Source organism: Zea mays, chromosome 9 (genome assembly GCF_902167145.1).
Source record: "Zea mays cultivar B73 chromosome 9, Zm-B73-REFERENCE-NAM-5.0, whole genome shotgun sequence".
NCBI classification, from domain to species: Eukaryota; Viridiplantae; Streptophyta; class Magnoliopsida; order Poales; family Poaceae; genus Zea; species Zea mays.
Window position 1 is genome coordinate 137,462,808 of NC_050104.1, and position 60,948 is coordinate 137,523,755.

The 60,948-nt window shown below is 48.0% G+C and overlaps 2 protein-coding genes across 4 annotated transcripts; both read right to left on the reverse strand.

Moving 5' to 3' along the window:
* Positions 1–39,331: 39,331 nt before the first annotated feature.
* LOC100275583 (uncharacterized) lies at positions 39,332–42,297 on the reverse strand. Of its 2 annotated transcripts, none has more exons than XM_008660126.4 (3): positions 41,889–42,178; positions 41,416–41,704; positions 39,332–41,327 (listed from the first exon to the last, which is right to left on the reverse strand). In XM_008660126.4, the coding sequence occupies exons 2-3, from the start codon at positions 41,528–41,530 to the stop codon at positions 39,592–39,594; spliced, it is 1,851 nt and encodes a 616-aa protein (XP_008658348.1). In that variant the 5' UTR covers positions 41,531–41,704; positions 41,889–42,178; the 3' UTR covers positions 39,332–39,591. The 2 variants fall into 2 exon arrangements, with proteins under 2 accessions (XP_008658348.1, NP_001143106.1); NM_001149634.2 differs by lacking the exon at positions 41,889–42,178 and adding an exon at positions 42,200–42,297 and having other exon boundaries at positions 39,347–41,327.
* A 2,617-nt stretch (positions 42,298–44,914) lies between these two features.
* On the reverse strand, positions 44,915–53,130 carry LOC100304384 (uncharacterized). 2 transcript variants are annotated; one of them, XM_035962300.1, is made up of 7 exons: positions 52,670–53,130; positions 46,221–46,301; positions 46,018–46,092; positions 45,776–45,820; positions 45,593–45,682; positions 45,385–45,486; positions 44,915–45,279 (listed from the first exon to the last, which is right to left on the reverse strand). In XM_035962300.1, the coding sequence occupies exons 1-7, from the start codon at positions 53,024–53,026 to the stop codon at positions 45,103–45,105; spliced, it is 927 nt and encodes a 308-aa protein (XP_035818193.1). In that variant the 5' UTR covers positions 53,027–53,130; the 3' UTR covers positions 44,915–45,102. The 2 variants fall into 2 exon arrangements, with proteins under 2 accessions (XP_035818193.1, NP_001159292.1); NM_001165820.1 differs by having other exon boundaries at positions 44,917–45,279; positions 52,604–53,019.
* Positions 53,131–60,948: the final 7,818 nt, after the last annotated feature.

The window sequence follows — 60,948 nt, forward strand, 5'->3', positions numbered from 1 at the left end:
TTTATCTCCTGAACCAGAGTTCATATTTTTTACGCGAGAAGAAGACTATAAAGTAATAGGACTCTAATCTTCAAAAGACCGCCAATATGATTAGTCATCCATGCTTCCCATTCTATATCAATTGGCAACATGTGTCGTTTGTCATTGATTTTAGCTTCCAAACCTGTATCCATGTGAATAGTCTAAGATCCCTAACAAGCTATTCTTTGTGCTGTCTTTTGTGTAACACAGGACGAGTGTGCTGCCTGCAAGAAGACTGTACCCACTAGAGAAGGTATGAACCAACCTTGTTTTCCTGCAGTCATAATATATTGGTTTTGTTGTACACATGTGTGGAAATTTACTTGCCAAGGTTGTGGAATTCAAAGCTACTTCTCAACTTTTATTTATGCATAAATCAAAGTAGAGTTTTTATGCATGCCCACTTGCATCATTTTAGTTCATGGCAGACCACGATTAAACCTTTTTATGTTTCACAGGATACACATGCATATACTTTCCCTTTTATGCAGGTGTACATCTTGCTCGTCTGCTGAACTCTGAATGCACGATCATATAAGGGTGAACCCTACCACAAGGTTTGTTCCAAATGTCCTCTTGGGTCACGGTGGCTGCCTCTTGACGACGGCCTCGTGGCCTCGTGCGCTGCCCTCAACGGAGCCACCTACCTTAGCCTGAGACCAGAAGGTGCAGGAAGCCACAGCTGACAAAAAAGCTTGCTCAAATATATTATCAACTTCAATATCTTAATGGATACTAACTTGCATCCTTATGGCCAAGGTGTAAATTGTAAAAAAATGTAATGTTCAATATAGAGGCCAAAAATGCAAGCTCCTGCGAGGTGACTCTAACTTGCATCCTTAGGAGTCTAACCTCTAACTTTAAAGTGAGGGTTGTGCAGCGTGTTGGTGGATTTCACATTTCAGAGAGGATAGAGAAAGCTCCGCTTCGCTTTTTTGAATGGCTTCCGGGAGGATAAGCTGGTGTAGAAGGTTGTGGTGGAGGTCCTGCCTTTTTGGCTTGCAAGCGAAGGGCGCAATAACGAGCAACCAAGCATTTTGTAGCAGCCAATCCTAAACGTTGAAGGACTTGAGCACAGGGAGGTGAGTGGGTCTGTGCTGCTGGAGGGCTATGTCCTATGTGTAGTCCCTCTTATGTCTGAAATTAGTAGTCTCTCTGGCATCTTTGTTTGTTTTCCTTCATGTAAAACAGATAGCCATGTTAAAACTTCAACTTGTTTTGTTTTACACAGTTGAAAATCAATGGCATGTGTTGCGCCCGTCTTGCGGCAAGGGTTCCAAATGGCTCCTTAAAAATGATGTGAATTACCCCTCTGTTCTTTTTTTATTTGACCGTTGTTCAGTTCAAAAATAAACTAGCTGGCGATAAACATTTGAAAACGGAGGTAGTAATAATTTAGAACAAAAGAAGTGTATTGATGGGTTTCGACTCCAGGGGAGGAGCCTTATCAAATGGTTCAGAAGAAATAGTTATTTATATCCACTTTTAGTGATTCTAACAAAATATCAATTATTATTTTTATATACCAATATATTTTATCATATTGATACCGTAGCAACGCACGGGCATATACCTAGTACTCTACTAATTGAGCTAAAACCTAGTATTCTAGTGTCACATAGTATCATGCGGTGTGAGTCACGTGGATAACCCACTCCAGCGGTCTAGCCCTAGGCGGCGTCACACGACTTCCATGGCTGCCCGCTGCCGTACGAGATGGATGTTATGGTGGCACCCATGACCCATGTATATCAGGATGTGATGTTGTACTTTTAAGACTAGCCAGAGCCTCTTTAACAGGAGCTCTAAATAGGGTTTTATTTTGAAATATAAAATTCTAAGAGCAAAAACATGCTCTAACGGAGATCCTATTTTTTTTAAAAAATTTATCAAACAGTTATAGTGTTCGGTTTCTTGGGTACTAAATATAGTACCATATATACTAGAGCCTTATCTTTTTTTTACACTATTTCTAACCTTTTATTTCCTAAATAGCATGATCTAATTCCTAATAATATGATATATGGCTCAACAGTTGGAGGTGCAAACGTTTTTTTGGCCTTAAACATTTGAAATGAGATCCTATTTTAATTATGAGGATTCAAATATAAAACTTCTTGTTGGGGATGCTCTAATATCAAAGTGGATGTACAATTGTATAAAACATAGTTTTGACATTGTAGATACATTTGGAGTTTGAAAAAGGTTATGAGGTAGAATCACTACACATTTAAAGTACGAGCTTCGTCGTGCGTCGTCTTCTCCCCACGCATTCAACGAGGTGTCACTAGAGTTTCCCACACGCTCAATGAAATATATAAAAAAAGTGTTCATTATGATCTCTAGGATTGAGGGATTTTAACTTCTCAATCCTTTTTTTCCAAATAAGCCTCAATGGATGAGATAAGAAATCTTATTATCCTTAAAGATCAAATAGAAGGGTTGTCGGAGCAATAAAGTTCTAAAAAACATTCTTTCAGTAGAGAATCGAGATAGAGAGGACGTTCGAGACGCTCAACACTCACGTCAACTCACAGCGTGTTGCATGAACGGTAGCTGACCATGGGACACTACCATTTCGAGCCTCAAAGTTTCTGATAAATACTCGGATCGAGCATTGATCCTTGCGTTTGGGACTGAAAATCTGATTGTCGCGCGATTAAGGGTGTGTTTGATTAAATATACAAGGGTATGGAAGTGTCGGGGACCATAATTAGGGGTATCCCCAAGACTCCTAATCTCAGCTGGTAACCCCCATCAGCACAAAGCTGTAAAGACCTGATGAGTGCGATTAAGTCAAGGCTCGGTCCACTCAAGGGACACGATCTCGCCTCGCCCGAGCCTAGCCTCGGGCAAGGACAGCCGACCCCGGAGGATTCACGTCTCGCCCGAGGGCCCCCTCAAGCAACGGACACACCTTCGGCTCGCCCGAGGCCCAGTCTTCGCCAAGAAGCAACCTTGGCCGGATCGCCACACCGACCGACCGTATCGCAGGAGCATTTAATGCAAATGTGGCCTGACACCTTATCCTGACGCACGCCCTTCAGTCGACTGAGCCAAAGTGACCGCAGTCACTTCGCCGCTCCACTGACCAGCCTGACAAGAAGACAACGCCACCCGCGTCGCTCCGACTGCTGCGCCACTCGACAGAGTGAGGCTGACAGCGGCCAAGCCCGGCCTCGGGCGCCATAGGAAGCTCCGCCTCGCCCGACCCCGGGGCTCGGACTCGGGCTCGGCCCCGGAAGACGACGAACTCCGCCTCGCCCGACCCCCGGAAGACGACGAACTCCGCCTCGCCCGACCCCAGGGCTCGGACTCGGGCTCGGACCCGGAAGACGACGAACTCCGCCTCGCCCGACCCCAGGGCTCGGACTCGGGCCCGGCCCCGGAAGACGACGAACTCCGCCTCGCCCGACCCCAGGGCTCGGCCTCGGCCTCGGAAGACGACGGTCTCCGCCTCGCCCGACCCGGGGCTCGGACTCGACCTCGACCACGGAAGACATACTCGACCTCGGAGGAGCCTCCGCCTCGCCCGACCCAGGGCTCGGACCGACCACGTCACAGGGGGGCCATCATTACCCTACCCCTAGCTAGCTCAGGCTACGGGGAACAAGACCGGCGTCCCATCTGGCTCGCCCCGGTAAACAAGTAATGATGGCGCCCCGCGTGCTCCGTGACGACGGCGGCTCTCAGTCCCTTACGGAGGCAAGGAGACGTCAGCAAGGACTCGACAACCCCGACAGCTGTCCTTCCGCAAGGCTCCAGCGCTCCTCCGACGGCCACGACATCACATGAACAGGGTGCCAAAACCTCTCCGGCTGGCACGATGGCATGTACTTAGGGCACTAGCTCCTCTCTGCTAAACACGTTAGCACCCTGCTACATCTCCTATTGTACACCTGGGCCCTCTCCTTACGCCTATAAAAGGAAGGTCCAGTGCACTCGTGCGAGAGGGTTGGCCGCGCAGAGAGGACGGGGCGGCGCGTGCAAGCCTCTCGCTCCCTCCCACGTGGATGCTTGTAACCCCCTACTGCAAGCGCACCCGACCTGGGCGCGGGACAACACGAAGGCCGCGGGTTTCCCCTTTACACCTGTCTCCCACTGGTTTCCCCCCTTCGCGCTCCGTCTCGCGCCGACCCATCTGGGCTGGGGCACGCGGCGACAATTTACTCGTCGGTCCAGGGACCCCCCGGGGTCGAAACGCCGACAGTTGGCGCGCCAGGTAGGGGCCTGCTGCGTGTTGACGAACAAGCTTCCCGTCAAGCTCCAGATGGGGCAGTCTCCAGCAACCTCTCCGGCCCGGGACGGTGCTCCGTTTTGGGAGTCTCGAGTTCATGTCCCTCGACGACAGCTACGACATGATACTCCTTCCCCCGCCGCGCGACAACGACAATGGCGGCCGACAACCCGCCCGCCGACGGCGGAATCGACGACGTCTTCCCCACGTGGCGGAAGAACAACATTCGGGTTTGTCCCGTCACCTCCCCCGCCGACGGAGGAGGAGGCGGGGCAACCAAGGCCAAGCAAGAGGCGGCACCTCGTCGGCTGTCGAGCGAGTCGACGGCGTCGGCGCCCCAACGGGGGACACGTCGGGCATCGACCTCGCGTCTGAGACGAAGACGAGCGTCGTTTCCCCGCAACACGCCAACTCCAAGCGGACGGACGACGCCAGCACGCTCGCAAAGGTCTTGCTGGGCATCACCCTCGTACCCAAGACGACGGTGCAGTCTGCCCCTGACGCGACTCCGTCACCGCCCGTCGACCAGGAGGTACCGACCGATTCCCATCTCGTGCCTTTTGGATTCAGCCTCGACCCACCAAGCGACTTCGCTTCGGTGGAAGCCTTCATAGAGGCGTGTCCAAACCCTCCGGGGTACGGTGTGCGGTCACCCTGGGACCGGCTGACGGCCGTCTCGACCTACGGGCCCTCGGGTTCCGAGGAAGATGACGAGCCTGACTTTTGTTGGGATTTCTCCGGACTTGGTAACCCCAGTGCCATGCGAGACTTCATGACTGCGTACGACTACTGCCTTTCCGACTGTTCCGACGGTAGCCGCAGCGTCGGTGACGAGGACTGCGGCCCAAGTCTTGAATGTTTCCACGTCGATCTAGGGGGTCCCAGCGAAGGCAACCATCTTGGTATACCGGAAAACGGTGATCCCCCTAGGCCTGCGCCTCGCGTTGACATCCTTCGGGAGCTAGCTGTGGTCCCAGTCCCTGCGGGGGGTCAGGACTCACAGCTCGAGCAAATCCGCGAGATGCAGGCCAGGCTCGACGAGGGAGCAGGAACACTTGAGCTGTTCCGCCGGGACATCGGGCAGGAATGGGCAGGCCAAGTTCCGGCCGGAGAAGCGTGTCATCTACCCCAGGGCATCCAGCACCGCATCGCCGACGATGTCAGGGCAAGGCCACCACCGGCTTCCAGTGGGGTCGACCAGAACCTGGCTGCAGCCGCGATACTTCTCCGCGCGATGCCGGAGCCATCAACTACCGAAGGGCGGCGTATCCAGGGAGAGCTCAAAAATCTCCTGGAGGATGCCGCGGTCCGACGGGCCGAAAACTCTGCCTCCCGAAGGCAGGGGTACCCCTCGGAGCATCGCGCCGCGACTTCCCGATTCATGCGGGAAGCCTCGGTCCACACCGGGCGCACGCGCAACACAGCGCCTGTGGCCCCAGGTCGCCTCGGCAACGAGCACCACCACCGCAACCGTCGAATCCACCTCGACGAGAGGGTGCGCCGAGGCTACCACCCCAGGCGTGGGGGACGCTACGACAGCGGGGAGGATCGGAGTCACTCGCCCGAACCACCCGGTCCGCAGGCTTTCAGCCGGGCCATACGACGGGCGCCGTTCCCGACCTGGTTCCGAACCCTGACTACTATCATGAAGTACTCGGGGGAGACGAGGCCGGAACTGTGGCTCGCGGATTACCGGCTGGCCTGCCAACTGGGTGGAACAGACGACGACAACCTCATCATCCGCAACCTCCCCCTGTTCCTCTCCGACACCGCTCGAGCCTGGCTGGAGCATTTGCCTCCAGGGCAGATCTCCAACTAAGACGACCTGGTCCAAGCCTTCGCCGGCAACTTCCAGGGCACGTACGTGCGCCCTGGGAACTCTTGGGATCTCCGAAGCTGCCGCCAGCAGCCGGGAGAGTCTCTCCGGGACTAGATCCGGCGATTCTCGAAGCAGCGCACCGAGCTGCCCAACGTCACCGACTCGGATGTCATCGGCGCGTTCCTCGCCGGCACCACATGTCGCGACCTGGTGAGCAAGCTGGGTCGCAAGACGCCCACCAGGGCGAGCGAGCTGATGGACATCGCCACCAAGTTCGCCTCTGGCCAGGAGGCGGTTGAGGCCATCTTCAGGAAGGACAAGCAGCCCCAGGGCCGCCCGCCGGAAGATGTCCCCGAGGCGTCTACTCAGCGTGGCACCAAGAAGAAGGGCAAGAAGAAGTCGCAAGCGAAACGCGACGCCACCGACGCGGACCTTGTCGCCGCTGCTGAGTACAAGAACCCTCGGAAACCCTTCCGGAGGCGCCAACCTCTTCGACAAGATGCTCAAGGAGCCATGCCCCTATCATCAGGGGCCCGTCAAGCACACCCTTGAGGAGTGCGCCATGCTTCGGCGCCACTTTCACAAGGCCGGGCCACCTGCGGAAGGTGGCAGGGCCCACAACAACGACAAGAGGGAGGATCACAAGGCAGAGGAGTTCCCCGAGGTCCACGACTGCTTCATGATCTACGGTGGACAAGTGGCGAACGCCTCGGCTCGGCACCGCAAGCAAGAGCGTCGGGAGGTCTGCTCGGTAAAGGTGGCGGCGCCAGTCTACCTAGACTTGTCCGACAAGCCCATCACCTTCGACCAGGGCGACCACCCCGACCGCGTGCCGAGCCCGGGGAAATACCCGCTCGTTGTCGACCCCGTCATCGGCAACGTCAGGCTCACCAAGGTCCTCATGGATGGAGGCAGCAGCCTCAACATCATCTACGCCGAGACCCTCGGGCTCCTGCGGATTGATCTGTCCTCGGTCCGGGCAGGCGCGGCGCCTTTTCATGGGATCATTCCCGAGAAGCGCATCCAGCCCCTTGGACAACTCGATCTGCCCGTCTGCTTCGGGGCTCCCTCCAACTTCCGAAGGGAAACCCTCACGTTCGAGGTGGTCGGGTTCCGAGGAACCTACCACGCCGTGCTGGGGAGGCCATGCTACGCCAAGTTCATGGTCGTCCCCAATTATACCTACCTCAAGCTCAAGATGCCGGGCCCCAACGGGGTCATCACCGTCGGCCCCACGTACCGACACGCGTACGAATGCGACGTGGAGTGCGTGGAGTACGTCGAGGCCCTCGCTGAATCCGAGGCCCTCATCGCCGACCTGGAGAGCCTCTCCAAGGAGGCGCCGGACGTGAAGCACCATGCTGGCAACTTCGAGCCAACAGAGACGGTTAAGTCTGTCCCTCTCGATCCCAGCAACGACGCCTCCAAGCAGATCCGGATCGGCTTCGAGCTCGACCCCAAATAGGAAGCAGTGCTCGTCGACTTTCTCCGCGCAAACGCCGACGTTTTCGCGTGGAGTCCCTCGGACATGCCCGACATACCGAGGGATGTCGCCGAGCACTCGCTGGATATCCGAGCTGGAGCCCGATCCGTGAAGCAGCCTCTGCGCCGATTCGACGAAGAAAAGCGCAGAGCCATAGGCGAGGAAATCCACAAGCTAATGGCGGCAGGGTTCATCAAAGAGGTATTCCATCCCGAATGGCTTGCCAACCCTGTGCTTGTGAGAAAGAAAGGAGGGAAATGGCGGATGTGTGTAGACTACACTGGTCTAAACAAAGCATGTCCAAAAGTTCCCTACCCTCTGCCTCGCATCGATCAAATCGTGGATTCCACTGCTGGGTGCGAAACCCTGTCTTTCCTCGATGCCTACTCAGGGTATCATCAAATCAGGATGAAAGAGTCCGACCAGCTCGCGACTTCTTTCATCACACCTTTTGGCATGTATTGCTACATTACTATGCCATTTGGTCTGAGGAATGCAGGTGCGACGTACCAAAGGTGCATGAACCACGTGTTCGGCCAACACATTGGTCGAGCGGTCGAGGCTTACGTCGACGACATCGTAGTCAAGACGAGGAAAGCCTCCGACCTTCTTTCCGACCTTGAAACGACATTCCGGTGTCTCAAGGCGAAAGGCGTAAAACTCAATCCTGAGAAGTGCGTCTTCGGAGTCCCCCGAGGCATGCTCTTGGGGTTCATCGTCTCCGAGCGGGGCATCGAGGCCAACCCGGAGAAAATCGCGGCCATCACCAACATGGGGCCCATCAAGGACTTGAAAGGCGTACAGAGGGTCATGGGATGCCTTGCGGCTCTGAGCCGCTTCATCTCGCGCCTCGGCGAAAGAGGCCTACCTCTGTACCACCTCTTAAGGAAGGTCGAGTGCTTCACTTGGACCCCTGAGGCCGAGGAAGCCCTCGGGAACCTGAAGGCGCTCCTCACGAACGCGCCCATCTTGGTGCCCCTCGCTGCCGGAGAAGCCCTCTTGATCTACGTCACCGCTACCACTGAGGTGGTCAGCGCCGCGATCGTGGTTGAGAGACGAGAAGAGGGGCATGCATTGCCCGTCCAGAGGCCAGTCTACTTCATCAGTGAGGTACTGTCCGAGACCAAGATCCGCTACCCACAAATTCAGAAGCTGCTGTACGCGGTGATCCTGACGCGGCGGAAGTTGCGACACTACTTCGAGTCTCATCCGGTGACTGTGGTGTCGTCCTTCCCCCTGGGGGATATCATCCAGTGCCGAGAGGCCTCGGGTAGGATTGCAAAGTGGGCGGTGGAAATCATGGGCGAGACAATCTCGTTCACCCCTCGGAAGGCCATCAAGTCCCAAGTCTTGGTGGACTTTGTGGCTGAATGGATCGACACCCAGCTCCCAACGGCTCCGATCCAACCGGAACTCTGGACCATGTTTTTCGACGGGTCGCTGATGAAGACAGGAGCAGGCGCAGGCCTGCTCTTCATCTCGCCCCTCGGGAAGCACCTACGCTACGTGTTGCGCCTCCATTTCCCGGCGTCCAATAATGTGGCCGAGTACGAGGCTCTGGTCAACGGGTTGCGCATCGCCATCGAGCTAGGGGTCCGACGCCTCGACGCTCGCGGTGACTCGCAGCTCGTCATTGACCAAGTCATGAAGAACTCCCACTGCCGCGACCCGAAGATGGAAGCCTAATGCGATGAGGTTCGGCGCCTGGAGGACAAGTTCTATGGGCTCGAGCTCAACCACATCGCCCGACGATACAACGAGACTACGGACGAGCTGGCTAAGATAGCCTCGGGGCGAACAACGGTTCCCCCGGACGTCTTCTCCCAAGACCTACATCAGCCCTCAATCAAGACCGACGACACGACCGAGCCCGAGAAGGCCTCGGCCCAGCCCTAGGCACCCTCGGCTCAGCCCGAGGCACCCTCGACCCCCGAAGGTGAGGCGCTGCGCGTCGAGGGAGAGCGGAGCGGGGTCACGCCTAATCGAAACTGGCAGACCCCGTACCTACAATATCTCCACCGAGGAGAGCTACCCCTCGACCGAGCTGAAGCTCGACGATTGGCGCGGCGCGCCAAGTCGTTTGTCTTGCTGGGGGACGAGAAGGAGCTCTACCACCGCAACCCCTCAGGCATCCTCCAGCGATGCATATCCATCGCCGAAGGCCAGGAGCTCTTACAAGAAATACACTCGGGGGCTTGCGGTCATCACGCAGCGCCCCGAGCCCTTGTTGGAAACGCCTTCCGACAAGGTTTCTACTGGCCGACCGCGGTGGCCGACGCCACTAGAATTGTCCGCACCTGCCAAGGGTGTCAATTCTACGCAAGGCAGACCCACCTGCCCGCTCAGGCTCTGCAGACGATACCCATCACCTGTCTGTTTGCTGTATGGGGTCTGGACCTCGTCGGCCCCTTGCAGAAGGCACCCGGGGGCTACACGCACCTCCTGGCCGCCATCGATAAATTCTCCAAGTGGATCGAGGTTCGGCCCCTGAACAGCATCAGGTCCGAACAGGCGGTGACATTCTTCACCAACATCATCCATCGTTTCGGGGTCCCGAACTCCATCATCACCGACAACGGCACCCAGTTCACCGGTAGAAAGTTCCTAGACTTCTGCGAAGAACACCACATCCGGGTGGACTGGGCCGCCGTGGCTCACCCCATGACGAATGGGCAAGTAGAGCGTGCCAACGGCATGATTCTGCAAGGACTCAAGCCACGGATCTACAACGACCTCAACAAGTTCGGCAAGCGATGGATGAAGGAGCTCCCCTCGGTGGTCTAGAGTCTGAGGACAACACCGAGCCGAGCCACGGGCTTCACACCGTTCTTTCTAGTCTATGGGGCCGAGACCATCTTGCCCACAGACTTAGAATACGGTTCCCCGAGGGCGAGGGCCTACGATGACCAAAGCAATCGAACAAACCGAGAAGACTCACTGGACCAGCTGGAAGAGGCTCAGGACATGGCCTTACTACACTCGGCGCGGTATCAGCAGTCCCTGCGACGCTACCATGCCCGAGGGGTTCGGTCCCGAGACCTCCAGGTGGGCGACTTGGTGCTTCGGCTGCGACAAGACACCCAAGGACGGCACAAGCTCACGCCTCCCTGGGAAGGGCCGTTCGTCATCGCCAAGGTTCTGAAGCCCGGGACGTACAAGCTGGCAAACAGTCAAGGCGAGGTCTACAACAACGCTTGGAACATCCGACAGCTACGTCGCTTCTACCCTTAAGATGCTTTCAAGTTGTTCATACACCTCGTTCACATACGAAGTCTAACCATCAAGGAAGGGTCAGCCTTGCCTCGGCAAAGCCCGACCCTCCCTCGGGGGCTAGAAGGGGGGAACCCCCTCCGCGTCAAAATTTTCCTCGGAAAAGATCTTTTTTGCCAGAACGTCTTTCGTGCTTTTCGACTACTTCGAAAGTGGGATCCTGAAAACGACGGAGTACACGTAAGCAGCCAAGGCTGACCGAGCCGAGGGAGGGACTCCTACGCCTCCGGGATACGGATACCTCACTCATCACCTTCTGCGATAAGTAACTCACGCTCGGATAAGCGATTCCGCGGACCGAACAAGTCTTCACGCTCGAAAGCTCTTCTGCCGAAACGATTTTTCGTTCCTTCTCGACTATATCGATAGCAGAATCCTACGGACGAGTAAGAGTACATGTAAGCGGCAAGGCCGACCGAGCCGAGGGACTCCTACGCCTCTGGGATACGGATACCTCACTCATCACCTTCCGTGAAAAGTAACTCTCGCTCGGACAAACAATTCTGTTACCGGCAGATAAGTCTTGATATCCGAAACAAGAGGAAAAGAAACGTAGCTTTACAACACAACGACAGTATGTTTGGGCCTCGGCGGCCGCAGAAAACATACGCGCGCTACAAGATAAACCGATCCTGCAGGCTCGGACCTTGACGGAGGGCGCGCAGCAGCACCCTCGGCGTCAACTACACCTTCGGCGAAGTCCGACCGAGCCTCGGACGGCAACGCGGTCGGAGGATCTCTGCTCCGAAGGACGACATCAGCACCGCGCCCAGGCCATCGCCGCCAGGGTCTTCTCCAGGAACCCGGCCCGAGCAGACGGCTCGGCCGGCCACCCCGAAGCCTCAGCCAGCTGTCCCCCGAGGACATCAGCCCGGCTCATGGCCTCGGCAACTCAACCCCAGCGCCGGTCCCGCTAGTGGACGGCCCGGCCAGGCTCCGGCCAACGAAGTCTTCTTTTCAAGCCAACTCAGCCTCGGTCCATGCTAACACTGCTGCCTCCAGCTTCGGCTCATCGAAGAGCGGCAGAGGGTTCCTTTAACTAAGCAAGAGAAGCCTCGGGCGGCAAGGCCGACCGAGCCGAGGGACTCCTACGCCTCCAGGATACGGATACCTCACTCGTCACCTTCGCACGAGGCAACTCACGCTTGGTGAAGCGGTTCAGATAGCCGACAGGCGAGTCCTAGTGCTCGAAATGAGGAAAAAACACGGCTCCGTGCCAAAAATACATACATGTTCAGGCCCCGACAGCCACAATGAACAAGACACCGGCACTTAAGGTGCCATTACAAACGGAACTCCGGTTCCACCTCCGCAGGTACAAACAAACCCCCATGATTGGAGGGCCTGCGGAGCAACAGAAGGCCGACGGATGGCTTGTCGCTGCCTGCTCCAGCAGCAGCGACAACGACTTCTGCTCCGAGCGGCCGAACAGCAGCAGCAATGACCTCAGGGCGGATGCTGCTGCCATAAGGCCCTCGCCCACATCCCCACTCGAGGGGCGAGGACGAGCAAAAGGCCGTAGAGTTGGAGGTCAGTCCGCGGGCGGCACCGGCTATCTCGTCGGCGGAGAAACCTCTTCCAGCTGCCGCGGCGGAAGGGGGCACCAGAAGCAGCGCCGAAGCCGCTCGGACTGGAGAGCCGGACACGCGGCAGCTGCCAGCGCCACAAACGGCGAACGCCCTCCCCCCCGATCACTGAGGGAAGGAGCGGGCCGCTGCCCGCGTGGAGACCGACCCCAACTCGGCGCACTCCCCTCCCCAGCACTGATGATGAACATCCTTGAAGCTGAGGGAGGGGCAGAGGCCGCAGCCCGGCTTGCTTCTCCCCACCCAGGAACTGGTGGTCACCGTCTTGGGTGACCACCGGCGAGGGAATGCGGCCGGGCTGCCTGATGAAAATCCTTGAAGCCGAACGATGGCTGAAAGGTACCGAATTCCGCGAAGTTGCGTTCCTCCAACGACAAGGCGGAAGAACTGCGAGTGTTCCCCATCCGGGGGCTCGGAAGGTGGAAGGACGCGATACATGAGGAGAGTGCGAAGACATGGTTGCCTTCCAAGGGGATTACCCTCCTTTTAAAGGCAACTCTCCCCACTTGCGTCCTTAGCCGTCGCGGACTGAGTCTTCTCCAACACGCTCCAAGGTCTTCCCCCTACGACACGGGGGCTAGGTCCCACGCGTCATGCAAGCTGGCCCAGGGCAGAAGAAGCCAAACCGCAGCGCGCGGTGCGCGCAACTGCCCAGCAGTTACAAGCATTCCTCCACTTTCGCCCAGACCAGCGAGCGAAAGGGCGGACCGCCATGCAGGCGGCATGCAACCACACCAAGGGGGCGCACCCTTTCGACTTCGACGCGTCCGGCATGGAGGCCCAGGCCCACACGTCATGTAATCGGCGCGCCGGTTGCTACGTGCAAGAAACTGCACCGCCACTCGCGCCACTACCGTGCCTCCTCGACTGCGGAACCAGTACCGCGACTCGAGGCAACCCTGCGCATGACCCAACAGTGCCAACCAGGCACATCGGTCACGGGCCAGTCAGCCGCGGGAGAAGGCACAACGGTTGATACGGCCAGAAATGGGCCGGCAGTAATGGCAGTGGCAGGCGGGCGGAAGCAGCGGTCAAGTCATCAGCCAAGCTCACGTCCCCTCCTGGGACAGCGAGAGAACCCTCTCCCACGGCGTGAAGACGACGCACCCATGTTCCGTTCCTCGAACGGCTCGCGCACGCGCGACGGTCGCCCCGTGAACCACTCGTCCCGTCGCATTAACTCTGCGGCAGGACGGGTGGCACCTTTGGCGGGCGAAGCAGGCGACGCTTCACCTCCGCCATAATGACCGCGTCAAAAAAGGTGCGCCACATCATTCGATTTCGTATCCTTTTCCTCTTCCTCTTTCTCTCTCTTACGACAGAGACCGAGAAAGGGGATACCCCGAAAAGGGATCCTTCTCCACGAAGGAAACGGGCCCCGAGCCCCCTTACTGATTAGAGGTTCGAAGGCTGGCCCCTCGGAAGGGTTCAACAGCCGCCTCAGAGCACTCGGGCTCCGCGCCCACTACTGGTCAGAGGTTCGAAGGTCAGCCCCTCGAAAGGGTTCAACGGCCGCCTCAGGCCACTCGGGCTCCGCGCCCATTACTGATCAGGGGTTCGTAGGCTAACCCCCGAAGGGTTCGACAGTCGCCTCAGACACGGAGCGAGGGATGACCCTGGGTACGTTCGATACATAACCAAGGCTCGGGCTACGCTCCCGAGGTACCCTAGGACATTTCCGAGACCGACGGGAACGATTTTGTAACGGAATCCCACCAGAGGGAGGCATCGAGCCCTCGGACCCCGTCAAAAGGGGACCGAGTCCGGCAAATCACCCGCAAGTACTTTTGGAGCGCGCCTCCGGGCCACTAGTCGACCCCTAACAAATGGGGCACGGGCGTCCACTCGGATTACCCGTTAGCAACTCACTGGAGACACCGTGGCGCTTTCCCCCCCTCCTCCTTGCGGAAAGGCGACGCAGGGGCGTATGTAAAAAAGTTGAGTCTGTCCTTGACCGTCCTCTCGCTCTGTGCGGGGGCTCAGGGGCTGCTCTCGCAAACCCGGCTCCGGCCAAACCGTTGACAACGTCAACATACCAGCCCGAGAACTTGGGACTCGACTGTGCACCCGGGCTACAACCAGTTCACATGAGGGAACAACCAGACCGGCCGAAGCATCGCGAAACGCATTAAGACCTCGAAGGAGTCAAACCACTCCTCCGAGGCCTCGGGGGCTACACCCGGCGGGTGCGCTCGCGCGCACCCACCGGAACGAAACGCAACCGAGAAAGGCTGGTCCCCTTGCAAAAAGTGCGACAAAAGCCTCCAAGCGAGTATTAACACTCCCTTTGAGGCTCGGGGGCTACTGTCGGGGACCATAATTAGGGGTACCCCCAAGACTCCTAATCTCAGCTGGTAACCCCCATCAGCACAAAGCTGCAAAGGCCTGATGGGTGCGATTAAGTCAAGGCTCAGTCCACTCAAGGGACACGATCTCGCCTCGCCCGAGCCCAGCCTCGGGCAAGGGCAGCCGACCCCGGAGGATTCACGTCTCGCCCGAGGGCCCCTCAAGCAACGGACACACCTTCGGCTCGCCCGAGGCCCAGTCTTCGCCAAGAAGCAACCTTGGCCGGATCGCCACACCGACCGACCGTATCGCAGGAGCATTTAATGCAAAGGTGGCCTGACACCTTATCCTGACGCACGCCCTTCAATCGACTGAGCCGAAGTGACCGCAGTCACTTCGCCGCTCCACTCACCAGCCTGACAAGAAGACAGCGCCACCCGCGTCGCTCTGACTGTTGTGCCACTCGACAGAGTGAGGCTGACAGCGGCCAAGCCCGGCCTCGGACGCCATAGGAAGTTCCGCCTCGACCGACCCCGGGGCTCGGACTCGGGCTCGACCCCGGAAGACGACGAACTCCGCCTCGCCCGACCCCAGGGCTCGGACTCGGGCTCGACCCCGGAAGACGACGAACTCCGCCTCGCCCGACCCCAGGGCTCGGACTCGGGCTCGGCCCCGGAAGACGACGAACTCCGTCTCGCTCGACCCCAGGGCTCGGACTCGGGCTCGGCCCCGGAAGACGACGAACTCCGCCTCGCCCGACCCCAGGGCTCAGACTCGGGCTCGGCCCCGGAAGACGACGGTCTCTGCCTCGCCCGACCCGGGGCTCGGACTCGACCTCGACCACGGAAGACAGACTCGACCTCGACCTCGGATGTCACACCCGGGCTTTAAGGAACAAAGCCGGGTGCATCTCATACATGCGCCAAAGAAGACAACATATATAATAACAGAGTGTATAGAGATAAATGTCACAATATAATCAGAGTACTTTATTACATAGCGGAAGTCTTACAAAATAAGAGATAAATATCGCAGGATCTAAAATCTATCCTTGGCGCCAGAAAGCTGACTGGGAGACGCCACCTAGATCAAGTCGAAGGCCTCAGTGTTAGGCGGCTCCTCTTCGACCACCTGTTCTTCTCCTGTGTGGGGGTGTGAGACAGCAAGAGTGAGCTCACATACGTTTATAGCTCAACAAGTCGTGGGGAATAATGTGGCATAAACTCACCAGAGGTGGGAGTTCATGAAGTGTAAGGTTGATCAAGGAAATAAAGGCTGAAGCTGAGCATTGCTTTTATAAGTTGGTCAAAATTTTATTAGCAATTACTAAGTGTAAGTAAATACCAAACCTTAATAATAATAAATAAAGTAGTAGTAAAATAATCCCAAATGCGATGCAAATGTCAATTTAAATTTAAGTTCCATAAATTAATCATGTGAGGGTCCGAGCCGCTCATGACCGTGAGCACGGCTAGTATACCAGTTTTACACTCTGCAGAGGTTGCGCATCTTTACCCACAAGTCATGTTACCCATCTGCCAAGAGATGGCCAATCCCATACACCTCTACCGAGGAGGCGAGGCAGGGTAACACTACGAGGCCTTTACAAAGTTCCACTAGCTTCAGAAATCCCGCTACAGTTTATAGGAAGCTCCAGTGCAGGAATCCCTCGCCTGACCGCCATCGTAGCAAAATCAACCCAAGGACCTCCCTACACTGACCACTCCCCTACTGCCCTTGCCCCTTTCAGGTAAGGAAGTCATCCACTAGCTTTCCTAGTTAATCAGCCAAGGGCGTCCCATTATACCCTTGTGGTAGCACTGTTTTCCCGGGTGGTCGCTCCATGTTCCCATTAACAATAATGATCTTATCATGAACAGTAATAATAAACAGATAATAAAAATGTAGTAATGAGTAGTGTATCTCTATACCCAAAACCACAGTAAGCGATAGCAAGTACTACCCAAAAAATATTCAGTGGCAAAACAAGGTATAAAGATAGTCAAAACTGGGGTAACCTATTGGGTCCCATCAAAACTAACCTATGCAGATCATTATAATTAATAAGAACATGGCTGGGAAAAAGTAAGTGATTAAGGGCACAACTTGCCTTCAATGAGCTCCTGCTCAGCTACTTCTATCTGCTGCTCACTAGGATCCTCAGTAACGAGTTCTTCTACTCGCCACAATACAAACAAGCACAGTGTATAGCGAAAATTAACATTGCACCAAACATGTGAATAAAATACACAATAAAAATCTACACATTAAAATAAGAACCTAAGAACAGGAATCATTAATTTTGGAGTTATAGATTTCAAATTATGAATTTCTAAAGGTTTAATGTGCTTGAAATGGGATTAAATGAGAAATTAATTTTCTTACTGTTTTTATGACAACACAGAGGCTCTAAGTGGTAAACAATAATATTACAAAATTTTAGAAATTGAAATGGGTTAATTTGAAGTTCATATAAATTTTCTATGAATTTAGCAAGTTTTACCATTTATTTATATAATAAAAACATATTTTCTAATTCCTTTATTCAATTTGTCATGGCACTAGACTGGGCCTCAAATTCTGGAAAGTCCAGGGGGCTCGGTGCAAGATTCCTAAGACACAGAAAATAGTTGAGAGGGACGACGGGTTTGTTCTGTAAAAACATAAGGTTCCCTATGTAAAAATGCCAGGCCGAAGGGGTATCTGACGATCTAGGCCGTCGGATCTAGAGTCTAGGGTTTAGATTTTATGAAGCCTAACGCATTCCGAACCGTCCGATTAAACCTACGGCCCGGATTGACTCATCCAGGAGGTATCCCCAATTAGATCTGCACCGCATATCAACGATCTCACGGTTATCTTTCGCCCAACCCTTCTGCTAATCCCGACCGGTCATCTCAATATCTACGGCGGCGGCATCGTCTTCCACCCGACAACCCTGACGCGGCGGTGACCCCGCCGGTAAATCGTTGCGGAGTAAACACGCGCCCTAACACTACCGATGCATATAACCAGAACAACACGATGCTAAAGCGGAATTGAATCGCATGAGGAAGCGCTCACCGTCAGTGGGGGATCGACGGAGCACTGCGCACGTGTGTTGGCAGCCCGAAGAGACGTCGCAAGTCCTGTAGGTCCCTGGCTTCGAATTGGCCCAATCCCAGGTGCCCGAGGTGCGATGACACCTCCGCGCAGGCTTCCCCGGCGGCGGTCGAACCCAATTCGCGGCAGTCAGGGCACCAAGGCGCGAAACGAGTCGACGATGCACGAATTTCCCCCGGCTATGCACTAGAGGACGCGATGGAATACTTCGGTGTGGAGGAATTGCTCACCAGTAATCAATGGCGCGCGGAATCTGGTACACGACGTGGGACGGCACCGGGCGGATCGCACGCTCCGACAAGAAATCTTCGGCGATGTGAGGACGATCTCCCCCCGCCGCGCACAGGAGCACACGCTAGATGGTGCGACAAAGCCTCCCGGTCCGATTCCCAGACCCCAACGGCGATGAGGTCGCGATCCGGTGGTGGCAGCCGATTCTCCCTCGCGTACAACGATTTTCCCACACGACGGCTACGGTATATGGCTTGGTGAGGCGAGGAAAACAAAGAGGGCGTTGCGGCCAGCGGTTTTATGCCCAGATAATGGGCTGGGTGTTTGGGGCGAGCTGTTAGCGCTGGCGAGATTAGCGGCGGCAGCTCCGGGTTGTTAGCGCGCGAGGAGGAAGAATGGGCGACTGCGTGCCTCTGCGGATGACAAGGTGGACCCGGTCGCCAGCACACGGTAGAGAGACTGACAGCCGAGGGCCACATGTCGGCGCCGGTGATCAGATAGGTCGCGCGGCTGGCTTCCTCCAGTGGGCCGAAATGGAGGTCGGTCGGCCCAGGAAGTCTTTTACCTTTTTCTATTTTTTCTCTAATTTATTTTCTCCATTTCCAAGTTAAATCTGAATTTGGGATTTGAATTCAAACTTGTGCCTAATTCATTCCCAATTCATATTGTGGAATTTAAATACCAATTTTGGGATTATATTATTTATATTTTTATATTATTTCTCCTCTTATTTTAAAACCCTAATTTTGATTGAGGATTTAATCCAACTTTTAGAATTATTATTTTATTTAATGCACAAACATATAAAAACTCCAACAAAATGCACTTTCTTTTATTTTGTATCATTTGTTTTTAATTAAGCACTATTAATTATATGTGTGCTCTTTTTTATGATGCAAATAAGGCACATAAAATTGAGGAATTCACTCTGTATTCTTTGTATACAAATTTGAGTATTACATCGGAGGAGCCTCCGCCTCGCCCGACCCTGGGCTCAGACCGACCACGTCACAGGGGGGGCCATCATTACCCTACCCCTAGCTAGCTCAGGCTACGGGGAACAAGACCGGCGTCCCATCTGGCTCGCCCCGGTAAACAAGTAATGATGGCGCCCCGCGTGCTCCGTGACGACGGCGGCTCTCAGCCCCTTACGGAGGCAAGGAGACGTCAGCAAGGACTCGAAAGCCCCGACAGCTATCCTTCCGCAAGGCTCCAGCGCTCCTCCGACGGCCACGACACCACATGAACAGGGTGCCAAAACCTCTCCGGCTGCCACGACGGCATGTACTTAGGGTACTAGCTCCTCTCTGCTAGACACGTTAGCACCCTGCTACATCTCCTATTGTACACCTGGGCCCTCTCCTTACGCCTATAAAAGGAAGGTCCAGGGCACTCGTGCGAGAGGGTTGACCACGCGGAGAGGACGAGACGGCGCGTGCAAGCCTCTCGCTCCCTCCCACGCGGACGCTTGTAACCCCCTACTGCAAGCGCACCCAACCTGGGCGCGGGACAACACGAAGGCCGCGGGTTTCCCCTTTACGTCTGTCTCCCACTGGTTTCCCCCCTTCGCGCTCCGTCTCGTGCCGACCCATCTGGGATGGGGCACACGACGACAATTTACTCGTCGGTCCAGGGACCCCCCGGGGTCGAAACGCCGACAGGAAGGGACAATCATAGTTTATATAGTGTTTATATGAGAGTCACGTGAAGGCGAGGTAAACATCGAAATAATCTTTGGTGGCGACATGATCCCAAAAAATCGAGGGGACGATGTTGTCCCCTGCTCATCCTACCATGATCTCAAACCAAACATATCATAAGTCATGACGTTTGTCAGTGCGCGCGTGTTCAGAAATTCATTACTAATTAAGATGATGTTTGGTTTCTATGGACTATTTTTTTGTCTTTCTATTAGAGTCACGTGGAGGCGAGGTAAACATCGAAATAATTTTTGGTGGCAACATGATCCCAAAAAATCGAGGGGACGGTGTTGCCCCTGCTCATCCTACTTTGATCTCAAACCAAACATATCATAAGTCACGGCGTATGTTAGTGCGCGCGTGTTCAGAAATTCATTACTAATTAAGATGATGTTTGGTTTCTATGGACTATTTTTAGTCCTTCTATTTTATTCTATTTTAGCATCTAAACTACCAAATATAAAAACTAAAATAGAGTTACAGTTTTCGTATTTGGCAGTTTAGAGAATATAATAGAATAAAATGGAGACTAAAATTTAGCCCCTATAAATCAAACGGGGCCTAAGAAAACCAAGATGTGGGACGACAACAGATGGATATCGCCGTGCCTAGATAAATACTCACCAGGTATTAATATCTCATACTCGTACTCATGACATGTGTGTGAAGATGCTTTCACGATCACACGATAAAAGACGAAAAAAACTTACCACTACTAGAGAGAACACCCTCAAACTTTTAAGGCATTTGGGTTCAAAGCTAAAAGTAATAATTTAATTAAATTAAATTTACGCCATTGTTCTTATGGATGGCACTGCTGCTCTACGGTACTGCTGCTGCATGCGCGACAATGACACTGTGTCTGCTGCTGATAGCCCGAGTAAGAGCTTCAAACGACCAAAACAAACTCTAATGGAGTTGAAAATGTATACACACATTTACATGGAAGTTTCATAGAAGTGCACAACATTTGAGCTCTAAAAAATTAAATCTTTAATCAAAGGTCAGAATACAATCTCAAAGCGGGGGTTTCTCAAAATCGATCAAAAGGTTCATAATTGAGATGAATCTGTCCAAACCACCTTGGTGGAAATGATCCTTGAATGTTTTTATGCAACCCAAAAGTCTCCAAGAACTCATGGTCAAAAGATAGAACTAAAGATTAAAGAAAGGAGACGGTGAAGGGAAATTCTAAAGAAAAAAAACTTTGAGAACTCAAAGGAGCACGGAAATTGATTTCATGTCATCGTAAACCGTCGTGGTAAAGGGTCATGCTTCCCAAATCTCAAGTTATACAGATGAATATTTGTTTTGGAGATCTCAATAGTAGTCTAGATGGATAGTCCTACAAGAGAGAAAACATGAAAATTAAACCACTAGTTAGAAGCTAGAGAGGTGGCTTGTTGAGACAACCCTCCTCTTATTTATAGTCTACTAAGTGAGTGCCCGTGCGTTGCAACAGAGACATATAATACCATGATAACTTATATATAAAATGTGTGTTATACTGTTATTAGAAAATGTTTCATAATCTATTTGTGATTCTGGTCATACATAAATTTTGTTGTTTTAATCTAATTGTTTCACCACTACATTGCAACCATCAGTATCATGCCGACTTCGATATATGCCACGATTTTCATGGTCTCATCATTGGTGAGCACGCCTCACGCCTGCCGGAACAAGTTCCCTCGTACATCGTCAGTCATCAGACACGTATCACCATACGCGCTTGCTCAAACAAAAAAGCAATTGTGTGTGTTTGCGAAGAGAATTAAAGACGGACCAGCACAAAAAACTACCCCGACGCTGGGGAGGATGACGAACTGATCATTGATGTCGGTCCTCCTCTGCGTCACCTCCGGTGCCGAGATGACACCACAGTCTATGATATAGTAGTCATCGAACGCGCGCGACATGTCGAGTGTCGATGACTCTTGGCTGGGCTGCCAGACGAAGTGCTGAAAGCTCTCTTGTGGGTTTTGGTGTTTGGATGACAACCCAATTAAACGACTAACAAGTGTGCTAAGTGTTGAACAGGTGCTTAATGCAAAGCTAACAGGGTTCAACACAAGTGAACAAGTGTGATGGTCCAAAGACTGATTTATCTATAGATAATGAACACTGTTTAAGTGAGACTCGGTGTGCGTAACTCAGAGACAACCGATCAAGCCAAGGATGGAGGCAAGAAGAGCTTCGAGGTACCGAGTGCACGGGAGAAGGTCAAGGAGACCAGGAACCCAAAGCCAGGGGTGAAGAAGAAGACTTGCAAAGTCAAGGTTGATCGAGTTAATAGTTATGGTGCATCAAGCATCACTACATAAGGACATGACTTACAACCAATAAGGTAACATCTACAATTATGTGGTGTAAGTCATAAGGCTCAAGATCAAGCTCGAGAAATGAACAAGGGAGTTGGAGCTCAGATATGTCAATCTAGATCAAGTCAAGTTGACCTAATGGTTTAGAGTCCAACATCGACCTCAAACATGCCAAATTGAGTAAAACGATGAAAAATGTTAAGTATGTAAGGTTTGAGTGTTCAACCATGTTGCATACATGTCACACCCGGTTTTGGAAGGTAAACCGAATGCGAACCATGTACGTGCCAGGATCAGAAATTCACGTAGCGATCACATAAATGACTCATCATAGCACAATGCTTCGAATACAATAAAGAGTAAGTAATAATATAAAAGACTAGAGTCATTTACATAATATAATCAAAGTACACAGAATAGAAACGTAGCCAACGTAAATAAACCCACCATAGGCAGCTGACTGGGGGTGGTCGCTAGCCTAATCCTCGAACTCGTCGAAGTCTCGGAACTCCTGGAGATCCGCCTCGACGCCTTCTTCTTTACCTGAGCATAGATTGCACCAAAGGCAACCTGGTGTTTTGTGAAAGCAAGGGTGAGTACACATCAACGTACTCAGCAAATGTCCCGTTTGGCTGAGGTGGACTAGCTTTATGTGGGGTTAAGCTCAAGCAGTTGCTTTTAGTTGGTCAGGTATTTATTATCAGTGGAAGCCAAATTTTAGTAATAACAAACCCGTGAACCATTTCCTCATCGAGGAACATCATCATCATAGTCGAACAAAAACCATAAACATAACCATTGTATCTCTGATCATATGTATCTCTAATCAAAGAGGATCCCAAGGCTGCTCTTAACCGTGAGCACGACTGATATATCAGTTTCATTACCCTCTGCAGAGGTCGCACACTTTACCCATGAGCCGTGATTCCCGTTTTGCCCGGGGATCATGACTCCCCATTGATCACTTCCTAGGTGGTCCGGCAGGGTATCACTACGTAGCTTTTACAAAGATTCCCTAGAGGTCATAGCCGCCCGTTAGGTTTCTCCAGTTTGATAAACACAGTACCTCTCCCCGCAGGAGGGTGACTAACAAAAGCAAAACGAAAGAACCTCGACACTCAGCCTCGGCAGAGTAAGCACTGTGCCTGGACCCCATTGACGGCACGACGGCGAAGCAACTACACCTCTAGTTCCTCTAATTAATTAGCTAAGGGCATCCCATTTCACCCTCATGGTTGCACTGTTATCCCGGGTGGTCACTCCACGAACAGGTCCTTACGGAGAGGTACTCAGGGAAAAGGCCCGAGCCCCCTAGAGTATCACAATATCATCATTGGGATAACATCATCGTATCATAATATTCACATCATGTTCATTGATTAAAGTAAAGCAATAGCATAAAGCTAACCATGATAACCCAAAAGGGTAAACAAGGATAAGTAAATAGAAAGCTAGTCAATCCTTAGGTTGATCATTGTATGCGGGACAGTGAATTATAAGTAGATAGGACATAATGGGTCAGAGGACACTTGCCTTCACCAAACAGGTGCTCAGGGTCTTCAACCTTGTAGAACTCGAAGAGCCAGATCACTTGGTCACAATGCTTGATCTTTGATCCCTCAAAGCTCAGAAACGGATCATAGTCTATTCGCGATGCACAATAAATACAAACAGGCATAAGCAAACAAACATATATAAATACATAAGAACATTACACCAGGCAAGATAAAATGTTATAAACACATGGCATAAAATAGAGCTCGATTCTATGGTCACGCGAGGGAAAGAAACGTCGAACTTGAAACTACGGTTAAGAAGTTAGCGCGTTAACGTTAAACAAGTATTAACAATAACTTTTAGTTCAAACATGATCAAATATAAATATTATACATCAGTTAGTTCGATTAATCTGCTACACTAACAATGTCCGTTAATTAAATAATCCAATTAAAACAAGAGATTCGAAGCGAGATGAATTTATGACGCGTGAAACAACACGACAGCGTGCAAATGACGCGCGGACACGCGCGACCTAACACGCTGACGACACACGAAAGACGAAACAGCGTGCGCGACGAGCGCGAACGCGCACGAATCAGCACGTCGGCGCGCGCGGAACGGCACCCGCGATAGACGAGAATAATTAAACAGGTGACACCTTTATACTAAACGAATGTTAAATAAATAGAAAAGAAGTTAAATTAATATTATCCATGTTAATATTTATTATAAAAGCCCAAGATAGACACTACACCCTTTAATCTGATTGGAATATTAATCTAATAAATATTAGTCGATCAACATTAAATAAATTATTTAAAATATAGGACCTGACGAATTAACGTTATTTAACATAAGTGATTATAAGCGGAATCAATTTATCATCAACAGTAGACGCTGCGCGACCCACGTGATCAACACGCGAGACATGCGCGACATGCGCGAGCAACGCGCGGCGATACACGCGACAGCGCGTGTGAACGGCACGCGACAACGCGTGCGAACAACACGATGACGCGCGAACGATGCCGCACGCGAATAATAACAAACTGATAAATAAATAAATAAAAAATAGTTAAGTCGGTATTAATCAAGTTAACATTTATTTATAACAACCTGAGTTAAAACTATAAATCAGTTTTAATTAGAAGGTCATTTTTAATAAGCATCAAATAAACAACTAATAAAATGCTTAAAACTTGTGACGTGACAGGATAACGTTACTAATATGAGATCGATGTTGTTACGAAATTGACATGACTAAAACGAGTTGAAATAGGTTTACGATGCAATATATATTAATTAACTAGCAATTCGCTGCTAAACACGACGCGACGTACGAATACCACTAGATTATGATTAAACGCGAAAAACTATATTTCTAAGATGTTTTAGATAAATGGAATTACCAATTAGTCAACGATTAAACAAGAACTAATTACTAAGCATGAACGAATATAGCGAAACAATTAACTAATGTGCGCGGATCACGCGCGCGACATGCGCGAAACAGCGCGAATGGACGGAGACGACGCACACGAACGACAGCAAAGACACATGTGACCGATGCGAACGCGCGCACGTGCAGGAGGGTAGACGAGGTAGACGGGGGTAGACGCGATAGACGGGGGTAGACGGATGTCGTCGGGACCCTGCCGACGCGCTGCGCGTGCACGAAACAACACACACAACAGCACGCGATACGCGATACTCGTTGAACCATAACAAGTTTATAATAAACAAGTATTAAAATGAAAAGCGCTTGAGTTGACATTAATCAAGTTAACATTTATTTATAAAAGCGCAAGATGAGCTATAAACTAGTTTTAATTAGACGGTCGTAAGTATCGAATAAACCACTAATTAAATAATTAAAACTTGTGTTGTGATGAAATAAAATTTTTAGTATGTTGACGGTATTGTTGTGAAATTAATCTTAATGCGAATGGGTCGAAACAGATTTAATAATGCGCGCGACCGCGCAGAATAGCGTAAATGATGAGTACGAACGACACGCGGATCAACACGTAACCACGAGCAAAGCACGTGCGCTATACACGAGATAAATTAATTAATCAACACATTTATATTAACGGGAATTTGGGCAAGACGTTTGAGTTACTACTATTGACATGGATTCATTAGAGCATAAGTTAACTACCATAAATTATTTTAGTTAAAAGGTCAAATTAACTAACGTTGGTTAAACAAAAGTATAATTAATTAATTAAAATGTGCGACATGGTGAAACAAGGTTACTAACGCGTAGACGATGCTCACCTCGCAACGACGGCGGACAACCAGATGAGCTCGCGGCAAGGCACGAGAACAGCGAGACTGCTGTTGTGCTAGGGCCGCGCAAAATTCGAGCTGGGGCTACGCAGGCCACGCCGGGGCACACACGCGGGCCACGCCAGACGCGAGCGCGAGGGCCACTCCAGCCGTGCCAGGCAAGCTGCGCTGCTGGGGTTGGCTGGGAAGGGACGCCCTGCTGGAGAGCTTCCTGTCGGCTGTTGGTGTCCCTAGCCAGTGTCCCTGCTGCCGGTCAGCCGTGTATACATCAGCCGCCGGAGGTGGGGAAATGGCATGGGGCGCCGAGAGGGTACAGGGAGGGGGAATCCATGTAGGTGCGCCGGCCACCAGGGACAACGAAGCTGCTGGAGGTTGAAGATAGAAGGGCGTGCGTGAGGAAGAGGCTTACGGCTGGGAAATGGAAGGGGAAGTGACGGTTGCCAGGGAGGAGTGGGAACGTTGGGGGCTGAGGGAGGCTTTTACTTTTGTTTTTCTTCATTTTCATTTTCTTTTCCTTCTCTTTTCTATTTTCCTACTATTTCAAATCGAATTCCTAATTAAACGTATACTTCACAAACTTGCTTATCAAACAAAGTGAATGCTTCAGCATGATACGACAATCAAGGCACCTCTAGAATTTTATTTTACTGCGCTAAAAAATTGTATGTATATATATATTTATATATCTATTATATAATAAATTAACTCTCTATTATTTAGAAAAAAGAGAAGAAAAGCGGTAAGGGAAAGGGTAACACCTGAATTTAGTGAATATTAGAAAAGAAATTTTATACCCCTAAATTCAGGGTGTTACAAATCTAACCCCCTTAACAGAATCTCGCCCTCGAGATTCAAGAAGAGGCTAGCAAGAGAACAAGAGTGGTTCCTTGGTTTTCACCGCTTTTCGATTCAACTTTGATTCTTCCAGCTTAACTTGTGGACTGGGTGATTTGACCTTCAGATGTTCACGACCCACTGATGCAACTCTTGAGGATCTCTTGGGCCTATGGGTTAGGACCCACACACGCTTTCGCTACACCACTTTGATCTTGTTGGTTGATATTGATAGCATGGTCTTCATTGGGGTTAGCGGCTAACTCCCTTAACAGGAGCGTTGATATGCACTTGGTGAAGATGTTGCCGACTCTGATCTTGACTGATTTGAAGGAGTTGGAGGTTGCCAAATGGACAGGTGCAAGAGGAAAGAATAGCGAGAAAAGGTAGGTATAAATGGATTAGAGGGAGCAGGGGGAGAACCCAACTACTTAACTATATGGTACTCACCTAATAAACTGATGTCATTGCGGACTAAAGGCCACAACACATCAACACTCATCACAAAGAAGCAAATCAGTCATAACATAAGGACAAACATCACGAGCACACAACAACAAAACATCTCGTTGCTACACGTTAATGTTAACTAGATGGTGGTCTTTCCTTACAAAGGGGAAACTAATCTAAGGCCATCAAAAGACAAGGGGAATGATAAGACATACAAGATAGAGGCATGAGCATAATAAATGATGGAGCTAAAGCAAGAATTGTAACCGAGCAGGGAGAAAATGCAAAGCAAGGTCGGGATAGGTAAAACACCATTCTCAAATTGAGATGGAAACAATGATATTTCAAAAGGTAGGCATAGGATAAGCATCATGGAAAGACCTGATGATTAAAAAGGTAAAGGAGGTAACAAGCAAAAGCACACCAAAAGGTCGAGTTAAGACAAGACTTGCAACACGACAGAGGAATAGGGAACGAACAAGAGCGGAATGGGTAAGACATCACTCTTGAAATGAAATGGAAAAGGCGGCTTTGAAACGCAGGTACATGATAAGCATCAAGATAAAGATTGAGGGATGACAAGTGTTAAGGTGATAATGGACAAACACACAATAAATGATGTATTTTAGACAAGACTTGCAACGTCAAGGAAGGGTAAGCAACCACTGGTGAAGTAGGTGAGGCATTATTCCTCAAACCGGGATGGAGAAGAGGAGGCTTTAAAGGGTAGGTTCAAATTAAGCAGGAAGACAAGGGCATATATATCACGAGGGTTTTGAAAGTAATAACGGACAATGATGTAGGAGAGGAGGTAAACAGGCATAAGACAAAGAATATAAGTGCCACAGAGGATGGAGTTAAGACAGGACCTGCAAGTGTTAGAGGAAAGGATGCATTCAAGGGCCAGATAGGTAAATTGCCACTCCCAAATTGAGGTGGGAAAGAGGGGATTTTTAAAGAGTAGGAACAAAGATGAGTATCAAGGCAAGATCGATAGACGACAAGGTGAGGGTGATAGCAAATAAAAACATGTCAAAGGATGGTGTTAAGACAAAACTTGTGAGGCGACAAGGAGTGAAAAAGAAATCAAGGAAGAGATGGGTAACTCACAATTCTCAAACTGGGTTGAAAGAAAGGGGAGGCTTCTAAAGGATAAGTTCAAGGTAAGCGTTTAAGTAGAAGACATAAATATCACAAGGGACAGAGGCAATAATAGACATGGGTGTGAGAGAGAAGGTGAAGGCATTGAAGAACTAGTGGTATGATTACAAAAAAATAATGGAGTTGCACCCAAGCTTACACGTGGTAAAGAAGAGGATATAGCCAAGGGTGAGGTAAGTAAAACACTGCTCTCACATTAGGATAGGAGATTGGAGATTTTAGAGAACGGACATAGTGTAACTACCAAGGTAAGATCGAGAGAAGAGAAAGGTAAAGGTAATACCCAACCGGAGCACCACAAAGGATGGAGTTAAAAACTCGCAAGCGACAAGGAAGGGGATACGACCAAGGGGAAAATAGATAAAGTACAACGCTCAGATTGAGATGAAAAGAGGAGATTTTAAAGGGCCGGTATAAGATAAACATCAAGGCGATATAGAGGTGATAAGGGTAAAGGTGATAATCGTGTAAGCATAACCAAGGATAGAGTTAGGGCAAGACTCACAAAGTGACGAAGTGGAGAAAATAATCAATGATAAGACAAGTGAGGTTCCGACAGAAGAGTTGAAAATAAAAAATTCATTACTGAAGAAAGTTACAAGGAATTAACGAGATCACCAAGGATGTGCAAAATAAAATGACCGCTCATGGATCATTAAGAAACAAGGGTGGTCAAGGGCATGTTAACTGAAATGTCTTGAACAATCATTGGGGTATGCAAGATTCCAAGGATACGGGCATACCCAGACAAGGGAATAGAAAAGCCAAAGGATAATGACTTAACCACGGAATAAGAAGGGATTTCAGAAGACAAGACATTCATGGACATATAAACTGGAATGTTTAAATAGATAACAGAGTTTTTTGGTAGGTATTTAAAGCAAGAGTATTAAAGAATCTAGGGGTACGAGCATGTCAATACCAAGAGAATAAATATAGTCAAGGGGTAGAAAATTAATGACGGAAGAAGGAAGAATCCAAACAGACGAAAAGGTTATGGTCAGGGGGCATCTATAAAGATGTCGCAAGCACAAGAGTGAGATCAGATCTAATAGATTGAGAGAAGTATAGATCATACTGGAATAAAATACTTTTGGCAAGGGGGCATATAGGAGCACAACATAGAATTAGTCAGTATGACTAATATTTTGAAGCAGAATCAAGGATGAGGTGAAGTAATAGCCAATAAGTCCTTAAAACGGCCAATGCTACTCTAGGTTAGCGGTCCTACAGTCAGCACGGCTTTGATACCACTTATGTCACACCCGGTTTTGGAAGGTAAACCGAATGCGAACCATGTACGTGCCAGGATCAGAAATTCACGTACACAGCGATTACATAAATGACTCATCATAGCACAATGCTTCGAATACAATAAAGAGTAAGTAATAATATAAAAGACTAGAGTCATTTACATAATATAATCAAAGTACACAGAATAGAAACGTAGCCAACGTAAATAAACCCACCACAGGCAGCTGACTGGGGGGGTGGTCGCTAGCCTAATACTCGAACTCGTCGAAGTCCCGGAACTCCTGGAGATCCGCCTCGACGCCTTCTTCTTTACCTGAGCATAGATTGCACCAAAGGCAACCTGGTGTTTTGTGAAAGCAAGGGTGAGTACACATCAACGTACTCAGCAAATGTCCCGTTTGGCTGAGGCGGACTAGCTTTATGTGGGGTTAAGCTCAAGCAGTTGCTTTTAGTTGGTCAGGTATTTATTATCAGTGGAAGCCAAATTTTAGTAATAACAAACCCGTGAACCATTTCCTCATCGAGGAACATCCTTGTAACACCCCGTCCAATCCCTGGACCGGCGGTACTTACTCCTGGCAGCTCTCTAGGATCATATATTGTCCCCACAGACCAACACGAGTCTTTTGTGCGCACTTTGTCCTCACTCATGCGCACCCGAGAAAACTTCCCGGTCGGTCACCCATCCCAAATTGCTCCAAGCCAAGCACGCTTAACTTGGAGGTTCTTTCGAGATAGGCTTCCGAAAAAGAAGATGCACCTTGTTGGTATGATTACACTATTAATTCTATTAAGCCTTGGGCAAGGACATCCCATCCCAGGGGCCAGGATATCACAATCCATCCCCCTTAGAAGACCGACGTCCTCGTCGGTCAACCCCAATCCAGGAACCTCCCCTCTTGGCCACGTCTGTGTGTCTAGTGTCGTCATATGCCATGCCATGTGATCACTCCGGGCCCACATGCGCCATGCGCCATATACCCGAACCCCCTAGCCCACACACGCCCGTGAAACCGCGAGGGTCGGCTCTGATATCACTTGTAACACCCCGTCCAATCCCTGGACCGGCGGTACTTACTCCTGGCAGCTCTCTAGGATCATATATTGTCCCCACAGACCAACACGAGTCTTTTGTGCGCACTTTGTCCTCACTCATGCGCACCCGAGAAAACTTCCCGGTCGGTCACCCATCCCAAATTGCTCCAAGCCAAGCACGCTTAACTTGGAGGTTCTTTCGAGATAGGCTTCCGAAAAAGAAGATGCACCTTGTTGGTATGATTACACTATTAATTCTATTAAGCCTTGGGCCAGGACATCCCATCCCAGGGGCCAGGATATCACAATTGCGAGGTGAGCATCGTCTACGCGTTAGTAACCTTGTTTCACCATGTCGCACATTTTAATTAATTAATTATACTTTTGTTTAACCAACGTTAGTTAATTTGACCTTTTAACTAAAATAATTTATGGTAGTTAACTTATGCTCTAATGAATCCATGTCAATAGTAGTAACTCAAACGTCTTGCCCAAATTCCCGTTAATATAAATGTGTTGATTAATTAATTTATCTCGTGTATAGCGCACGTGCTTTGCTCGTGGTTACGTGCTGATCCGCGTGTCGTTCGTACTCATCATTTACGCTATTCCGCGCGGTCGCGCGCATTATTAAATCTGTTTCGACCCATTCGCATTAAGATTAATTTCACAACAATACCGTCAACATACTAAAAATTTTATTTCATCACAACACAAGTTTTAATTATTTAATTAGTGGTTTATTCGATACTTACGACCGTCTAATTAAAACTAGTTTATAGCTCATCTTGCGCTTTTATAAATAAATGTTAACTTGATTAATGTCAACTCAAGCGCTTTTCATTTTAATACTTGTTTATTATAAACTTGTTATGGTTCAACGAGTATCGCGTATCGCGTGCTGTTGTGTGTGTTGTTTCGTGCACGCGCAGCGCGTCGGCAGGGTCCCGACGACATCCGTCTACCCCCGTCTATCCCGTCTACCCCCGTCTACCTCGTCTACCCTCCTGCACGTGCGCGCGTTCGCATCGGTCACACGTGTCTTTGCTGTCGTTCGTGTGCGTCGTCTCCGTCCATTCGCGCTGTTTCACGCATGTCGCGCGCGTGATCCGCGCACATTAGTTAATTGTTTCGCTATATTCGTTCATGCTTAGTAATTAGTTCTTGTTTAATCGTTGACTAATTGGTAATTCCATTTATCTAAAACATCTTAGAAATATAGTTTTTCGCGTTTAATCATAATCTAGTGGTATTCGTACGTCGCGTCGTGTTTAGCAGCGAATTGCTAGTTAATTAATATATATTGCATCGTAAACCTATTTCAACTCGTTTTAGTCATGTCAATTTCGTAACAACATCGATCTCATATTAGTAACGTTATCCTGTCACGTCACAAGTTTTAAGCATTTTATTAGTTGTTTATTTGATGCTTATTAAAAATGACCTTCTAATTAAAACTGATTTATAGTTTTAACTCAGGTTGTTATAAATAAATGTTAACTTGATTAATACCGACTTAACTATTTTTTATTTATTTATTTATCAGTTTGTTATTATTCGCGTGCGGCATCGTTCGCGCGTCATCGTGTTGTTCGCACGCGTTGTCACATGCCGTTCACACGCGCTGTCGCGTGTATCGCCGCGCGTTGCTCGCGCATGTCTCGCGTGTTGATCACGTGGGTCGCGCAGCGTCTACTGTTGATGATAAATTGATTCCGCTTATAATCACTTATGTTAAATAACGTTAATTCGTCAGGTCCTATATTTTAAATAATTTATTTAATGTTGCTCGACTAATATTTATTAGATTAATATTCCAATCAGATTAAAGGGTGTAGTGTCTATCTTGGGCTTTTATAATAAATATTAACATGGATAATATTAATTTAACTTCTTTTCTATTTATTTAACATTCGTTTAGTATAAAGGTGTCACCTGTTTAATTATTCTCGTCTATCGCGGGTGCCGTTCCGCGCGCGCCGGCGTGCTGATTCGTGCGCGTTCGCGCTCGTCGCGCACGCTGTTTCGTCTTTCGTGTGTCGTCAGCGTGTTAGGTCGCGCGTGTCCGCGCGTCATTTGCACGCTGTCGTGCTGTTTCACGCGTCATAAATTCATCTCGCTTAGAATCTCTTGTTTTAATTGGATTATTTAATTAACGGACATTGTTAGTGTAGCAGATTAATCGAACTAACTGATGTATAATATTTATATTTGATCATGTTTGAACTAAAAGTTATTGTTAATACTTGTTTAACGTTAACGCGCTAACTTCTTAACCGTAGTTTCGAGTTCGACGTTTCTTTCCCTCACGTGACCATAGAATCGAGCTCTATTTTATGCCATGTGTTTATAACATTTTATCTTACCTGGTGTAATGTTCTTATGTATTTATATATGTTTGTTTGCTTATGCCTGTTTGTATTTATTGTGCATCGCGAATAGACTATGATCCGTTTCTGAGCTTTGAGGGATCAAAGATCAAGCATTGCGACCAAGTGATCTGGCTCTTCGAGTTCTACAAGGTTGAAGACCCTGAGCACCTGTTTGGTGAAGGCAAGTGTCCTCTGACCCATTATGTCCTATCTACTTATAATTCACTGTCCCGCATACAATGATCAACCTAAGGATTGACTAGCTTTCTATTTACTTATCCTTGTTTACCCTTTTGGGTTATCATGGTTAGCTTTATGCTATTGCTTTACTTTAATCAATGAACATGATGTGAATATTATGATACGATGATGTTATCCCAATGATGATATTGTGATACTCTAGGGGGCTCGGGCCTTTTCCCTGAGTACCTCTCCGTAAGGACCTGTTCGTGGAGTGACCACCCGGGATAACAGTGCAACCATGAGGGTGAAATGGGATGCACTTAGCTAATTAATTAGAGGAACTAGAGGTGTAGTTGCTTCGCCGTCGTGCCGTCAATGGGGTCCAGGCACAGTGCTTACTCTGCCGAGGCTGAGTGCCGAGGTTCTTTCGTTTTGCTTTTGTTAGTCACCCTCCTGCGGGGAGAGGTACTGTGTTTATCAAACTGGAGAAACTTAACGGGCGGCTATGACCTCTAGGGAATCTTTGTAAAAGCTACGTAGTGATACCCTGTCGGACCACCTAGGAAGTGATCAATGGGGAGTCATGATCCCCGGGCAAAACGGGAATCACGGCTCATGGGTAAAGTGTGCGACCTCTGCAGAGGGTAATGAAACTGATATATCAGGCGTGCTCATGGTTAAGAGCAGCCTTGGGATCCTCTTTGATTAGAGATACATATGACCCGAGATACAATGGTTATGTTTATGGTTTTTGTTCGACTATGATGATGATGTTCCTCAATGAGGAAATGGTTCACGGGTTTGTTATTACTAAAATTTGGCTTCCACTGATAATAAATACCTGACCAACTAAAAGCAACTGCTTGAGCTTAACCCCACATAAAGCTAGTCCACCTCAGCCAAACGGGACATTTGCTAAGTACGTTGATGTGTACTCACCCTTGCTTTCACAAAACACCAGGTTGCCTTTGGTGCAATCTATGCTCAGGTAAAGAAGAAGGCGTCGAGGCGGATCTCCAGGAGTTCCGGGACTTCGACGAGTTCGAGGATTAGGCTAGCGACCACCCCCCAGCCAGCTACCTGTGGTGGGTTTATTTACGTTGGCTACATTTCTATTCTGTGTACTTTGATTATATTATGTAAATGACTCTAGTCTTTTATATTATTACTTACTCTTTATTGTATTCGAAGCATTGTGCTATGATGAGTCATTTATGTAATCGCTGTGTACGTGAATTTCTGATCCTGGCACGTACATGGTTCGCATTCGGTTTACCTTCCAAAACTGGGTGTGACAATACACCTCTTACTACAAATTTGGTGCTTTGGTTTGCTCTCTAACTCTTTCTGTAGAGAAAGTACCATTCTGAGCTCTGCTGGAGGAGAAACAGAAAAGCTAAGAGAAGAACAAGAAAGATGTAAGTTTCTAGGACTAAATCAATTGGATTATACTCTAAATGTGTTTGTTTAAGTCTCAGGAAAATCCTCCCAAAAGTTGAAGTCAAACAGAGAAAGAACGGAGAAAAAATCACTTAGTGTGCTGTTGGCTGGTGCACAGGACAGTGAATAGTAGCTGTCCGGTGCACAGGACAGTGAATAGTGACATGTCCGGTGCATAGGACAGTGAATAGTAGCTGTGTCCGGTGCACAGGGCAGTGAATAGTAGCTGCGCCCGGTGCACAGGACAGTGAATAGTGTTGTGTCCGGTGCACAGGACAATAAATAGTGACCTGTCCGGTGCAGAGGACAGTGAATAGTGACCTGTCCGGTGCACCAACAGCTAGTTGTTCCAGAGAAAGAAACTGTCAATCAGATCCGTTACTGTTCACTGTCCGGTGCACCCGCAACCAGGGAAGGCTGGGAGCTTCCAAATGAAGCTCCAACAGCTCCTAGGCCATTTGGGGCTATAAAAGGGACCCGTAGGCGCCTCAAACAACAACACAAGTGCAGCCAACAATTATACACATCATTTGGATCAATTCTCTCTCTCCCTCTCGTGTATATCTCTCTAGTTTGTGTAGAGGCAAAGCTATAAGCCTTTAGAGAGTGGAGAAGTGCTGCTGAGAGCTAGAGCAAAGTCTTGAGCGCATTGTTACTCTGCCGGAGTGCTATCGAGAAGACTGTAAGCAGCCACAGCGTTGTTGTAACCAATATCAACATAGTGGAAGGCTCTATCTGTCATACTGACAGATCTGAGCAAACGGAGGAAGGAGTTGAAATAGACTCCAAGCCCAGGTGTGGCTAACTCCAACGAGGACTAGGCAAGCATTTCAGGCTTGGCCGAACCTCGGGATAAATCCCTGTGTCTGTGTGCTCTGCTCTGTGTTGTGTGCTGTTTCTCTGTCTTATTTGTTGTTTATACTTGCACTTTAATATTTATATGTGGTATAAGCTATCTTCGAAGTGCAGGGTATTTTAAGACAAGAACTTCAATTCCGCTGCAACCTACTCGAAGGGTCTTTCATTCCACTACGATCCAGCCTTCGAATAGAGTAAGAATTTCCAGTTATAAAGTGATAATTATTATTCGCCTATTCACCCCCCCTCTAGGCGATATCCAGATCATGTTCCCGGGCATAGGGAACTTTCAAGTGCACCTCGGGTTCATCAGCAAGGTAGTACATCTGACTGTTGCACCACCGGATGCACTACTCCTCCACATACATCATGTTCGAGGACACTCACACAACATCAGCAACGACCGTCGTCCGAGCACACAAGAATTTATGGCCGGTCAGTAGCGACTTACATGGCAGGTTGGGCTTCAGATGGACGATGAGCTGGACGGTGTGATGGCTCCGTCGTTGGATGCGGTTCCCAGAACAACCCGAGAGTCGCCGACGTTGGCAACAACCATGAGGCCCCCCTGCTTGATGATGGACAACGTGGTGCAGTCGCTCTGGACTGATTCCAAGCGGCAGCTGCGTCGGAGCTTGTCATACACAGCGGCTCATGCGGCCACGTAGGACTGCTTCCAGAGGTCGAACTGGCAGTCGTCAAGCTTCTTCTCGTCGTCGATGAGTGATGCCAATTGCCAACATGAGCGCCTCCTGCTAGTGGTGTTTGTTCGTGGTTTCCAAGCAAGAAACATGCATTCATCCTTGGCATTGGTTTATGAAAATGACTCACAAGTCAGATCCATGGAAAAATATTATGGAGAATAAATGCCACACATGCAAAAAAAAAGAATTTAAGTTGAAAACATTATTCAAACAAAAGAAATTACATGCAAGGCTCTTCTTTAAATACTACTCATTCCATCTAAAAATATAATTCAAGAATTTCGGTGATACTTATCTACTACTACACATTGTGCAAGGGTAGTAGGGTAGGCTTGGGGAGAGATGCAGTAGATATTTTTTCTGTCATAGATGTAGACATAAACACACATGTGGTGTAGCGGTAACTACTGCTCACATTTTTTTGAGAGGTCGCGGGTTTGAATCCCCTTGGAGTCATTTGTGTTTTTTAATTTTAGCTAGACGTGAGCTGTACGCGGGAATGAGAATGGAAATGGGCTTTGCGGGGAGGGGAGAATGTGAAAGGCAGAATGGAAAATGACAGAACATGGGAATGGACTGTGCGGGGAGGAGGGAATGAGAAAGGCAGAATAGGAAATGACAGAACATGGGAATGAGCTGTGCGGGGAGGTGGGAATGGGAATGACAGAACAGGGAATGAGAATGAGAGGCAGAAAAGGGAATGACAGAACAGTGAATGGTGGCAGAACACAGAATGACAGACTATTCTTGCAGCCTTAATAAGTAGTAGAGATTACACATCCCTAATATACTCCTTTATATTTTAGAGCTAATCCGTTTAGCTAGGAGCGTACTGGTCCAACCAAAAAATAGTAGATCTAATGATCATGTTTACTTTATGGATTTGCTTCGCCTCGACACAATCTTCGTGATGGCTCCTCGTGCCACCACGAGTTTTGAGGCTAAATTTGTATAACCGTCACTAGGTGGGTTTTAGGCTCAACCACCAGACCACTACATGTAAGTACTCCATATGTGTCCATCGTATCCTATACACATGTCTCGCCAATCTTCGACCGTGTGTCCGTGTCGACACGATCCACTTCGTCATGTCCTCACATTTGTTGTTGTACCTAGGTGTGAGCCACTACAACTAGTCATCCGACTTGTAGACTCCACACCTCACATTCGTTGTTGACCACCACACAGCTCGCGGTCTATTAACACGAACGTGCATAACCTTCACATTTGTTGTTGACAATCGCCTCTAGACTCCACACCAAACAAGTCAAAAGACATAGGCTTACACCCTAGCTAGTCCGCACGATCCACCCTAGGACACTACTGTGTTGGTAATCATTCATCACGGACTTCACAAGGACACATCAATTATGTGTTCGCACAATCTTTTGGGTCCGGTTGAGCGAAATGGACGGCAAATTATATGTTTGGGTCGTCTTCTAAAACGTGTTCCTAGTGCCAAAAAGCATAAAGCAAACCAAACATGTAGAACTAGAAGCTGTTTTTTTAGAAAATGCAATTCTGGAAGTATTCTGAACCCTACTTTTAGCTTTTCCAAATGGGCGTAAATATTTAAGTGTTGTTTAAATGAAGACTAGTCGGTTACCCGTGCGTTGCGACGGCTTACAACAATACCCACGTAAACTATCCATCAAAAAAATTCAAGATTTTTTATTGATTGCCTCCGCTCTCTGTATAATATATTTTTTGATTCGGCTAACTGATGTTATTGTTTACTCCATGCAAATATGTCCTGGTACAACACGACCAATGAAGTGAGCGATTAGAAGAGAGTTCACAACGATTGACTGAATAAACAGAGATTATAAAATGACATAATTCCATCATACAGAGACCAAATAAGAGAGTTTGTGACATCAAGTTTCTAAAATAAGTTCCATAAAGTCAAACTTATAAAAAAGATAGATTAAAATATGGAGTGATTGCTAAAGTTAGACATCAATAAAAACTGGATGCGCTCCATATAAATTATGCTACTTCGTAGCAATTACTAACGTTTAAAACCAACAAATAACCTTTCATTTTGTTGTTAGTGTGACAAATCATTGCTGCTCCATCCAATTTAGCAATCTCAAACACCATGTAGTCCATTGCGCCAATGTGGTCTCAGAAACGACCTAATGCTTGCAAGAGCCAAGAACGCCGTGCCGTACTTGAGCTGTAGCCTCGGCCCGTAGTGCTGGCCCGGCCCGACACGATTATTTTTTTATTTTACAAAAAACGTATATACCTATATACAATTTATATTCAATATTAAAACATGTTAGCGTGATGTTCTACTGGTTAGACAGTTTCGCCTAGTGTCTCCCGCCCTTCTTCCATCAGGGCATAGGTTCGAACTCCACATCTTGCACCGTTTTTAATATTTTACGCTGATTTAATTAAATGGATCGACGGGCTAACGGGCTGGCCTGACACAGTTAGCAGGCCGGTATGACGTGCCTGTGCCATAGTTGTGGCCCGCGTGCATCTAGCTCGTTTCGGGCGTCATTACGCTGATTTAATTAAATGGATCGATGGGCTAACGGGCTGGCCCGACACAGTTAGCAGGTCGTGTCTGTGCCATAGTTATGGCCCGCGTGCATCTAGCTCGTGTCGGACGTCGTTTGACATCTATAGACGTGCATCAGATTAATTTGAAATAGCTGTGAGGGGTTATTTGTAAAAAAATGACGCATGACGACCGTTGAAACTGGTGCTTTAAGTATAGTATAGATAAGATATAAGTAGGTTTTGTAATCGTTTTAACCAAATATCTTTCAAAATTTTAAAAGCACATAGTTTACCGTGTCTTTGTTATGTTCCATTATATAGCTTCTTTTACAGCTTCCTAAGCCAGGTTACTTAGATCTATTCAGACCTAAATGCACGAATGAAGAAGGTGGCGAGTAGATACGTCGGCGGTCGGCCACATACTTCTTAGCCGAATAAAGCAGACAAGGTCAGATGTGGAATTGGGGATCCGAGACCTTCTTAACTTCGTGCGAGAGAAATCCGACAAAGACGCAAAGAGGTACACTAGTTGGAATAGGAAGATTCAACGACTGGAGGTAGAAAATAACCATAGTACTACTATGAGTGGTAGAGCTTACTTATTAATGACACCATTACATTCTCGAATATTGGTTGTCCTTTAATTCATTTTCAAATTAAACCACGACAAATAAAAAATAACAACAACAGAGTGAGTACTATTTATCTTGAATTGAACCAAATAGTAATTCTGTATATACATTCACACCATCGAGCATTGCTCGGCGTGCAAGGCTTTACACACATGACAAAAATTGCAAACCAACCAACTCGGCACACACAGACACAGAGATGAATCGCAAACAACTCACACACAAGCTAACCACTAATAAGCATGACTACACTGCCACTGAACTCTAAACATGATCGCCAGAGCCCCGCCAAACGAAAACCACCAGCTACGACCTGAGCTTGAGTGATTCCAGGCCGTGGATCCCCTTCTTCAGGATCCCATGGACCGGCCAACCACCACTCCTCACCTTCGATCTCTCCACCGCACCACCGTCTCGCTCGCACGCGTCGTTCTCTGCCACGCAAACGCCTTTGCCCTTCCCGCCGACGTGCGCTCTTCCTGCGTCGGCCGCGCGCCTGCCGAAGCTTTCGAACAGGTCGGGCGAGTGCTGCAGCACCTCGCTCGCCGACGAGTACCCCATCAGCCGGTGAAGCTTGCCGTCTCTAGTACCCGTCCTTTCGTCGACGGTGTTGAAGGACGAGTTCCTCGACACGTACAGCGGCTGCTGCCCGTCCTCGGTGCTGGTCGAGTGGCCGATGCCGAACGAGAGCCCGTACTCCTCGGAGTAGGACACCGGGTCCGCCTCCCCGAAGAAGCCGCCGGCGGCGGCGGCGTTGTGGCCGCCGGAAGCCTGCTCGTACTCGTCAGTGCTGTACTCGTCGCCCCCGAACGGTGACTGCAGCCTCTTCCTGGCGCCGGGGTCCCTGTAGGAGTAGGAGAGGACTTCGGAGCAGGAGCCGCACCGCAGCCGGCGCGTTCCCCTGCTCGGGACGGCGAACTCCGCGGGCAGCTGGACCAGGCTGACGCAGCTGGAGCAGATCACGAACGGGGCGCCACGTAGGACTGGCAGGCAGTAGTTTCTGGGAGGAGGAGGGCGCTTATTGCTCACCATGACCGGTGGCCTGCGCGTCGCTGCAGGTTCTTGCTTGCAGGGTCTGTATCTGTAACAGGGTGGCTGCTGGCAACTATGGTGGCAGCACCCATGACGGCAAGGTCTCGTTTCCGTCTGCACGTTGTGGTGGAAGTGGAACGGATAAACCCAGTGCCGGCGATACCGCAGCGACGGCAGTCCACGAGAAGCAGCAGCAACCTGGCCAGACTTGCTCGGGCGAGACACGTAGCCAGAATGCTTGGCGGCAGGATGGTATGCCGCGAGAGGTGCACTGGACGCGATGGCTGCACGAGTCGTGCGGCCATCTTGCTTGGAATTGGAAGGTCGTGGAGGTTGGTGCGCCTTCGGCTTGCAGTCGTCTGCAGGTTTATTACTGAACAGCTCAGAAAGGTCGCCCTTCAGCTCGTCCACTGTGTTCATGATCTTCGACTGGAGGGGCTCGCTGGCACTGAAGCTTTTCGACTGGAGAGAAGTCCGTGCAGATTGGAAATCAGTCGAGTCTCGTGACGATCGAAGATCACAGGACCGAGACAGTACCCTCACAAGATACCCCTTCTTGTTTGCTGCATGTTCGCCTCCGCCTTCTTCCTTCTGCTCGGGATCTTGCGCACTGACGGCTGCCTTGCTCATCTCAGAAGGAACCGTTTTGATCTCAGAGGCGTTCAAGCGGCGTTCTGTATCATCATCATGTCCACTTACTGCTCGGCAAGTCTCTGAATTCTCCGTAGGCTGTTCCACGGTGTGGTTTTCCTTGTTCTCAGCGTCGTGAGCCACCACCACAGCGTTCTGCACAGCCAGTATGCCACCACCATTTTCGCCGCTCCCTGCCCCGTTGCTGCCATGCTCGGTGCTTGGAGCATCAGCACCGAAGGAGCTCTCTGAGCCTTGGTCTTTGATTTGGGGAGGCGCCCCATTGCCATTGCTCACGGCTGTAGCGACCGAATAACTGTCGGAGTCCTGGCGAGCTTGTTTTGCAGACGCATGTCGGCCACCGCTGGCACAGATTTTAGCTGCAAAAGCGTACGGAGGGACACTTCAGAAACTACGAGCAAACGAACGGTAGACTTTCTTTCTCAGCGAACAACCGAACGAAGTTACCTCGAAGGGTGGTGCCGCATCCGCCGCACCTGTAGACTGTAACGTTGTGCGGTTCTGGGAGAACGTTGAGACAGTTTGGGCATCTCACGAGCCGAAAACCTTCCGCGTTCGCCATCAACCAAGAGAGTACCAGAACATCACCCACAGCTCAGAAATCCCAGGCGGGGCCGCGGTTACCTGCAGTCAGCAGTTCAGCACCAAGCCGCTGAGGCTGAGAAGAGTTGTCTTTCAAAGTTCAGAGCTTCAGACAGCAATAGCAGAAGACGGCCGCAGCTGTCAGCCTGTAAAACTGCAAATATATGCAAGAGGAAACGGCGGTCAGAATCTCACCAACAGAGCAGGCTAGCGGTCTGGGTTGGACTTAAGCATGGGAATTTGATCTTCGTTGACAAAGCAATTAAGACTAACTGCTGGGTGCTGGCCAAGAAGGATAAGAAAATCTCTCAATCCAGTCGTCAAAGGCTACTGATTACCCTAACGCCTATGGCTTGTTCGTGAATCATGAGGCCACCAATTTATCTTCAGCTTTCCCCCCCGCAGAACTCAGCCTCCCACAGACCGTTCTGCTTCAACCAAAAGCAGTTTTGATTTTGGTACCGTCTCACAGATACAGCAAAAAGACCACCACTTTCAGAGAACAACTATAGAACTAACGCTTGCGGCGCAAACTCCCATGTCGAAGCTCGATTCAGCAACTGAATCAAGCTACCCGTGACGTGAGAAGAACCCCGGTCGAAAAAGGCAGGTAGAGGGAGGGAGAGGGAGAAGGCAGCCAAGAAGTCACCTTTCGCACAGGGTCCCGTCGTCCCCTGGTGGACGCTTCCTCCTCGTCGCCTACGCCTCGTGTGATCGTGTCTCCTTCTCCTCCGAGCCGAGGCGGCCGCGTCGTCGTCGTCTCCTTCCTCTTGTTGCAACCTCCGCCCCACTCGAACCCCAGTTCTTGGAAGTTATGGCGCGCTCGCTTCGCAAGGGGCAGCAGAAACGACCGGGCGGCCACTGCCATATGGTATAAAAAAACACACACACCACCAAGTCTCCGTTCCCGCGGCGAGGTTGACTAGTACAAGCAAGCAAGCTCTGCAACGCTCTATCAGCGGTGTGAACGGGAGCTGCGGAGTGGGGATGGGGACGGACGATGGAGAGGGAGAGCGCGAGGGTGCCGGCGTCCGGGTCCGTGGTCAAACGTATGCGTGGTAAAACAACAGGGGAAAGCATGCATGGGCTGACTGACTGGCTGGCCGGGGCTGTGTTGACCTGACGAGTGACGACTTCTCTGTTCTTGCACTGCACGAGACCGAGCCGCGTCGTGCGGGCGCCACCCCGTCTCATCCATCCGCCCGGCGCTCTGACTGCACCCGTGGTCTCCGGTTGCTGCTGAGACTAACCGCAGCGCAACCCCCTACGCAGCCCCCTCCCCTTGCATGCGGCGCGTAGGGGGCACACTATAGCCGCAGCGGTGCCCCCTACAGCGCCCCCTACGTGTCGGTCCCCTTCTCTCTCCCCCCAGATTTAGCGTGTCACTGTTCACCACCCTAAACACTGTGCTGTGGGTCCACGAGTAATTGTTAGTAGATAAAAAATTGATAGTTGGTATAAAAAATGATATTTTATAGTGGTAGTGGGGTATAGGGGGAGTATTTAGGGGGAACCGCTGCGGGAGATGAAAAAATAAGGGAGAAAATAGGGGGAAAAAGTGATATAGGGGAAAAAAATTTAGGGGTAACGGCTGCGGATAGCCTGAGCGCCGGCGAGTGGCGAGGGTGGTTGGTGGTCCCGTGCCGTGCAGTTTTACAGCCAGTTGAATACTGATTGGAGAATGGAGATGCCAGTACTCCCCTCTAGAAGTTCTCTCCTCCTCCTTGCTCATTTCAAGTCTGCCAAGCAGCAGTAGGTCTTGCTTTAGTCAAACGCATAACATAGGGGCGACTTCACGAGGCAATGATGGCCTAGACTAGACTTGCTCTACGCTGTAGTACGTGTCGTCGTTACCGGATCTGGAGAAGCGACGATACGTCGATATACCAGTGCAGCAGCTGCCGCTTCCAGTTTACCAGTGCAGCTGATCGTTCTCGTCCTCGTCCATGTCACAGGGAGGGAGGCCTCACGCCTTCCCACGTGCGGTGCGGGGCCCCCGCGTGCGCGATCCCGTGGCCTGTCGCGGCTGCGCAACTTGGCTGGGCACCAGCACCGCCGCTGTCGTGTATCCATCCACGCGCATTTAATCGGCGACAATTGCATCTGCTCGACTCGACTGATCGCCTTCGCTTTGAGCAGACGATGGCGATCCTTTGCTGGACGCCGGCAGAAACTGGATTGGGCGGGCGAGCTGCCGGCCGGTGGTGCCATCAATTGGCCGGCGGAATCCGGTGGGGGTCAAGGTACACGAGGCGAGGCATTCATCGGCTCAGGTCCCCTCGATGTCGAACGGGAAAAAACCGCACCGGGTTCACACTGCGACAGTGACGGCTAAGCTGCTTGGTCGCTGTACTAGTGCCAGTGCCACAAAACCCGTAGGGACCAGAAGCTAAACAAAGGTCGGCACGAAGCGCGTCGCCGAGCACAATTTTCGCGCTCTGGCTCCGTCCACGTTCTCGATCGCACTCAAAATCAGCCTAGGCAGACCACCAGCCCATCACCCACGAAGAGACCATGACAGTCCATCACACACTTATTTGATAAGCTAACATTATGGACTTATCACCACGCCTCTGCATGTGAGGCGTAGACCTGGAAATAGAATCCATACTGCCGTCAGGCCTCAGAGCCCAAACATGTCCTTATGTCTTATGACAAGGTTACACTTAACTGACTTAAGTCACATCAAATCCCTTATTCCCATGAAGGCTTTAGGCCTCGAAGGGTTTAGGGTTCGCCCGCTCTCATAATTGTAAAAAGAGAAAAGGCAAATAATTAATTGTAACAAATCAAAAGGGAAAAATAGAAATAAAATGAAAATAAGAAAATCTAAAGAAAAATAGAAGAAAGGAAAACAATAAAATAAAATAAAGCAAGAGTATCCAAAAATAAAATAATTAGGTAGATTAAATTTGAAAATAAGATAAATAAATAAATATAATTAAAACGAAAATAAGAATACAATATTAAAGATAAAAAAGAAACTTAAGCAAGTAAAATGGAAAAAATAACCTAACAAAAACACATGTTAGTGTCGTGTCAAAAGGTCTCTAGCTAAGATGGTTAGTTTGTATGAGTAACACTCTTTAAATCATAATTATGATTTCGGCACGGTGCTGACCGGTCGGACTGGATGATTGGCGTGCCGAACGACCGTCACACACAGGTGCAGCTCCGTGTATATGGCCTCCACTCGCGAAAGGTACACAAGGGAAAAAGAGGTAAGAGGGACGAGATCGTCACCACCAATATTCATCACAAGTACGGTAGTAGAGTAGAGGTGTTGCGTCACTTTGAATGATTAGTAGTAGTAGTAGTAGTGTAGTGCAATCAGTGTCGGGGAAGACAAAGGGGGTTACGGTCATTGCATGGCAACACAATCTCGCTTTTTATACTAACCCACCCGGGCCAAAGCGATCAAACTCTGACAAGGCTGAAAGGGCCTTTCGTCTTTTCTGAATTCGCAATCCTCTGGTATGTTATATGTACAAAGCATGTACTTTTCTGGCAATACAATAGCACTAAACAGAATGCTATCATGGCGAGTTTGTGTCAGTAGTCCATCGGCAGCTCCCATTCATCATCCGGATGCTTCGGTTCGCTGCGGAGTTCTCGGCCACCAGACTTTCCCTGGCCATTTGCTCTCCTCCTCCTCCCCCTCCCCCCAAATCTACCGTACTCGTCAATCTCACCACCAGGTCCGTGGATGTTTTGAGTGCCCAAAATGCCCTAAAATACAGTTGATGGAAACTTCCACTCAAAGCGTGTTTATCCAGTTACCAGGAATAAATTCTACGTTTATTAGCATCTATCAGTAACAATCAGAACGCAGACCTGTGTTAACCGTTGAACCCGTGAGACGGCGTCTTCATGCACCACGACTGTATCGGAGACTATATCCAGCACGTCTTCGACAAATAAACAGTACGTGCTTACCTGCAAAGGGAAGTAGGCGGTGTATCGATGTAGCAGCAGGATAGTATTCAGCATTTCAGCAGGCTGGTCCGGTATGCACAACAAGATTTGTAATTTGGATAATTACCAAGCTAGAAGGGACAATCGAAAGCCCAAAAGAGTCAAGCTCGAGAGACTCCATAGCACCTGAGCTGATGTCAAATGTGAAACCACGCACCTAAGGAATAAAAATGGGAACTTAAAAAGCATACGGATTCAAGCAGATTCTTTGAATGCAGGTTACCTCTCCTTAAAGACCACATGGACTCACCTTGCCAACATTGCGTCGCCGGGAAGTTACGACATTGTAGCCCACCTAACAAGTAAGATTATCATTGTGAGGGATTTGAAACAAAGGAACCGATCCCTTACTGTCTGAAATTGTACATACAGAAAAAAAAACCATTCAACAGAGATCATAGTTTAATGCTAAATTATCCGTTGAATAGATACAGTTCGATGGCACATCACATGGTTAATGAATCTTGTTGCAAATGCAGAAAGCTGGCATACCAAGCTGTGCAATCCAACCAGTTTATGTTCATTATCGATCACAGATTCATTCGCAACAAGCACCACGTCTCCAACCTATACACGTCAGATGAATCAGTGGTACACCGGGTAAAATAGTACATTCTCCCACATGTTTATACTGACAATAAAAAAAAGCTATGCTGTAAAGGAAATCGAGCATTCACCGGTCACCGCTACCGCACCTGATATATGTCCTCAAAAAGGAATTTCTCCGCTTCACCTGAAAGTAAGCTTGGCTTCACTTCAACCAATGCAACAGCCCACTGAAGATAAATAGAATGGAATAACATAAAGAGAAGGTGATATCGTTTTAACTTTTGGAAATAATTCCATCCTGCTTGTATTCATGCCACTGCAAACTCACACAAAAAAATACAACTTGTCTTGATGTCAGTGTGGGTCCAGGTCCACATTTTAGTGGCAACAACAGATTTCCTATAAGGGATTAGGAAACTTTGCACTGGCAGACAAGGAAAATTAGAGTATTGTCATCAAACAGAAATAGTTTTTTTTTCCAAACAAGCAGAGATGGTCCTAAGCCTAACAATCAGCTCAAACAAAAGGGGACACAGAGTGTGGCGTATACAGTAAGCAAAGACTCATCTATTTAGTTGTGGAGACTGGGGATCTTAGCAACCACTACTAGATTCTCCTAGCTTTTAGCCTTTAGCCTATGGTTGTAGAGCATTAACAATGTTGGGATGTCTGCATGGAGAAGTTATTTTTTGAAGGGTCTTCGTCTTTATATATATATAAGAAGCATGGCAAAATTATTGAAGATTTGAATTTAAAAGTTAATGCAATAACATGACACTCGGTCATATGGACTGTTATGAACTTATGATCCTTGGATCATCTGGATAATTATCACCGGGAAGAAGGCTGCATGGCAGAGGCTTGGATGTTTAATTGGGATAAGAGGAGTGTATGTATGAGAATGGCTTGTTTTTTTTCCATGCTTGATTACAATGATAATATGTGCCTCCTCTTTAATGTAGGTCGAGCCTCATAACATATTTTCGTTAAAACATTCTATATCAACCAGGATAAAATCCAAATAGATAAGATCCTATCTTAAATTAATAATAACTGATAGGTAAGGAATCATAGGCCTAGGCTGGCAAGTGCTACAATACAATACCATGACACAAAGGGCAGATCCTGTACCAGAGAGGCTCACACATGAATGGGTCTTGGGAAGAGGTAAACCGAGCCAAGTCTTCCCTAGCAAATACGGAGAGGCTACTTTGAACTCACAATCTGGTGGCTTAGTAAGACAACTCTCACCACTACACCAGGAATACCATTTACCATTGGACACAAAGAAAAAATTAAAAGCTTCACCACCACCAAATGATACACTAGGCAAGTTACTTTTTGTACCATAGTGTACCTTCTCTAATATAGATAGATAGAGGCAAATCATAAGGTCAGTACTATCAGAAGTCAGTTCCTGGAGATGACCAACCAGAAAACTCAGGTGGGACTGATTAATTATATTGATGAATGCCCTAGCTGAGCTTTGAAATTAACAGAGGTGTGTTGACCTGAAGATGGTGAAATGCTAGAGTGAATTTTAATGTATATTGTTGTCTTTGCTTTGGTGTGTAACTTCAAATTTATGACAATATTTGGAATCAAAATTCCTACCTGTCCACTGGAGCTGTCTGTAATCTGTGAAACCGCTGCTTTTCAGGTTTTACAGGCAGCTAGGATGTTTACTTTAACAAACCAAACATACTGATAAATGGTGAATGCTCAAAAGACACACTAAGCCAAAGCCAGAATCCAAGGCCCTCTTTTGCCGGTACTCATTTCTCCAACTGGTGCATAAATTTCTCACTTCTTCCTAACCCTGCAAAACCTTCTTTACTGTATTGGAGGGCCTGTACGGAATAGATGCACTTCCAAGTAGTCAAACACCACCACCACCAACAACAACAAACACTTTTAGTTCCAATCAAGTTGGAGTAGGCTAGAGTTGAAACCCAACAAAAGTCACAAATCAAAGTCCGAGCACATGGGATAGTTGTTTTCCATTCGCTCTTATTCAAAGCTAAATCTTTAAGTATATTCTATCATTTTCAAGTCTCTTTTTACTCGGTCTTCCCCTAACATTGATGAATCTATTTTAGGACATATGTATTCCCTTAAAGCATTTTTCTTGTCCATCATTGATGAATGCTGATATATCAGGCCTATGCCAAAAGGTTATTAAGACGCTACCTGTAGTACTACATGTATCTTTGAAACCCTTGCACCCTCCAATGAGCGAAGTTCCGAAGTCATGGCTGAACCATATCACATATTATACTGTCTATAAAAACTCGATTGACATGAGATATCCAAATCTAGATATCTTGAATATTTTAAAATCAAATTAATGATACATGGAAGAGAAAAAAAACTAGTGCAAATTAAGGCTTCCAAATAGCACCTCCAAGTCCGATTTTTTTTGGCTTGGTTTAAAAAATCCTCTCGTTGTGCCTCATCCGCTCTCGGGTTACGATGTCCTGTGCAGACCCGTCTCTGAGTTTTTTAGGCCCCGGTGCAAAACATAAAAATATGCCTTAAGACCTATAGTATATATAGATAAAAACAATCTAAAATGTAGTCTTTCATATTTGACCTATTCTCATATTCTTGTCCTCTCATATTATCTATTTTAAAGTCGAGATTTAACAAAACAATAAACGACATTTGCCTTTTATATTACTAGCTGAGTGCCCGTGCGTTACAACGGGAATAAATAATACCACTACGATAACTTATATACAAAATATGTGTTATACTGTTATGAGAAAATGTTTTATAATCAATTTGTGATTCTGGCCATACATAATTTTTGTTATTTTAATATATCTGTTTCACCACTACCTTGCAACCATTAGTATCATGCAGACTTCGATATATGTCACGATTTGCATGGTCTCGTCATTGGAGAGCACGTTCCACACATGCAGGAAGAAATTCCCCCGTACATCGTTATCGTTAGTCATCAGACACGTACCACCATACGCTTTTGCTTAAACAAAAAGGCAAGTGTGTGTGTTTGCGAAGAGAATTAAAGGCAAGTCGGCACAAAAGCGACCCCAACAATGGCGAGGATGACGAACTTGTCATTGTTGTCAGTCCTCCTCTGCGTCACCTCCTGTGTCAAGATGACGCCACGGTCCTCGATATAGTAGTCGTCGAACGCGCGCGACATACCGAGTACTGATGACTCTTGGTTGGGCTGTAAAACAAGTGCACCCTGGGCTCATCAGCAAGGTAGTACCCCTGGCCGTTGCACCACCAGATGCGCTACTCCTCTACATACATCATGTTCAACGACACTCACACAACGTCAGCAACGACCATCGTCCCAACGCACAAGAATTCATGGCCGGTCAGTAGCGACTTACGTGGCAGGTTGGGCTTCAGGTGGACGATGAGCTGGACGACGTGATGGCGTCGTCGAATGCGATGCCCAGAACAACCCGAGAGTCACCGACGTTGGCGACGACCATGAGGTCCCCCTGCTTGACGATGGACAGCGCGGAGCAACCGCTCTGCACCGCGTCCAAACGGCGGCTGCGCCGGAGCTTGTCGTACATAGCGGCACATGCGGCCACGTAGGACTGTTTCTAGAGGTCGAACTGGCAGTCATCAAGTTTCTTCTTGTCGTCGATGAGCGACCCCAACACGAGTGCCTCCTGTTAATGGTGTTTGTTCGGGGTTTTCAAGTAAGAAACATGAATTCATGTTTGGCGTTGGTTTATAAAAATGACTCACAAGTCAGATCCATGGAACAAAATATTACGAAGAATAAATGTCACGCATGCAAAAAAGGAATTTAAGTTAAAAACATTATTCAAACAAAAGAAATTGCATGCAAGGCTCTTCTTTAAATACTATTCCATCCATCCAAAAATATAATTCAAGAATTTCGGTGATACTTATCTACTAATATGCATTGTGCAAGGATAGCAGGTGAGCTTGGTGAGAGATGTAGTAGATGTGTTTCCTGTTATAGATGTAGACATAAACACGCATGTGGTGTAGCGGTAACTACTGCTGGCATTTGCTTGAGAGGTCGTGAGTTCGAATCCCCTTGGGGCCATGTGTATTTTTTAATTTTAGCTAGACGTGGGGAAGGGGAATGAGAATGATAGATATAGAATGGTGGCAGAACATGGAAATGGACTGTGCGCGGGGAGGAGAGAATCAGAAAGGCAGAACAGGGAATGGTGGCAGAACACGGAATGAGCAGAACAGGGAATGACAGACTACTAATTGCAGCCTTAATAAGTAGTAGAGATTTATATTCAGAAAACTCAAAAATTTGGGGCCCTAAAAATTTGGGAGCCCTGCGTCGTCGCTCCATTTGCGCTGGGCACTGGACGGCCCTGGTCCTGTACATCACCCTCCGGTTGGACCGTTGCAGAGTGAACGTTGATGCCGACCCGATAGTGATGGGGGGCTAGGATTCGGGGATTTTCTCGGCCAGGACCAATGTTTCAGTCTCTTCTTAGTATTATACCAGGAAGGCAGTCTTTCCCTCCCCGGCCGAGTTTTTTAGTGCACAATGAAACAGAAAACCCAGCTGCAAATGTGAACCGGAACTTTTTCTAAACAAAAGAAAATACAGATATAGTGTTGTCATCAGCATCAGGTCAGCGACTTGACAGTTGACACGTATGTTACACTATCATTATCACATTTGACATCCCAATTAAGAAGCACTTGAGTTAAAGCCACTGCAGCAATTACACTAAGCACATTAGTGTTGTAACCATTGGCCCTAAAAATAATACAGATACAAAAACGAATAAATTAGCATGGCAACTGAACTATTGCAAAACGCAAATGCTAATCACCGCCCAGGAACTACCTAGTGTCACTGCACCACTAGTGGAGAAAAACATTTTAGTCCCGGTTAGGGAAGGGCTTACTTAGTGTCACAGCATCACTAGTGGATAAATGCACTCGTGGACTAAATGCATGGTACTTGTCGGTACCCTAAATCAGGGGTACCCTCTCCTACAGCATGAAGGCATCATACCCATGCGACGTCTCCTAGCCGCGCGGAGGACCGCGCCTGACTCCACCGGATGGGCGGGCCAAAGGGCGCCACGTGGCAAGGAAAGGCACCACGCCTCAGTAAGGCCGGACCCCCACAGAGGGTCACCGGGCCCCTATATACATACAGGTCCGGAGCCCCCGGGTAGGTCCGAATCCCGGCAGGGTTCCGGGACGAGAAGGACCTTGGTGTGTGCAGGGGTCCGGTGCTGACACGTGTGCGGGCCTTGCTCTCTACTTCCCGCACAGGCGGAGACCCGCTGCTTGTGGCCCATGACATAAGCTACCGGGCCAAACCTGACGAGAAGTCGTGCAACCCCTGCATTTATTGAGGAAAAGATGCGCCGCCTGCCACTGCGCTGACAGGCGACGTGCCCCCTCAACATTTAATGCGTCCTGTCCCATCCGCTGGCAGGCGACGTCAAGGTCATCCAGCAGACAGCACGCCTGCTGGGTCTGCTGGTGAACAGTACGCCTGCACTGAGCGGCGCGCTATACTCATCTTCTCTTCCGCAAGAAACCTCCTCGGTACGCCAGGGATACGCAGATCTCGGGCGTCAGGGAAGAGAAGATTGTCTCGACAACAGATATTAGAGGATCCAAACACTATATTCTTTATGTCCCTGGGCCCACATGTCGGGGCCCAGTCCCTTTGTGCATGCCCCCCTTCAGCTATAAAAGGGGAGGCATGCGACGTTACACACACACGCAATCTCAGACTCGCTAGCTCATACAAGCTCTCAAGCAATACACCTCACAGTGCAGTAGGGTATTACGCTCCGGCGGCCCGAACCACTCTAAACCCTTGTGTGTTCTTGTGTACTGCCCCTTCTTTCCAACAATCAAGCGAAACGCCTAATCCCCTCCTCATCTCAGGACTTAAGGCGGGTGCACTCCGCCACCCGGCCGGAGATCTATTCTCCGACAGTACTTTAAGCGTCTGTGATGCTAAAACATATTTGGCACAAGTCTTTCACCAGTGTGATTCGCAGAACTCAAACTCAAGACCGTATGCATTGTCTTGTAGCTTTCCACTCTATCTACAGAGCACGTGATTTTAAATACGTTTTACTTTTAAACTAACCAAATGGTATTACTCCCAATTTTACCAGCCGGACTAATATCTCAAAGGCTCTTTACTACACTTTGATAACACTAGCAGGCCTTGAACTATTCAAGTTAGGCTTTGTTTGTTTATTCCCATCCATGAGAATTGGAGGGGACTGAGAAAGATTATGAGGGATTTTAACTTGTTATGAATCACTCAATCTTCGAACAAGCCTTACTATCACCAAACGGAACTAAAAATCCTACTACACCCATAAAACTTGGAACCTATATTAATCTCGGGCTTAACTCTAACCGAGAGTAATGTTCAGGGGTAATAGGCTAAATCGAAGGCATGTTCAATATGCTAGTCCTGTTCTTTCTATTAGTGCACGCAACTCAACCAAACCCAAACAAAGCAAGTGCAGAGAGCAACGGCCCTCACGTAGTCACCTACCGAGGCGGTGTCGATCCAGAGCTGCGACACGAACCCGAGGCTCCGCGCCGAGGTCACACTAATCACCTGCTTCGCAAGCAGAGCCGATCGCCTCGCCATCTGCCTCCGCCGCCGTCTCCTCGTACCACCCGCACTCCATTCCGCCCCCAACTCTCCATCGTCCTCATTGACAGCTCCAGCACCTTCCTTCGCATCCACAGCCACCACTGCCTCCTCCTCCTCATCAAGCTCCCGCTTCAGTGCGAGGAAGTCGAAGCTGGACAACGGCGCAGGCGCGTCGTCCCGGGAGGCTGCGCCCGCGAGCGCGACGACGGCGCGGCTGCGGGCTGGCGTCGGGCTGTGCGGGAAGGCGGGTCTGAGATTGGGGCTTGGAGCGGGGCTGAAGAGCGGGGGGAGGAGGCGCGCGCAGGCGCAGGAACACATCGCTGGAAGCCTGAAGGCTGAAACTAACTGATCCAGTCCAGTGGTCGACAAGGACTCAAGGAGGTCCAGCCGGCAGCGGCGACGACAGGATGGGTTGGCGTGGATTGGGAAACGGATTCTGTTAGACATTGTTCCGAAACTGATCTGGGAAGATTTTTTTTTTTGGAAAACTTGTTTCGCTAGCTGCAAACTTCTCTATCTCTCCAAAAAAATCATCTAAAAAATATACCAGCAAAATTACATCTTCCTTTGGTATTTAACATTCTTTTTGTTTCTTACTAACATTATTAGACCTGTTCAGTTGCGAAGTGATTGAAAGGATCTTCTATTCAAAATTGAATAGGAGGGCATTAAACCTCCTCCGATCTCAGTGCAATCAAAGGAGCCCTTAACGAGACAAAAATACCTCTTCTCTCAGTTTGGACAACAGTTATGTATTAATGTGTTCGAGATGTTAGTGAATAATACCAGAACATCAGACAACGGCTATATGTCATTAACCGAAGGAAGACAAGTAAAATAGCAGGGTCATTATCATTACAACTCCTAGTTCAATCATAATAGCTGATTTTAAACAAAACACAAAACACACTGCTTCGTCCAAACCTTTATTACACACATTACATTCTTCCTACTCTTGAATCTCAGAGGCGACAAGGAGGTGAGAGGCTCTATAACAACATTGACAAGTCAAGATGAGAACTATTCTTACACACACTGACATTGATTATGCTCTTGATAAATTTGATAACAAATATTTAAAATCTTGAACTAATGAGAAGAAGAGAAATGATCGAAAGGCCTTAACTCAAATTCAACTTCATTTTTAAACAATATTTTGCAAGATAGTTTGCAAGAGAAAACTTCATCCGTTTTATTGTTCGAGTTAGAATTAATTTGCGTGTCTAAGGATTTGATAAACAAGATGCATATGAAGATGAAGTTATGCACATACAAGTTGCAAGAGGGTGGTTCTATGCTTAACCATCTAGGAGATTGTTTCAGGTCTACATGCTATGGAGGTAGATTATGATGATGATCATTTGATCTTATTATTTTATGATTTTGCCTAGTTCCTTTGTAAACTTTAAAGATACATTATTATATAGTCATGATATAATAATGTTGTATAAGGTTTACAAGGCTTTTCATGACAAAAAACTGAAATAGATGTATCTTCCAAAGGTTCGATTTCCAATGGAGAAACCTAGTTTGTTCGCATGAGGACAAAAATAAATCAAACAATGGTAATATATGAAAAAGTTCTCATGGTTACAAAGATAGTTTAAAATTTTGAAGTAAGGAAGATAAATTATGCAAGTATTATAAGAAAGACAAACATTTTATAATCGAGTGTTATAAATAAAAGAATAAAGAGAAGATAGCTGGCACGTATAGAAAGAAAGGTAAATCCAATGATTAATGTAACGTTTCTATTGTTGCTTTCGAAGTAGTTAATTCTAATGGTGAGACACTTGTTGCTTTTGTTGGATGTGCGAATAATGGTGTTAAATGAATTCTTGATTGCACTGCTTCATTTCATATGTGTATTAATATGCATTGGTTTGTCACTTATGATTCTCTACAAGGAGAAGGTTTTGTTAGATTAGGTGATGACAATCCATGTAAATATTGTTGGAATTAGTTTTGTTCAACTTAAGATGCATGATGACATTATTAATTTTGAATAATGCGAGGCATATTCTAGACACGAGTAAAAATCTTATTCCTTTGAGTTCTCTTGATGATAAAGGGTACAAGTACTTCGATGGAGAGAGCTTTAAAGGTGTCGAAATTTTACCTTATTGTTATAAAAGGTGGATTAAAATCTTCAATTTTATATTGTCTCTGTGGAACTATAATTATAGGTGATGCAACTATAATTTATCCATCATCTAATTCTGATGATACTAATATTTGGCATATACGTTTTAGACATAAGAGTAAGCAAACATTGCATGAATTATGCAAAAGATGTCGTCTTGATGAACACAACATCAATAAGCTACAGTTTTGTGAGCATTGCGTGTTTGGCAAACACAAGAGGGTGTCATTTAATACAACCAATCCTAAAAGTAAAAGTATTCTATATATATTCTGATTTATATGGACCATCACATAAGTTTTCTACTGGTGGTTCTCGTTCCATGTTAACAACCATTGTTGATTATTCTTGCAAGGCATGACCTTATTTACTCAAAGCTAAATTAGAAGCATTTTTAGCATTTAAAGAGTGGACAATTATGATTGAAATCAAACTAAAAAGAAAGTTAAAAAACTATGCACTAATTATGGGATGGAATTATGCTAATGAGTTTAAAGCATATTGCAAGTCTTAAGAAAATGTTAGGCACTACATTGTTCCTTATATGCCTCAACAAAAATGGTGCAGGTGAGCATTAGAACAAAACTATCATCTCTAAGTTTTGTTGCATGTTGTCTAATTCAGATTTGAATAGATGTTTTTGGGCTGAAGCTGCTCCCGCTGCTTGCTACCTTGTTAATCTTTTGCCATGTATTACCATGGTTAAGAAAACTCCAGTTATTGACCTGATTGTTCACAATTGGGAGTTTTTGGTTGTACTACATATGTTCACGTTGATAATGGTAAATTAGAGCATAGAGCTATCAAGTGTATATTTCTTGGTTGTTAATCTAGTATTAAAGGTTATAAATCATTGAATCTCTAAACTCGTAATGTTATGCTTAGTAAAAACATGTTATCTTTAATGAATTTTCTATAACCTATCTATTGATGCTCCTATTAAGAGAGGGGAAATAAGTGTTGATGTAGAGTACTTAGGGATTGTTTGTTTAGAATTATAACCTAACTGAGTGTTAGTTAGGGATGGTAATGGATGACGATACAAATATTTCTTCACGATTCGTCTGAGGCGTTAATTAATTTTTAGCTAAAAAATAAATAAAAATAGAGCTTGATCCTAATTCGATCCTTAAATTTTGTAGTGTAAAAAGTAGAGCCCATTAACACTATAGTCAAAATAAGTGAGATTATATAATATGAACAAATTATAATTCTAAACAAACGTGCCTTTAGTTGATGCACCAGATAATTAATAACAATATTTTTGTTAAAATTGTACAAGTTACTAAAATTTCTCTACTTATTGAATATTTTCTAGTTATGTAGCTTCCAAAGCGTTTTATTATTGTTGACAGAATCAAGAGACAACTCAAATTAGTTAAAAGGTTAATTAAAGAGTACAATGTTGTTTATGCTATAAGAGACTATTCAAAATAAGTAAGATTATATAATCTCGCATATTATAATTCTAAACAAACAGTCCTAAGAGCATCTTCAACAAGCCTCAAATTGATGCCCATATCTTTACTATTCCTTAAGATGCTAAGGAGGGTGTCCACACCACCTCACCACGCGGCTCCGCCCTCCTCCCCCCGCTAATCACCACGCGCACGCGGCCCCGTCTTCGTCCCCTGCTAATCTCGCCGCGGCATCGATGGCTCCGCCCTCGCCCTCCCCCCCAACCTGTCCATGCCCGCGCGGCCTCCCTCGCATCCCACCTCAATCTCCTACGGATGTTCCCGCATCTCGCGGCCGTCGTGCCCACGTGCCATCGCCATTCCCCCGTCGTGCCCCCCGTACCTCCATGGCCGCCGCCTTCACATGTTATCTCTCATCGCCCTTCCCTATATCGCATCCACCGGATCTAGGAGCATGGCGTCGCGTGGAAGCCCGTGCCATACCCGCAGGCCCGCCACCCACCTCCCCTAGCGTGCAACAGCTTTCGCGCTCCCCCTGCCCCCGCCATGCCCGCACTAGATCTGCAAAACATCCGTCGCTGGCACACTCCTCAGGTGCAGCGGCTGCACCTACACAGCCGGTTCATCACCAAGCTCGGGGGGAGTGGCTCGTGGCAGTTGCCTCGACGTCGTCATCCATGCCGTCCGGCGAGGTGTCGTCACCCCAGATCCAGATCCCGCCCCCATCATCGGCGCCTCCTCCCTCGCCCGCTCGAGACCCACGCGTCGATGTCGCCCAATCCGCATCCCTCGCTCTGTCCACCCCGACGGACGCGGGTTCGCCTCCGACTCCGACCTGACTCGCTCGCCTTCACCTCTGCCCATGGCGCCTTCAAGCCCCCCATGGTGGATGCGCGACGCAACGCGGAGGTCTTGTAACGAGTCGGCGTGTTCGTTCAAGGATGAGAGGGAGAACAGCGGATTCATCCCCGCCAGGCTTCAGGTCAGGTGCGTGCGCATACATCCATCCGCCACCCTTCACCCGCTCTTCTTCTACCGGCGGTTCCCTCCACCCGCTCTTCTACCGGTGGTTGCGATGTTTGTTTTGGTTAGATCAGTCTGTGTATTGTTCTTCTATCGATTGGACATGTCTCGCCTATTCGAATTCCATTCTGCATATCTCCCCTCTTCGAATTCCTGCGTTTAGGGTACATGTTTTGTCCAGATCTGACCCCTACAACTGGTTGCCTTGTTTTACTTGTGCGCTGCTGATTCATGCTTATGTCGGCCCTGTAATTGTGCCTGAGCTCCAGAACATAGATCAGATGCCTCATCTAGCTCAACCTCAAGGAGCAGCCAGAGGAGTGAAACTGATGATGACAGGATGAATTGCACTCTGAAGATTCTAATGGCTCTCTCTGAAGAAATGAGCTTTTCTGATGATGACAGGATGATTGCAATTCATGGTCACTGGTGAAACCAACGACATCGATGAGATACCAATATCCCTGCTCTCAGTTCTAGCACTGCGTAGCATTTTCCTTGTTAGAAGTAAATATTTTGTGTTGAATTGCTTCGAGACAGAAAAGCTCATTTCTCTCTGAAGGTGACTATATCTTAGTTCTAATTACCGTGTTTAAAACATGCGAACTATTTTATGTCCTAGCTCAGGAAGATGCTACTGGAGGCAATTAAACTGGTAAATCGAGCACAGAAAACACATACTTTGGCTCATCTGCTTATGTGCAGATCATAGTATAAAAATCCATGAATTGCAAGTTCTTGCAGGTGCAATGGAAGTGTCATCTAAAACAAATTCATCTACTAAATATGGATATTTTAAGTCAATACTTGCAATAGTATTCATCTACTTATGTGCATATCATAGTATCAAAATCCATGCATTGCAGATTGTGACTTGCAGGCGCAATGGGAGGGTCATCTGACGCTCGACTCCCTCCCCGAAATGGTGACGCCTTAGGCCGTCGGCGCTGCGTGCCTCCTCCTTGCACCGCCTCCTCGTGGTGGCACCAGTGCGTGTTGCGCCAACGGTGCGTTGCGAGCTAAGCAGGTAGGGTCCCACGCCGCGCCCACTACCAACCGCGCTTCGGGCGTCCCCGCTCGTGCCCGGCTTCCTCGCGCCACCGATCGTTCCCATGGGTGGAGCCAGCATCGACGCCACCGCCCGTGCCCAATGCCGATCTGGAGGATCGCAGTCTCGAACCTGAAGGTCGAATTGTGTTCAAGTATTATCACTATGAATTGTTGTACAATGCGATCCAATTCTATGCATTTGTACCGGTACCCCACAGGAAATCTTGAAATTTTGTTTCAAACTTTTGGCTTGTTTATGCTTTTTCATTTTCTACCATGCTTTCTGCTATCAGTTAGAATGGGGGTCTGAAAGTCGCATAGAGAGGGGGTGAATAGAGCGAATATGAAATTTACAAACTTAAGCACAACTTCAAGCCGGGTTAGCGTTAGAAATAGAAACGAGTCTGAGAGAGAGGGCGCAAAACAAATCGTGAGCGAATAAAGAGTGAGACACGATGATTTGTTTTACCGAGGTTCAGTTCTTGCAAACCTACTCCCCGTTGAGGTGGTCACAAAGACCGGGTCTCTTTCAACCCTTTCCCTCTCTCAAACGGTCACTTAGACCGAGTGAGCTTCTCTTCTCAATCAAACGGAACACGAAGTTCCCGCAAGGACCACCACACAATCGGTGTCTCTTGCCTTGGTTACAATTGAGTTTGATCACAAGAATGAAGAAAGAAAAGAAGCAATCCAAGCGCAAGAGCTCAAATGAACACAACAAATCTCTCTCTCTAATCACTAAAGCTTTGTGTGGAGTTGGGAGAGGATTTTATCTCTTTGGTGTGTCTTGTATTGAGTGTTATATCTCTTGTAAGGTGTAGAAGTGTAGAAACTTGGATGCCATTGAATGTGGGGTGGTTGGGGTATTTATAGCCCCAACCACCAAAAATGGTCGTTGGAGGTGTGCTGTCGCATGGCGCACCGGACAGTCCGGTGCGCCAGCCACGTCAGCAGACCGTTGGGGTTTGACCGTTGGAGCTCTGACTTGTGGGGCCTCTGGCTATCCGGTGCGCCTCCCGCGCGTGCTCTGACTCTGGCGCGCACTGTAGCGCATTTAATGCAGTGGCAGTCGACCGTTGCGCGCGAAGTAGTCGTTGCTCCGCTGGCACACCGGACAGTCCGGTGTGCACCGGACACTGTCCGGTGACTCACCGGACAGTCCGGTGAATTATAGTGGAGCGCCCTCTGTCTTTTCCCGAAGGTGAAGAGTTTGGCCTCGAGTCCCCTGGTGCACCGGACACTGTCCAGTGGCACACCGGACAGTCCGGTGTGCCAAACCAAGGTGCCTTCCGGGTTGTCTTTCGCTCTCTTGTTTGAACCCTTTTCTTGGTCTTTTTATTGGCTTATTATGAACCTTTGGCACCTGTAGAACTTATAGACTAGAGCAAACTAGTTAGTCCAATTATTTGTGTTGGGCAATTCAACCACCAAAATCAATTAGGAAATAGGTGTAAGCCTAATTCCCTTTCAATCTCCCCCTTTTTGGTGATTGATGCCAACACAAACCAAAGCAAGTATAGAAGTGCATAATTGAACTAGTTTGCATAATGTAAGTGCAAAGGTTACTTAGAATTGATCCAATATAAATACTCATAAGATACGCATGGATTGTTTCTTTATTTTTTGACATTTTGGACCACGCTTGCACCACATGTTTTGTATTTGCAAATTCTTTTGTAAATTCTTTTAAAAGTTCTTTTGCAAATAGTAAAAGGTAAATGAGTAAGATTTTGAGAAGCATTTTCAAGATTTGAAATTTTCTCCCCCTGTTTCAAATGCTTTTCCTTTGACTAAAACAAAACTCCCCCTCAATAAATTCCTCCTCTTAGTGTTCAAGAGGGTTTTAAGATACTAAATTTTTGAAGGTGCTACTTTCTTCCCCTTTTGAACATAATAAGATACCAATTTGAAAAACTCTTTTAAAATAAGGGTGGTGGTGCGGTCCTTTTGCTTTGGGCTAATACTTTCTCCCCCTTTGGCATGAATCGCCAAAAACGGATACTTTGAGTGAAATATAAGCCCGTGTTACTACTTTCTCCCCCTTTGGCAAATAAAACATGAGTGAAGATTATACCAAAGACGGAGAGTTGCTTTGAGCGACAGCGAAGGATGAGTTATGGAGTGGAGTGGAAGCCTTTGTCTTCACCGAAGACTCCATTTCCCTTTCAATACACCTATGACTTGTTTTGAAATATACTTGAAAACACATTAGTCATAGCATATAAAAGAGATATGATCAAAGGTATACTTATGAGCTATGTGTGCAAAATATCAAAAGAAATTCCTAGAATCAAGAATATTTAGCTCATGCCTAAGTTTGTTAAAAGTTTGTTCATCTAGTGGTTTGGTAAAGGTATCGGCTAATTGTTCCTTAGTGTTAATATATGCAATCTCGATATCTCCCTTTTGTTGGTGATCCCTTAAGAAGTGATACCGAATGGCTATGTGTTTAGTGCGGCTATGCTCAACGGGATTATCCGCCATGCGGATTGCACTCTCATTATCACATAGAAGAGGAACTTTGGTTAATTTGTAACCGTAGTCCCTAAGGGTTTACCTCATCCAAAGCAATTGCGCGCAACAATGGCCTGCGGCAATATACTCGG

Bases quoted from the DNA above. Each gene is read 5' to 3' on its own strand.
- LOC100275583 (XM_008660126.4), bottom strand. From the start codon at position 41,530: ATGGCGAACGCGGAAGGTTTTCGGCTCGTGAGATGCCCAAACTGTCTC. The intron at 41,328-41,415 runs GTAACTTCGTTC...ACGCTTTTGCAG, and splicing joins ATGCGGCACCACCCTTCGAG to CTAAAATCTGTGCCAGCGGT.
- LOC100304384 (XM_035962300.1), bottom strand. From the start codon at position 53,026: ATGTGTTCCTGCGCCTGCGCGCGCCTCCTCCCCCCGCTCTTCAGCCCC. The intron at 45,821-46,017 runs GTATGCCAGCTT...CTTACTTGTTAG, and splicing joins TGGTTGGATTGCACAGCTTG to GTGGGCTACAATGTCGTAAC. The intron at 45,280-45,384 runs GTCTGCGTTCTG...ACTGTATTTTAG, and splicing joins GGGTTCAACGGTTAACACAG to GGCATTTTGGGCACTCAAAA.